Below are 72,089 nucleotides of genomic sequence, written 5' to 3' on the forward strand. Positions count from 1 at the left end.
TTCAGGACACTGCTGCCATTCTCACTGGAGCTCAGCAGTGAATGAGTGCGGCAGAAACTATGCGTGGCACTTGTGGGGTGGGGGTCAACAGCACAGCCAGACCCATATGCTCTGAAAATAATTCACAATGCTATAGTTTTGATGGCTTCCTCTTGAAGTCAGGGAAGTGTTGCAAAGTAGGAAAAGTTACACAGCTGCACACATGCTATCCCAGGAGCTCTTCAAATTTACCTTGCCACAGGCTGAGCTGATGAGCTTATAAAATTAAGGGTTAGTTTGACTGCACCTTTGAAGAAAAGTACTTTAGATGTTGGTGTAGAACAGTTGTTGGTTCACCTCCAGTGAAGCTTAAGACAAAATCAATTCTGAAAAAGGCCAAGAAGGTCTACAGAGCTCATAGGGAATTATTTCTGAAGACCAGTGGCAGGTTTGCTGTGATGGAGAGATCACCAGCTCAGACTGTACAGCTGCAATTCAGCAGAAGCAGACCTGCCTGTTACCCTGAGAGGGGAGTGAGATAACTCATCCTGTGCAGGGATGGGTTATGGATAGTTATCACAAACTCAGACAGCCTAGTCAGCACAACTGTCTCCATACCTTCCCACCACTGGAGAATTTTGATGAGGATGATATGGCTCAGAGGAACATAGCATAAACTGGAGTTGCCCAGGGGTTTGTAGGACTTCATAAACCACCATCAATCCATCCTTAGCAGAAGATTACAGGAAAAAAATAAATTAAAAAGTCAGCAACTGTGATTATGTGTTGAGATCAGGAAGCTGACTTGGCTGACACCACTTAATTTTCAACTCAGGCAGTTTCCTGGGCCAGCTGGAGAGCAGGACAAGGCTGGAATGCATGCCCAGGGTGGGAGGAAGTGTAGTGCTTATATTGCCTTGAACTCTTGTGAAACTGCAGCCTAAGATCCAGGGCAAGTACAGTAAGTCTTTCTCTGGCACACTTCTTCCCATCTTTGGCTAATCACTAATGCAGGAACTCTCTGAAGCAAAGGTTGGATTTAAACTGTCATTGTTAATTGCCACTAATGAGCCCATCCTCTGTGCATTTGATTAATGTCTCTGTGAGCCTGTTTATACGTCTGACATCCTCAAGATTCTGTGGCATTCGTTTCTCCAGCCTAGGTGTCCTTTAAAAGAAGTACTTGGCTTTGAATATGAGAAAAACATGCAGATCTCTGTTCCTCTGTCCAGTCATTTGAGGCAAGAACAACTGAACCCTAGATCTGGTCACTGAACACTTCTGAAAACAAAAGGGAAAAAAAATAAAGAAGAAAATATTTGGAATGGAAACCGGAGATTTCTTATGGAAACTTTGACTTTTATCCTCAGCTTATTAATTTCTTTGTTTATTTAAATTAATCAGTTTTTCTTTCCTCTGATTCACAAGAGCAATAATCACCAATGAATGGGAAGAAAATTTTTTTCAGAGTTCATCTCAGTGTTGGAAGAAGTTAGAATATTATGTGGCTGTCATCCCATTCTTAATTTCTCAAACAGAAGACACACAGCTTGTGCCGCTCTGCTTTCCTTTTGGCAGCTGAGGGAAATGATTACATCTTTGCATGCCTCAAATATATGTCCTGACCCCATATTTAATAAGCCTCCTCTCTTGCAACCACAAAGAATACATAATAGGGTGTTGTTTTGGTTTTTTATTTCTTCACAGAATAGAGAACCATATAATCAAATGTGCTGTTCCAGGAGTCATGTATGTCAAAGATCTCCCCCTACCCACATGTATGATATGGCTAGGGAGGAAAGAGGTAATTCTTCAAGAAATGATGACACTGAATGCTCTTTGGTGGAAAATCTGGATTGTTGCTGTATTCGCTGCAGAGATCTTACAAATAGGAAATCCAGGTTCTTTCTAAAGCCAACGGGGAGCATAGCCTTGGTCTTTTCTGTGTCTGTGAAATATAAACATTTTCAGAGCTCTGTGCTTGAATTTTATAATCTCCCTTACTCAGTTGCAGTTGCTGTGAAAACAAGGATAAGCTTTGCATTACTAACTAATGTGTTTTTTTCCAAATTGAAACAAAACTGTTTCTTTTGGCATGTTGTCACTTTAGATAATCTTAAGTGAGGGAAAATCCTGAAAGTAGGCTTACTGCTTTAATAGATCTGGTTTTGATTTAGGTTTGAGGCTCTCATCTCTCTCTGCTGGCTCTTCAACGAGCTTTTTACTCTGTTCCAAATCAAAGCTCCTCTGGACAGCTCTTTGTGTTGTCTACTGTAAGATAAGATGGTTTTCACTGTTACAAACAGTAAAGCTGTCACACTGCAGTGAGGACTTGGAATTTCATTGTCATAGCTAGAAGACCTCAATTAGTTTATGCTCTGCCTGTGAAATTTTGGATTCAGTTAGGTTAATACAAGAATAGACATGTACTGCAGGCTTGATTATGGTATCAGAAATGCAACGGTGAATAACAAATGCCATTTAATTGCCTCCACCAGTGCAAAGAGCCACAGAAGGCTAAGTATATTTCTAAAAATAAATACATTGAATTCACACTTGGATGGTTAAAATTAAATATCCAAGGCTGTGTAGAAGTTCCTAAATAAAAGGCTGCAGTTCTTTAAGCCGACAAACTGCTACAACTTCCACCAAAGTAAAAAAAAGTGTTCTGGAAGTTCAGACTGATTTTGGGGTCTTTTTCCTCCTTTGTCTCTTGAGCACATTTTAATTGATACAGAGTTTCATCCCATTTTCTTGATCCTGCTTGGGTGTCTTTCTTGCTCAGGTTGCTCCTCCAGCTCTCTCCTTCCATTGACCTAACTCGAGATCAAAAAATATCTGGAAAGGAGAAAGATTTCTGTGGCTAAGAAACTGAACAATTCCTAAGTAGCCATGAAGATTTTGTGGTGAAAAAAAGGAAAACAATGTCAACTGCCACTTTAAGTTCAACACCAATTAAAATGAATGGGAGATAGGAAGATGCTGTTTTCCAAACATGTCTTTGTGACTCTACAGCCTGTGACCCTTGGCCACTGTAATGAGACTCAGGTCAGGTCTGTAATGCAAAATTTTGCTGGAACAGCTATGCTGATGAGGAGAGTGGTAAAGTGTGAGTGACAGAACTGTGCTGCTGAAATCGCCTGTGTAAGCACAGTCATATTGGCAAAACCATGCTTTTGCTGATGCTTCCTTTTGTGCTGAGGAGTGTGGAGATGAGAGAGGCAAGGAGAGAGGTAGTATAGCATTAAATGATTCTAGGCCAAGCACAGGACTTTTTTTCTACCAAATGCATTCCTATGAGGAAGGTTTTGCTGTTAAGATGTATACAGTATTAGAGCTAGATTATGTCACTCTGGCACTTCAAATCATAGAATCATAGAATCATAGTCATGGAATCATAGAATAATAGAACCATGGAATGGCTCAGGCTGGAAGGAACCTTAAAGATCACCTGCTCCAACATCCCTGCCATGGGCAGGGACACCTTTCAGCTATGCATGGATGCTCAAGGCCTCATCCAACCTGACCTTCAACACCCCCAGGGAGGAGGCAGCCACAGCCTCCCCGGGCAGCCTATGCCAGAGTCTCACCCCCCTCACCCTGAAGAACTTCTTCCTCAGCTCCAGTCTCACCCTGCTCTCTCTCAGCGTCAAACCATTCCACCTTGTTCTGTCTCTAGACAGCCTGATGAAAAGTCCTTCTGCAGCCTTCCTGTACGATCCCTTTAAGTACTGGAAGGCAGCTCTAAGGTCTCCCCAGAGTCTCTTCTCCAGGTAGAATACCCCCAGCTCCCTCAGCCTATCCTCACAGCAGAGCAATACATACATACATATATACATATACATATATATATGTATATATATGTCAGGATCAGGTAAGTAGGTACCATCCAGAGACCCTACATATCCAAAAGGGATCTCTGACTTTTCATTTTTAAATGACAGTGTAGGAAGAGAAAAATGAGAAGCCACACTGTCACTGAAGAGGCCTCCCATATTTTCACATGGAACTGAATCCACCTCTCTTTTGACACCCAGATATTACAGAAGTCTGGAATGTTTTCCATGGAGTTGCAGCTTAAAAAGATGCAAAGTAATGGAAGTGAGAGAAGACCCTAGTATGTTGATTGATATATCAGGATACCTCTTTAAAGAAATAATGCAATTAGGTTGCTTTAATCTGGGCACCAACTACCCAAAGAAAAGAAGTGACTCATTTAGAACCATCAGCTTTATTGGGTAATTACTTTAATTAGGTAGTTTTTGCAAACTGCACATTACCTACATGGCAGATCAGAATTGGTTTGGTCTATTGAGTAATTACTTAATTAGGCTACATTTTAAAAACTGTTTATCTCCCATATAATGGTCGGAATCAGCTCCTTCTGGTTTATTTTGTAATTATTTAATGAGGCCAAAAGTATCCATTGAAAAAAAACCCAAAACAACAAACCCAAGACCAACAAAAAACCACAACCCAACAAAAAAAATCTTTTCAAGCATACTCTGTACTGAAAGAGAAAATAAAAAGTGGGGAGAAAAAAAAAAGGTAAAGTATTTTAATAAGAATTTACTATATGCAAGCAGCAAATGGCTTCATTGGTAATGTTATAAGAGTTGAAGCAAGGAGGACAGAAAGGTTACAGCCTTTGCAATGAAGTGCCAAAAAGCAAAAAAAAAAAAAAAAAAAAAGAAGACTAAAAATGAATAAAAAGGGAAATGTTAGTCACTTTTGCTAGACCATCTGTGCAAAGGTAAGAATAAAAGCAGCTGAAAGTCACCTTTTTCTCATCTGACCAAGGGAAAATGGATCAGGGATACCAGATAGTCTGACAAGGTAAAGATGATTCAGAGTTCTTAATTAAAGAGGGAGATAATAGATCAGAGCAAAAGCATGATCGAAGGAAACTTAGTTTATTTGTGATAAATCAGCCCGGAATGTTCTTGTGAGACCCGACCTGGAGCACTGTGTACGGTCTCAGAGCCCCCAGCACAAGAAGGACCTGGACTGTTGGAGTGAGTCCAGAGGAGGCCACAAAGATGCTCAGAGGGCTGCAGCAGCTCTGCTGTGAGGACAGGCTGAGAGAGTTGGGGCTCTGTAGCCTGGAGAAGAGAAGGCTTCCAGGAGACCTTCCAGTATCTGAAGGGCGCTACAGGAGGGCTGGGGAGGGACTATTTAGAAGGTCTTGTAATGACAGGATGACGAGGAATGGGTTTAAACTGGCAGAGAGGAGATTTGAACTGGATGTTAGGAAGAAGTCCTTTAGAGTGAGGGTGGAGAGACACTGGCACAGGTTGCCCAGGGAGGTTGTGGAGCACAGAATCACAGAATGTGATCCTTGATGTGATCCTTGATCACATTCTGTGATTCTGTGCTCCACAACCTCCTTGGGGGTGTTCAAGGCCAGGTTGGATGAGGCCTTGAGCAGCCTGTTCTAGTGGGAGGTGTCCCTGCCTATGGCGGGGGGTTGGAACTGGAGGATCTTTGAGGTCCCTTCCAGTCTAAACCCTTCTGTGGTTCTATGATTCAACACCAAGCTGGAGAAATCTGCAGCCCAGGTGTGATCCTGTCAGCACTTGGTCAGCGTTGCAGCTGCCGCTCGTTTGGAAGGCAGAACCCCCGGGTGCGTGGCATTTCAAAGGCCCCCAGGCACCAGAGGCCTTGTGGCAACTCCTGATCTCAAGTGGGCTTAAAATAGCCGCTTTGGAACTTTGTTTTGGGGGTAACTGCATAGATGAGTGTGCATCTCTGCTGAGATCGTTCAGGGTAATGAGCTTAAAACGGCGTTAGAAAAGCATGGGAAAGTGCTGCCAGGACTCCTCCCGAAGCTTCGCACACGCAACAGGCCTGCGAGAGGCTCTTGCCAGCCAGTCCCAGGTATGTGGTCAGGTTTGTGAGGGCTCTGTTTCATGGGAGGGAATCACAGAATCATAGAATGGTGAAGTTGGAAGGGACCTCAAAGATCATCCAGTTCCAACCCCCCACCATAGGCTAGACCCCCCCACTAGAGCAGGTCCCTCAAGGCCTCATCCGGCCTGGCCTTGAGCACCTCATGATGATGTTTTAGAAAAGTGAAGAACTGAAGGCATATAGAAAGAGAAGCACAGAATACATGTTGTGTTCAGTTCTGGGCCTCCCAGTTTAAAAGGGACGTTGAGATGCTTGAGCATGTCCAGAGAAGGGCGACGAGGCTGGGGAGAGGCCTTGAGCACAGCCCTACGAGGAGAGGCTGAGGGAGCTGGGATTGGTTAGCCTGGAGAAGAGGAGGCTCAGGGGTGACCTTATTGCTGTCTACAACTACCTGAAGGGTGGTTGTGGCCAGGAGGAGGTTGCTCTCTTCTCTCAGGTGGCCAGCACCAGAATGAGAGGACACAGCCTCAGGCTGCGCCAGGGGAGATTTAGGCTGGAGGTGAGGAGAAAGTTCTTCCCTGAGAGAGTCATTGGGCACTGGAATGGGCTGCCCGGGGAGGTGGTGGAGTCGCCGTCCCTGGAGCTGTTCAAGGCAGGATTGGACGTGGTGCTTGGTGCCATGGTCTGGCCTTGAGCTCTGTGGTAAAGGGTTGGACTTGATGATCTGTGAGGTCTCTTCCAACCCTGATGATACTGTGATACTGTGATACATCTGGCTGGGAGAAGCCTTCAAGCTCATCCAGCCCAACCTGTGACCCAGCACTAAACCATGTCCATGAGCGCCAGGCCCACAGGCTGCTTGGATGCTACCAGGCCTGGTGACTCCAGCGTAGCCCTGGGCAGACCACTCCAATGTTTGAGAACCTTTTCACTGAAGAAATAGTCCCTAATATTGACCCTAACCCCTCCCTATTGCAGCTTGGAACCATTTCCTCTGCTCCTGTTGCTTGCCGCCAAAGGAACAGAGGCTGCCTCCTCCTCCTCACTCTGACCTCCCTTCAGGCAGCTGTGGAAAGCCATAAAGTGTTCCCTCAGCCTCTTCTTCTGTGCACATGGGAGGACTACAAAACATCAGCAGCATCCACACACTACATCCTATTGTGAAGAATTATATTCCAAAGTCATAGCTTAATTTTCTGCCAGGGATAGGGAGAAGGGAGAAAAAGTGTAGGTAAAACTGTTTCAAAGTAAAAGGAATGGAATGACAATAGTGGTAGTGTTGCTGTAGCTGTCATATCTAACCTTGTCTTACTGAAATAGCAACAGAATTTCAGATAAAAAGATGAGACTCATTTCTGTAGCTGTAATATATGAACCCTTTGCCCTGAATCCAGCCAGAATTACAGCAATTTAACAAATTACTACCCATCAGGGGAACTGCAGGACTGTCTGCGTGTGTACTGTGAGCCTCTGTCTGGCAGGGGGTTTGAATCTGTTCAACCCAGATCTATTTTATGGCATATTATCTCCAAAGCAGGAAAAGCTTGTGAACATTCATAGTGGTTCATGCTAACAGCAGTCGAACCACCCTAATGCTGCCATGGGTCTGAGCCAGTAGGCTCCTTATATACTTGGGAGAATCTACTGAACTACTGAAGATGGGTGAGTCACAGAGCTCAGGGGGCAAAGGCTTTTACATCAACAAGGTATCATGAGCTTGTCACATCTGAACTCCCAGAAACCACTTCTTGTCACCTAGTTGGTCATGATTGGGACCAATGGGTCTTTTTGTGTCTTTATCCTACATAATGAGTGAGCTCAAAGACGAAGAAGAGGGGAGGGGAAAGCAGGAGGAAATAACAAAAGTCTCATGATGCCCAAACTGCTCCTAAATTGGATTTGTGTGGACTCTGAGTCACTCATTAATTCTTCTCTCCACTCTACTCCTCAGCTCAGTGGTTACCTAAAAAAATCCAGCTTAACAGCTTTAAAAGCTCCCTAGGCCTCAGCTCCTTAAAGGGTAATATTTCTATAGAGAAGTAAAAAAATTGCCTTTCTTGGCTTCATCTCAGGAGGTCCTTCTTTCCTTCAAATGTTCTTTCTATTATATTCTCTGATTCCATGCAGATGATTGTTTCTTGCCAGAATCCCCTCTGGGCTTTGGTGGAAAAAACCCTTTATACAACTTTTACCCTGACTACATTTTTCCCTCTTTTCATCTCTGGGTGTTGGGGAAGTTTTCCCTTTCCTAGGAAAAAAATCTGTATAAGAGTCCAGGAGCAGGAAAGCTCAAGGAGTTTCACTGTTTCCTTCACATCATTCTTTGTGTCAATGTGGAAAGAGGGCAAAGCAAGAATGGAAGGAGGGAAAAGGGCTGGATATTGGACCTTTAAGTTGAGTATTTGAAGTTATTTGGCCCTTAAAATCTCAAGAATCCTTGGATTATTCTTTCCTACAGCTCTGTACCTCTTTACAGGTCCTCAATTAATTCTTCTCTTGATGCATGCCTCATAGTAGGACCTAAAGCATACTTTAGTAGTGATGTTTTGAGTTGGCTTAACTGAGTGATAATATGGGGGACTCTAGAAAGGCACAACGTCTTTGCACAGAATCTGTGTTGTGTGTCCTCCTAGGCTTTCATTGCTCAAAGAAACCAGACACTTAATGTTCTCATTTTCTGAACTCAATGGCTCAATACTGAAAGGAAGGGACAAAAGAAAAATCAGCCTAGCTAGGATCTTGTTAGTCAATGTGAGACAGATCAAACTCAGAGCTCATCTTTTGGCTGCTTCTTATTCCTTGTCTCTCTGGCAGAGGAAAATGCCCAGGGCTGGTGGTGTTCTGCCTGCTTCAGAGAACTAAAGCAAGGAATGACCAGGAAGAAGTTCAAATGTGGTTTCTCCGTCATCTGGAATAAGAGATGACTTGTAAATGATTTTTTTTTGGCCACATGTTAGCTATTTTTAACATCTCTAATAGAAGACATTAGTATGAAGTCTATGGTATTCATCCCACTTTAGAATTACACGAGTGTGAAAAATCTATGTGGAAATATTATCTTGATTCTTTTTATACATGCAAATATTTCAGATTCCCTCTGTTTATTTGTATGCAAAATTTGGGAAGGGAGACAAAATGCTTTTGGGTGATTCGTATGCCAGTCCCTCATATGCCAAGCTTAGAGTTTTGATGCCAAGTATATTTTTACAAGTCAGTAAACCTTTGGTAAATATTATTTGGGTTAGTAATGTAAGCTGAACTGTAGAACCAAAAATGTTCTGCAAGGAGTTCTCAGTTGTGGCAAAACATAATAATATGCATGGAAATGCTTCTGGATTTAAGGAGACCCTGTCACATTCTGGCAAAAATTGCCTAAATTATGCTTCAGGAAACCTTCAGAAGTTCCTGTTTAGTCCTCTAAACTTTCTTTCCAGCATGGCTGATTGCCAGGATATTTGTGAATGGATTAAACTTTATTGCCTCTTTATACTCGACTGATTTACGTAGAGGCATTTGTGTAACGCTGAGCGAACCTTTAAAAGGTTTAGGGGTTTGGTTTATTGTAGGGAAAAATCCCATGGTTTCGATCTGGCTCTTGGTTTGGTTTTCCTGAAAACAGGCTTTCTCATCATCTTTTCCCCAGCATTTCCTATTAATAAACCTGGCTAGACCAACAAGCTTGTGAGCAGGCAAAATTTACAGGGGTTTCTCAGAAGTGCTGTGCTTGTCATTCTGGAATAGTGGAATTTCCTTAGCTCGTAAAAAGGAAAATTTCAGGCAGTGACAGCTTGTTTCAATGTGTTTGTAATGCTGGTTTTCTCTCTCAGGGGTTCAGTGGAGTCTTTTTTAATGCTGGAGAAGCAAAAAGGAAAATGTCAGTTGATGAAAGTGGCTCTCTCTCTGGTCTCTGTATTGACCAATGTTGTTGTCAAGGAGGTACTGAGCACTGGGAATGACAAACACCATTTTCTTTTGTGCTGGAAGGTTGAGCAACAGACAAGGATTGAGGAAGCCTGTGGTGGGCACTGACACAGCACAGGTGAAGGGCCACCTGACGGGACACTCTGTGAGATGGTGGCTACCCACAGAGTTCAACCAGGGTCTGAAGAAGCTCCCTGGGGCAGCAGTCAGAGTCTATCTCAGCCTCAGCCAGCAGCAGGAGAGTCTAAGCATGGGGTATCTCCCTGGGGACCAGCTAGGATATCTGCCCAGAACAGGGCTATGGCTCATGTTCTATACTGCTGACACTTGAGGGGCTGACAGTGTCCTGTCCCAGAATGAAGGAGACCCTGAGGGGCTGGGCAAGGCTGGGCAGACCCATCAGTGCTTCCAACCCTGACAGCTGTCTGCTAGAGGGAAACCTTGGTACCAGCACTTGCAAAGCTGAGACCTATGACCGAGTGCAATGTAAGAGATGTGCAGCTCCACTGAGACCTGCAGAACGAATTCCCTCAAAAGCAGGCAGAAGCAGCACTGCTCCAATCTTGCAGGTCAGTTCCTGCATGTTGCAGAAGTGGTTGTTCCTTGACTGAACTCAGTTCCACCGAGATGACACAGTGGCACTGGCCTGTGGCAGAGCTTAGCTGGAGGTAGATGTTTCCTTCTGCCTAAGGGGCTAAGGTGACAAGGCAGGAGCTGGATGCAAGCAGAAGCCTCTGGGAACATTGTAGGCTGAACAGTAAGGTGTTTTTGGAGTGTTAGTGTCTGCTGGCTTTAGCAACCACTTGCTGCGTGCATTTTCTGGATCACTTTCTTGGACCTCACTGCCTACATTTCATCCAACTCCCATTTCAGGCACAAAGTAGACACTCTGGATTTCATCTTGCACTCCTCTCTCCATAACTGAACTCAAAATGCACCGAAACCAAACCAAAACAGGTAGTGGCAATGACCCAAACCTACCAAGCTGCTGGGCAAATGGTGCCTAATCTGGCTTTTGGGCTCTTTAACAGTTTTGAGAACTAACTTTTGCTTTGTGCTTTCTTAATTGTTGTCATTCAGCTAAAAGTGATGAAGAGGGTGATGACTGAAAGAACCACCCCCAACTCTGGTCTCTGTAATGCCATGAAGTTATTATTTTGGGGCTCCAATGGCTCTGATTGACTGGGGAAAATGTTCTCCTTCCTCCTGCCATTGTGTCTTGCATGGTTTAGAAAGCTTCTTCCAAATAGCACTTAAAATATATATATATATTTTTAAGAGGAAATTGAAGACAGTATAAAATCTTTGAAATGTTTTCCTAAAGTAGTTATGTATAGATATGTGACTCTGTGATTCACTGCTACTACCTGTCAATCAACTCACCTCCTCTGTCTGATAATCAGGCAGAGATCTGTAGTCACTGAATTTCAAGATGTTTTGTGCATTACTTGAGCCATTTTTGTGACTGTTATTTTCTTCTTCCATTCCAACTTATTTTTTTCTTTTTTCCTTTTTTTTTTTTTTTTTTTTTTAACACAGGCATGAAGAGCTGTGAAGGTCTCAAAGAGGTTGCTTGGCTGAAGTCAATCAGTTCCCTAGGAAGAAGAAATGGAGGACATTTGGCATAGATCAATGCCAGCTTTGACACGGTGAAGTCAAAACAGCCATGACAATTGTACCAAGAAATGGATCAGCTTTCCAGTCTCTTCATGCCCACTTATTTGGTGAGTTTTTCAGCATGGCTGAGTTATTCTGCATGTCTTTATGTGTAGTTTAAAGTCTTTTTGATTGCCATTAAAGACCATGATGTATTTAAAGATAGTATTATGAACATATCCTGATTTATTTTTAATATGAGCCTATAGAATACAACCTGCCCCCCCTTTTTTGGCTTTCATTCTCTGACTTACACACGAAATTAATTTTTTATTCACTAAATAATATAAATATTTATTTACTTTAGTTTCTTTTCATTTTACTACCTGTTGTCTCTCTTTACTCTTGAGTTCCACGATGCAGTTGGTTTCCCTAGAAGGGTACAGCCTTCTGTCAGACTTTGACTTCACCTACCTTCAACAGGAGGTTTCCATTCACTATTTACAGAGTTTAATAACTATGGGGTAAATCGTACCTCCTGCTGAGATGCTTTCTGGCTGCTTCCGAGGCGTTGTGACTAATGGGGCTGGAGTGTGCTGCTTGTCTGTATAACAGCAGTTTGAAGGGACATCAAGAGTTCTGCAATGTGAGCAGGGATAGACTTTGAATCAAAAAAGGCAGGATCTTTCAGCATGGTTTCCCTAAATGTTCAGTGTTTATCTCTTTTCACCTAGTTCCATTTTCTTGTTAAATGCCCAGATATTAGTCAGGATGAGAAAGAGCATAGACTCTGCTAGGAAACTCTGCAGCAGACAAGGATCTTCCAGCTTATGAAGGGTGCTTGAAAGCTCTAATTCTACTTTGTATTTTCTATGCTTATGGTCTAAAATATAGATCATAAGGATACTGATGCCTTAGTGTTTTGATGTTATTCTATTCAAATTTACAAACAACAGTAGAATATAATATAACTAATACCATAATAATATATTAGACATTATATAAAATGGTAATAACTAGTAATAATAAGATCCTTCTCCTTACTGACTTAAATTTGTACATTTCCATTAAATGGAGCAGTTTCATTGAGAGCAGTGGAGATGGATTCTTAATGCAAATTTTTATTAGTGGTTTTGTAAATCAAATGTGGATTTCAGTTCAATGAAAATTATGCAGGAGTAAGAAACACTTAGTATCCTGTGGTAAATCAATTTATTAAAGTACAAATTCCATACTCTTCAGTAGTGTACATGGTGTCAACCTTCAGAGTGTTTGTGCAGCCACCTTAGAGAGCAAAAACTGCAGCTCTCCTCCTCCTGGGGCAGTGTCATTGGTATGCTGTGGCTGACAGCTAAGCTGCAGATCATGCTCTGGGCAATCTCACTAAACACCTCAAGCATCTACACTTTTCATTAATGGATTTAAAACAAACTGCAAGTGCTGTTGACAAAGCTTATTGCAAATATGTTACAGAGATGAGAGCAGGTGCTAGCACTGCTGGAAGTGGGGCAAAGCATCAGATCTGTCTAAAATATTACCTGCTTCTGCTACTGCTCTGTTCAAACACTTCACAGTTTTTCATATTATTTACCTTCACAAAACTCAGTAGTGGCAGCTGAGCCTTTACCTCTGATAAAGAAGGAAGTTATAAATGAACACCTTGATAAAACCATGGAGGAAGTATAGAGTATTGAAATGCTGATCTAGTTCCCTGTTCATTAGACTTTCCTTCCTCACTGAATCACAGAATCACAGAATGTTAGGGGTTGGAAGGGACCTCTGGAGATCAAGTCCAATTCCCTTGCCAAAGCAGGCTCACCTAGGTCAGGTCACACAGGAACACATCCAGGTGGGTTTGGAAAGTCACCAGAAAAAGGGACTCCACAACTCCTGTAGGCAGCCTGCTCTAGTGCTCAGTCACTTGAGGTGGAACCTCTTGTATTCTAGCTTGTACCCATTGTTCCTTGTCCTGTCTCTAAGTACCACCAAAAAGCTCCTGGCTTCTTCATCCTGACACCCACCACTCTGGTATTTATAGACATTGATCAGATCCCTGCTCAGCCTTCTCTTCTCCAGACTAAACAGCCCCAGGGCTCTCAGTCTTTTTTCATAGCAGAGATGTTCAAGTCCTGCAATCATCCTCATAGCTTTCTGTTGGACTCTCTCCAGCAGATTCCTGTCTATCTTGAATTGGGAAGCCCCAAACTGGACACAGTATTCCAGGTATGATTTCAGCAGGGCAAGGGGACCTGTAATAAATAACCTTTTATTTTCATGGATGAAAACAAATAACTTATTTACTGTGTAATATGCTGTAGAACAGAAATTCTAATGCTTTTACATGGCCAATGATAGAAAATATGTCTGATAAATTGCTTAGTGCAAAGTGCAACATCACAGGAATCACAGCAAGAGCTTTCTTGGAAATGCATATGAGCTCTATAAAAATTGAAATTATTTTCCTGCAAATAATTCACAGTGGTATTGTCCATAAATGGGCTGAGATAGAGTAGCAAACCACTACAAGCCAGAAGATTTGAAATGAGAATAGGCATGGAAAACCTTTACTGCTGATTCACAGATCATCCTATCGCAGAAGTCAGCCAAAGATGACTTCAGGTCTTGTGTGTGAAGAACTAAAAGATGTGAACTGGAAGGCAGAAGACATTTAGTAATTTACAATTTGTTATTGCATATTGGAGCAACTGTGAGGTAGCAAGATTAAGATTAGCCACTTCTCAGATAACATCCTATCAAGCATCTTTACTGGAGTTGCACATCTTAATGTTTATATCAGAATTCGGAGAGCTATCAAGATGACTTGTTCCACAAAATGTGTTCTTCCCTATATTTAGGGTGATTCAGAAATATAGAAGGGTGGGGGACTCTGGCTATAGATTTGCCACAAGGCATAGAATCCTAGAATGGCTTAGTTTGGAAGAGACCTCGGAGATCATCTATTCCAACCTCCCAGCCATGGGCAGGGACACCTCTCAACTAGACTTGGCTGCACAAGGCCTCATCCAACCCAGCCTTCAACACCTCCAGGGAGGAGGCAGCCACAGCCACCCTGGGCATCCTAGTGAAAAATTAGTGAGATGGTCTGGCTGGAAGTGGAATAGTTTTCTGTAATGCTATGTCAGAAGAATCTCATGCCATCTTGTTGAACAAAACACTTTACGTTGCTTTGGAAAGCCAGGCGATTTTCAGTAGATCCAGCCATCTGATTTTTCTCTACTTGCCATCAATGGTCCTGTTTATCACACCCTGGAGTGACATACAGTTCATCATAAGTGCACTTTATTTCTACATCCAGGGTTTGTTAGGGTTGAGCCTTGCTGGAGGGTACACTAGATGGCATTCTTGATAACTAAGCTTTTCTGTATACACTTGCTGATGCTCTAATCTGGTGTAGGGATTCTTGGAATGATTTCAGCAAGTGTTCTAAATTCCCCATCTGTGGCAGTTGCTAAAATGCTACACATATAGTTCTGGCTGTGCATCACTTTGCTGGATGCAGGCGAGTGGATGACTGGTGTTAAGGTTTGACAGCTCATTAACTAGTCATCACAGAATTTCTAGGTTACCTGTTTGGAGATAATAACCTTTAGTGTATATCTGTACTGATTTCAAAGGGAGTAGGCTTCTTTATGCCATCTTTGCATCTGGCCCACTGTACTTTAAACTGCACCCCTTGGAAGCTGGCCTGTGAAGAAGCCTAGGGCAGACAATTATGATGACCCCTCATTCATCCACTTTCCCCTTGCAATATTTGGCACCACTGGGCTGCATTCAGTGTTAAATGGGAAAAAAAAAAAAAAAAAAGCTTGGAGCAAAGCCATCTCTGTTTACTTCTGAAACTGTGAAGCAGTTGTTGAGGATGTGCAAAACCAAAAGCTGAAAGGGTCATAGAATAGAATCATAGAATCAACCAGGTTGGAAGAAATCTCCAAGATCATCCAGTCCAATTTATCACCCAGCCCTGTCCAATCAACTAGACTATGGCACTAACTGCCTCATCCAGTCTATTTTTTAACACCTCCAGAGATGGTGATTCCACCACCTCCCTGGGCAGCCCATTCCAATGCTAATCTCTCTCTCTGTGGGAAGAACTTTCTCCTAACATGCAGCCTATACCTCCCCCGGCACAACTTGAGACTGTGTCCCCTTGCTCTGTTGCTGGTTGCCTGGGAGAAAAGACCAACCCCCACTTGGCTACAGCCTCCCTTTAGGTAGTTGTAGACAGTAATGAGATCACCCCTCTGAACTTCCTCTTCTCCGGGCTAAACATCCCCAGCTCCCTTAGCCTTTCCTCATCTCTTCTGTGCCATATCACAAAATCATCATAGAGTTTTAGGTCAGAAGGGAGCTCAGAGCTCATCTACTCCAACCTCCCTGCCATGAACAGGATCACCTTTCAACTAGACTCAGCTGCTCAAGGCAACATTCAACCTGGTCTTGAAACACTCCCAAGGGAGGAGGCAGCCACAGCCTCCCAGGGCAGCCTATTCCACAGTCTCATCACCCTTGTACTGAAGAACATCCTAAGATATAAATGAGCACAATCAGTATCTGGAGTTCCTGAAGGAGAAATATCTATTGTATTTACATTTTTTTTTTGGCAATCTAAGAAATTTCAGACATAAGATTTGTTGTAAATAAATATTTATGAATTAGATATAATATTTCTATCTGACACATATGTAGCTGTGGGAGGATTTTGAGCTGCACTAATGTAAAAGAATGAAGTGTGATCAAAATGTCTGTGATGGTTTGATTTGAAACATCTAAGGAGGAAGTAATCTGTCAGTTGAGAATTATTACTCGCTAGAGGGATATTTATCAATCATTCTAACTGGAAAAAAAATAATCAAAGAGCAGACTCAACCTAAATATTCATCATTACTGTAGCTTTTGAGGTTTCAGATATGATTTCCTGGTCAGTGACTGACTTTTTGAATAAACTGCTACAAGGCACAAGTGAAAGATAGGCTGCTGATGAAAGAAGCTTCTGTGTCTGTTCTGTATAGCCATCAGACTATGATCATCAAGCATGAGCTGACGTTTTGAATCGCTGAGCTGAAAGAGATCTTAAAACTTCATCTAGTGTATCCACATGCCCTAAGACAGGATGTAGTGTTTTTAATCTAAGTCAAATAACTTCTCTGACTGTCATTTTGTGGTCACTGTTGGCACAGGATTTTGAACATATGTTAAAACTAACTGAATAAACAATCCAATCCAGCCAGGTCTGTAAATATTAAACGTGTTTAACTTAAGCATTCAGCTGAGAAAAATGGAATGCAGAAGGTAACCATATTTGTTTTTTCATTAAAGGAGTTGTTCTATATGCTACAAAACTCTTTTGTTGCTAATATACTGTATGTAATGCTTGAAATTTATGTCCCTTCTAAACTTACCAAGTGTATTATTTGGCTGTTCCTGTTATTAATTCTCCTCTTGCACCTATTTGAAACCAGGATGCAAGTGGAGTCAGTCACATTGCCGCTTGTAACAAGTTCAGCCAAGCAGTGTGGAAAGCACTGAAAATTAGTCACTGACAAATAATGTCACCAGGAGTTTTGTGTAACTGTGTCATCCTTTGTCTATTGCTACATAGGGCTGAACATTTCGTGTGTCTCATTTTGCTGCTGGATTTTAGACTTCAGAGTAAACTGAAGGGAAAAAAGAAGCCGTAAAACTTAGAGAAAGCAGCCCAAATTCTTTTAGTGTCATCTCACACCGGGCGATCTGTTTCACCGGAAAATGGTTTATCCAGCAAACTTAGCTGGTCTTGAAACACATACAAAAATGCTCTGACACGTTCCAGTGTACTCAGCATTTGAAGTGACTCATCAAATGACATGTTGCAGCCAAAGGTTGGCTGTCAGTTGTTCATAATATGCCTGTGGGCACCGTGTCTGTGTGCAGCGCTCAGCACAGCTCTGTTCCACTCTTAAGTGGTAGTTCCCAACCTAAAAAGACTGGCTGTTGTTTTAAGCTTTTCACTATGTTTATTGTGTTCTACATGCCTAAGTATGTGGTCAGCCCTTTCGTGTGTGACACTGCTTCTCTTTCTTTGTTGGAAAAATCCCATTCCAACACCAACCCTCAGAACAAGCACATGAACTGTTGCAGCACACTTGTGCATACAAATTCCCATGAGTCAGCCCCTAACCTATGTGCTAAGTAAGCAAAAATTTGCTTATGTATTCATAACAACAGATAAATAGGACCAATTTTAAGGACCATCAAAAAGAATTGACTAGTTTTGTGTCAAATAAGCAAGTATTTTGTTTTGGCCTTATCAACTTATTCCAGTTCTGGTGTCACCATCTGTTGGAGTGAGTCCAGGAGTGCCACAAAGATGATCAAAGAAGCACCTCTGCTGTGAGGACAGAGAGCTGGGGTTGTTCACAGAGAGCAAATCTCTGAAAGCTTGTGTTCAGCCTGAAGTAGGTACCAGACACAGCCACTTCCGACCACATAGTATGTGGCATCTGGATAGGGTACAACTTAAGTTTGAAGCCCTCTTCAGCTCTCAGTATTCTTTCCATTCTTTCTTGCTTATCCTCAGGCAAATGCAATAATCACAGAACTCCAGGTAACAAAGGCAGCTGGGGCAGAAAAGATGAATTCCACGTGCTTGCTGAAGCTTGCTTTGTCACTTTGCAGAAAGGAATGCAGGATTCAGGGAATTCTGACCAGAAAACACAGTTGAGGTAGCCACTTGCTCAGTAGCCAAGTTACAAAGGATGTGTCATTCTCAGCTCTGACCACTGACCTAAAAAAGAAAGACAACCCTTTGGCAGAGAAAGGACTTAACTTCTGTATCCCACTTCCTGGGAAAGCCAATACATTTTAAATAAATGGTTAGTTTCAGTGTGACCTTCTCCAAGAATCCAGTAGCTGTGAAAGCACTTAGTGCTTTCCAGGAGTCTGATCTGGTCTATGCATGCAAGCTTTACCCTGGCAAAGCTTACCATGTTGGGAAAACCCTGGGGGAACTGAAGTGAAAGAATTTGTGTTTGACATCTAGCCTGGTCTTCCGTGTTAGCTTCACAAGAACTGTGTTCAACCATACCAAAACATAAGCACTTATGCAACTGTGCATTTAAGCTCTTTGGGAAGTCACAGAAGTCAACAGCTGTGAAGACTGGGTGCTTTTGATGCTCTTGTGGCACCTCAATGGGGGCTTTGGGGAACACCCTTTTGGATGCAGGACTAAACATCACTCTTCTCACAGATAGGTGTCTGAATCTTGTTTGTTTGTTTGCTTGTTTGTTTTGCTTTGTTTTGTAGGGTTTTTTTTTGAGGGGGGGCTTTGGATTCAATCTTAAACCCCAGGTCAGATAACAGCTTGCCTCTGAGCAATATTTGTGTGATCTTGTACTCAGTGAGGTGAGCCTAAGTATGAAATTAGCCCTTTAGTCACCTGTCAGTTGCCTGAACAGCTGGCTAGCTCTCAGCATGCCAGCTTTGCAGCTGTCTAACCAGGAGAACAATTATTTGCAAAGAAAGTTTTTTGGTCTTCTGAATATGTATAGTGCATAAGTAAAAGAGGTGTTCAATGCAAGCTGTCTATCAACAGAACAATGTAATGAGGGGCAGAATGTAAAGCAAGATACTCTGAGTCCTATTTCCAAATGCAGGTAAAATATTTTCCTTATTGAATACCTAATGCTATTGTTTCAGAGCAGGCCAGAATTCCTTCTTGCAGTAACACAGGGCACAAAGATTTGCTTAGCTTACAGAGTACTGCAGAATTCAACAACAAACTCACAAGGTTTGTTGAGGTTCATGTGATGAAGTAGGCAAAGTATCTCTCTCTCTCTCTCTTTTTTACTGCAGAGATTATGTTTTCATGGCACTACTATTATCTTATATGCTCATCTCTGAAGAGCTTACTTTCTTCAAAAGCAGGAAATTATCCTGATAACAAAGAGTACATTTATGCAAATAGCACCTACAAAACCACTTCCTTCAAAGAAATGACATAAATTACAGAGCAGAAGCTATTTAGGTATCTTAGGAACTGGTAAAGAATTAGGCACAATAATGCAATTGTTTTTATCAGCTATTTTCTATGAATTCAAGAAGTTTCATGTTTGTCCCCTAAAGGAAACTACCTCCTTGTGGCTGGAGAGCACAGTGAGGAACCAAGTCACTAGAAGGTATTTCTTAATATTGCTACCAAAGCTCAAATGTGGAACCTGCCTTTATCAGTATTGGGATAACTAGCTGGCCAGAGAAAAGCAGAGTCACAACAATTAGAAAGATGGAAGGGATTTAAAATGCTCATGCAGTCCAACCCCTCTGCCAGAGCAGGATCGCCCAGGGCAGGTCACACAGGAACACATCCAAGTGGGTTTGGAATGTCTCCAGAGAAGACTCGACAACCTCTCTGCACAGCCCATTCCAGTGTTTTGTCACTCTCACAGTGAAAAAGTTTTCCCTTATGTTCACATGGAACTTTCCATGCTCCAGCTTGCACCCATTGGCCCTCACTTGTCCAGGCAAAATATCAATATTCTCATGTGATTCAGAGAATATGAATCTTTAGAGATAGAGAGACCTGACAGGACAAAAAGTGTGAGACAGTTAGGTGCGCGTCTTTGCATATCAATATATTAATCTAGGAGCTTTGGTTTTGCAGATACATCAGTTTTCAGTCTTTATGAAAACATCAGAGGAGACAGTGCTCAGTCTGGAGAAAAGAGTCTTCTATCCCACCTGAAACCTGTCTAGGGAGACCAGAAGCAGTGTGTACATCCAAAATGTCTTTAGGAAATGTCTTTAGGAAATGGAAATACCTAGCAGAAGTTCAGCCTTACTTTTCCTGATAAAATTAAGATCCAATATTGTCAGTTTTGCTTAGGGCACAGATTTTCTTCCAGTCCTTAATGTAAGCTTCCAACACATTGTGGGTAATGCAGTGTAGCCACGCTGAAATCCAACAGTGTATTCCAGCAAGCACAACAGCTAAGCATAGACAAAGTAGGACAAACCGTTAACAACTCCCTGCAGGTGTTCCTACTTTGCTACATACAATAACTTACAGATACTTTCTGAGGCATCTCCGAAAGAGGTGGTTTCATTTCCCAAACACTTTGCTTTATGTGCAGTGTTACCTGTTATGTTTGCGATTCAAACAAGGAAATGGACAACATCATTGTGCTTATGAAACTCTGGCCATGTGTTTGGAGTTTTGCTTGGTTTGGTTTGAAATGTATTGTGCTTAACTCCATTTCTTGAGAATTTTAATTTGATTCACCAGTTTCTCACCCTTAAGGGCATTGCTTGTTTAATGAGAATATTCACTCAGGACACCAGAAGATATCTGACTTGTTAAAACTCTTAGATCCCCCACTGGAAGGCCCTTCCAATCTACTGTCTGGGGAATTTCTGAGCCAGATTGCAGCCACTTAATTTAATTGCTACTGATATATTTAGCCGTCATGAATTTCCTGAATCCCATTTTGAACCTAAATATATACATATATTTGAGAAGTCTGTAAGCTGCTTGTAGCAGTGAATTCAGATGACTATGCTTTGAGCTGATCTATGAGATCTCAGTACAGTTTAAAACTCTCAGTGTTTATTAGGTGTTTATTAAGTGAGATTTTACAAGACTGCATTGGAACCATGCCAGCATATGTGGTAGGACTGACAGTGGTTTAAGCATAGCAACCTACTAGAAAAATGAAAGAACAATGGTATGGCTCCTGCATCAAATGTGAGAGGTTATAAAGAAGTGATTTTGAGATTGAATGCAATTTCAGGGCCTTTAGTCTATTTGTAATCAGAATTTGTAACTCACATTTGACATTTTACCACCTGCACTACCTTGTGCAAAGGCAAACCCCCTATCATTTGGTACATTGCATTCTGTCATGTGAATTCCATTAAAAATATTCACTTTCAGAGCCTGCCAACTCTACAAGGATTACTTTACAAGTTCATTAGTAATAAAAAAATTGCTGAGCTCTTGAAGTCTTACCTAATCATTGGAAATAATTAATATTTCCAACTGTATTAATAGTAGTGTCTGTTTTAGAAAGGCAATTAATGACTTTCTGAGCTAATATTCTCAAAATTATCATTCACATGATCCCTTCCCTTTCTCTAGCTTTCAAAGTCTCATACAGCTTTTGCCAAGAAGTCTTAGGCACAAGTACATAGAACAGTTTCATCTTCCACCTGTGGTCCCCATAAGGTGGTAGCAATTGTGTGAAGCTGGAGAAGTAGAACAGAGTGTGCTTTTGATCTGATGACAGTGGTCTTTGAAAGCTGGATACATGTAGATTCTGCATTTACAAGCCTCAAAACAAACTACTGACTGCAAGATGAGTTTTAATAAATAATTATTTGATCTGTGTTCACCTTCAGCCATAAAAAAAAAAATAAAAAATTCTGTGTTCCTTCAATGAGAGCAAAGTGTTAAAACCACACTAATGTTCTTTAACAAAGGGTGTTTAAAGTGACACTTGCAGAGTGGCTATGTGGAGGTAATAATTCAGTTTTGAAAGCCACCATTCAAGACAGCCAAAGAGCCAATTTTTCATTAGTTTCAGACCTCCTGATGTGAACCAGACAACTTTCATTCTTTTAGCAATCCTAACTCCAAAGTTTTAAATAAGCAGGCTAGGAATTTTTAAATCACCCCTAATCAATTTCTTCCTCTGAAACTTTTAGCAAAAGTCATATATTGTGAGAAAGGTTCCAGAGTAGATATAGGCTCAGCATTAATATTACAGGATCATTTGATTTCCCTTATTTCCTTAGGGTTACTTCCCATAAAATCATATCCCAGTCAGAGATGGACAGTCCAGGCAAAAACCATTTAACAAAAGGTAGCCCTGAAGGAACAGAACCATTCTGAGATAATGGTGTTAAACTAAATACTCTGACCAGTGCCTGCAGCTGACTGCCTTAATAAGAATTTTTTTAAGGAAACATTAGAAACTTTAATTTCTATTTGTCAAGAGTGGCTGTGGCCAGTTCTGTGAACCTAAATAAATCATCTTTAGTTCTTTTATTATGTGACAATAACATATTACTCTTGTTAATTAAAAAAATAGAGAAAGTCAGATGGGGGGTGGAATAAGAAGCCTTGCAGTATTTGTTAATCTCATTGATTAAGGTATAAATTCTAGGCTATAGTAAACAGGGCGCCCTGCACATCTATGTCAAGGGTTAGGGCTGGGTTGGATGCTACATGAAGGACAGATACTTCCCCAAAGAGGAAGAGAAAGAGAATAAAAGAGAGAGACTTAACAGATTGGAAAAGAAAACAAAATTAATATAATATGTAAGTGGCCTTTTTTTGGAGTGGTGCTGCACTCAGGCGTCATAAATTGTTTTCCAAAGACACTCAATGTGTCTATTCAGTCTTTTTCATCTTGCAAACCACTGATCAGAATTGCATAATGAATTAGAGCAAATCGAGTTCTTAATCTTCTTTAGAGCATCTCTGGACTGAAGATGTTCATTGGACTGTAAAGAGCAAATACTTCATGAAGAAAAAAAAACTGTTTGAGAGGGAATATAACATCATTTAAAAAATTTAAATGGGGACTGGTTATGAATGTAAGGATCTGTACAAATCTTCTACCCAAATCGCTGTCAGCAGATAGCAAGTCTGTTCTCATAGCCAGTCACTCCCTTTGTATTACAAAGAAAAATTTCAAGATGCTAATTTAAGCTCTTTGGTGAGAAAAAAAATCCATAGGTTAGAAATTCAAAAAGGCAAGTGGGCTGAATGACCTCCTTAATGCATTTATAAAACATTTACACGCACACTGCCCCAGATGATCAAAGTATGTGACTTTTCCCAAGGAGTTTAAGTGGAATCAATCAGGTAAAATTTGCCAAACAGGCAGAAGTGTAAGTGATTGGTCTTTTGTTAGTCAGTTTTAGCAGCTATTCCTTCTCCTGTCCATTAAAGTGCACTGGCTTTGAGTTTTACAGTCATTCTTTGTTCCTCTGCGGTTCTCAGTAGGTATAAATTAGCTTCTTCAGATTCAGCTATTTTAAAGGTTATAAAATATTAAAAGGTAATATAAGAAGATACATGGCAAACAGTGGTAAGAACTGAGTGGGGATGATTGAGCATTTTATTTTGCTCATTGTGCATTTGATTAGTCTATATTTTGATAGAACAATGGCATAATAGAAGAAAATAGGTCAAAATGAATAAGAACATTTTTTTTTCATGGACATAGAATCATAGACACATAGAATGGCTTAGATTGGGACCTTAGGGATCATCTACTCCAACCTCCCCACCACGAGCAGGGCCACCACCTCTCAACTAGACTCAAGCCCTTATCCAACTTAGTCTTCAACACCTCTAAGGGAGCAGGCAGCCACAAACTCCCCAGGCAGCCTATTCCAGAGTTTCACCACCCATCTACTGAAGAACCTCTTCCTAAGATCCAGTCCAAGCTTACTCTCCCTGAGATAGAAACCATTCGTTTCTGCAGTCCTAGATCAAAGTGCTAAGAGCACTCACACCACAGCTGTGAGTTTGCAAACTTTCTGCTTTCCCAGTAGCTGCAAAAGAAGCACATAAAAAAAAGTCAGATTACTGAGAGATCCAAATTTCTAATAAGGCTGTGAAGCAATTATAATTTGTGGCTCTTTCAAAAGATTGCAAGAGAAAAGAATTGATAGCAATATATGCTGAAAACTGAGACAGATAACAAGGTTGAAGGTGGCCTTATGGCTGCAGGGACTTTTGTGCGCCTTGGCCAAATGCTTGCAAGGTTATTGGTAGAAAGGAGAAAGCAGGGAGCTAATGTTCATCTTGTCTCTGCAGCTAATCTTTTTTCTTCTGCATTCTGAAAGGCGCCTCACAGGCAAAACATCACCTCTAACCTTGTTTTCTGTTCTGTGTATTTTATTAACCTTTCTTTTCTACGTCTACAGTTTTCACTCGAGTGCAGCCCCGATAGCAATCTAGGTTTGACTGATTACTATTTTTCACAATGAGTAAGGTGTTACCATGACATTATTTCAGCAAAAAGGCCATATTCAGTTGCCATGGCAATTAAACAGCAATAACTGTAGGCTTTACTTGTCTATCAGAATTGTCAATCCAGATCCCGCTTCCTAGTACCAAATTTGGCTTTTTTCTTCCTTATTTTTTTTTCCAGTCAGTATTGCTTCATTCAGGTAATGCAGCTGAGCTTGTTCTGAAGCAGGAAACAAGCAGCTGTGGACCCGCTGGTAGCTGGATAGGAGTCTAAGCATCCATAGCACAAATCAGTGCTGGGTAAGTGTCAGACTCGAGGGCCAAAATGAGTTAATCTCTGTCACAGATGAGATGAGAGATAAAAACGAGGGAAGCACTGTGTTGTGGTGACCTTTTGGAAGCGTGGACAGTATTTCCTGTCAGAATTCTACATCACCATCACTATCCTTGGCTTTCCAGTCTTTTGACACTTCTGGGACTGATGGAAGGCACAATCATTTATTTGAGGTATCTGTGAACAAAGGAAAAAGAAAGAGCCAGCCACACAGACGTCTGGCTTGTTTCTGTTTGAGACACACCACCTAAGAGGTCATGATTGTCACTGAAAAATGCAAGCCTTTGGGTTTCCTTGGGTTATGGATGTCATGGATTTGGAAGCACTCCCGAGTTCCTGTGTGGGATATGTAGTTTAGTAATCTCTGGATGGCACAGCAGCACACAGCACATCAAAATGCAGTTCTGCTTTCTGCTCTGTAGCTTCTATGCAAAGGAAATCATGTTCAGAGGCCAAATGGGAGCATACATCTTTGGAATACTTCAGAGCATGGTCCAGAAAAGAAGTCTAGACTCATCTTCAGAACAGCAGCACCAGGTGCTGCATTCTCAGCAGTCATTTCTCAGAGCTGTTGTCAAAATAAGTATGGTCAGTGCAAAGCTTTTATCTTTATGATTTTACTTTGTGGAACTGCAGATAGTTAAAGAAATGTTCCTCTGATCAGTGAAACATCTCTGGACAAGCAAAGCCAGCTCACTGAACTTGTTAAATGATCTGACAGATCGTGACTGTTTATGTTCCTGACAATAAACTGCTCCTTTATGCAGTACATTTGGTAAATAAGAACAGTCAGAACAGTCTTCCATGATGTAGACCTCATTTGTTTTGTTTTCGTTTCCTCTTAAGCATTGGCATCAAACTCCTAGAGAGTTTGATGAGAGGAATGTTACCAGAGAATACTCTGGTAACATACAATTCAGGAACTCTAGGGCTGAGACACATGTATTATTGTGTCAGCTGTTTTCATTCATGCCTGTAAAGACTAGAATGTTATTTGGATAACCACCTGTTTTGAAGGCTATTTGGGTAATCAGTTTGCCAGTTATAGGTAACTTCTCTCACAAATGATAATGTGTCTTTTCACTTTTCAATAACTGTTCTCTTACCAGTCTGTACCAGAACTGCTCACCTTCTAAATGAACAAGCTGGCATGAAAGTAATTCATTTGGCATTTGGTTACTGAGGGGAGAGAAAGCTGGAACACAAAGCTGGAAGACAAAAGTGAATTTCCCAAAACTGAGACACAAGCAAATGGAAACTTTTCTTCTAACAGTATTGAATTGCATTAGTCATTTCCTGGTCTAGATCACCAAAGTTTTCCATTTCTATATCCCTTTTCTGGGGGTAGCTCCTTACAGGGTACTACAGTCTTTCAATACAGACTTGTTCTCTTGCCTCCAAATTCTGGTGACAGGTTCTCATCTGTGTTGAAGGAAAATAAGAAATAGTCCCAAAGAGTTTCTTCTGTCTACTGGGCATTACTTCTATCCTTGAGTACACTTTACTTGGAAGCTTTTATTTTTTCCCTTCTCTGTCTCTCTATCAATGCCCATTTTATTTTCTTATTTTGTATTTTCACTATCCTCATCTCCTTCTAACAGTACAGCACTTGATTAATTCACCTCTGTTGCTGCATTTTTTTTTCAATCCTGGACCTGACATAAGTCTGACCAGCCATCAATATCCACTCATTGCCCCTACAATTTACTGCTTCATTGCTTTACACCTCGTGCTTTTCAAGACAGACTATCTGCAAGCTTCTGGTGTTTGAATAGAACATAGCACCATAGCACTGATGTTTGTTGATCTTTGAGTGTTGCTGTGATAATAATCAGAAAAATCATGGGCTACTAAGCAACTTGCCTTAGACTGCAGGAAAAGAGAAGTGAACACTGCCTCCATTGATAAAAACAATGAACATCCTAAAAGGCAGGTCACCAGCAGTGCTTGTCCCAGAAGACCAGAAAACAGAGAGAGAAAGAGTTTCTTCCTGAATTTCAATGAGCCTTCACCACGGCCAGAGATTCACAGGAAAGATATACTAACAAAAGAGATTGTACTTAATAACAGACAAGTTGTAACAGTGTCAGACATCCAATAGCAGAGCATGTCACAGCTGCTCACTTCACCACCTAAACAAAACCAAGCTCCTCAGCCTCTTGGCTTGTAGAAGGAAGGTGCCTCAAGACAGTCTTTGTAAGGCTGCCTTTCCTTGGCCACTGAAAGACACAGTCACACTACCCACAGAAAAGAGTTGCAGTATCAGAAGACATCCAAATTTTTAGTCTGAGCTAACATAATTCCTTTGTTTTAACAATCCCTTACAAGCACAAAGTCAGGAATTTTTGTAGTGATCTCTTTTACTCGAAAGTCATCAAGCTAAACCATGCCTTTTTGGAAAGGAATTCTGTCTTGTCCAACTCCAGCTAAGTTATCTTCAACAGCATAAGCAGAGAAAAAACCCTTTCAGTCGATGGAGACAACATTGGTACAAAAGTGTTCATTTAGAAAATCCTTTCCTGATGTTGTTTGAAGTGAGAAAAAAAATCCATATATTCTTCTACAAGCATCAGATTATTGCATCAATACTTTTTAATTTCCTGACAGCTTCTCTTTCATAAAAGATTTTGACTTCTAGCTCAAAACATTGTTGCCATAATGAAAAGCTGAAGGTAGCATTGTGGAAGAGGTTGGAATGCCTGTAGGTATAATTTCACATTGTGTGCTGGGTTGCAATGGCGACTTTGCTTGAGAGTGTATTTTCAGTCAGTATTTGTTACAATTCCATAAAATTAATCCAAATCAATATGTTCACATAAATTTTGCTAGCCTATCAATTCCTGAACTGATGGGAATTTATTGTATTTTGCGCATACTTGGCCAGCCTCTAAATTTCTCTAGTCTAGAAACACAGTGGGGATGGAAGAAGCAAAATCTTCAGCTGTCTTTGTTAAAGCCAAGCTTTGTTAAAGCTCTTGGTTTTCTGGTCATCAACAATTGTACAAGAAAATAATTGTAATAGTGTCTTCTCAGAAAAGGTTTTCAATGCAGTATTGTAGAATAAAGATCACTTTTCCCCCTCCCTTAGAGTAAGAACTCAAGAGCTAGTAGAAGGACCATATGGCTTAGAAGTTCTTATTTGTTTAGTTAGCTGATACCACAGACAGGAAACCAACGTATAGGAATTTCACAATCACATTTCCATCTGTTTCATGTGGGTGATGCCATCAAAGAAGCTGACAAGGCTCAGCAATCCTCCAACATATGTCAGCTTTTGCTAATTTTTCAGGTCTGAAGTCCATTCTTTCACCTGTCTCGAGCAGCAGCAGGAGCCAAAATTGGATATGATCTGTGTGGCAAGCCTGTGGCTAGCCGACGTGGTTAGCTGTGAACTGTGATATTTCTGGGTTAGCTCTGTTTGATGGGATGTGCCATCTTTTGTCATAGAAGTTTTGGTGTAATTAGTACCAGCTGAAGTAAATTTCAGCATACAAAGATCAAACCCAAGGTTTTTATAGAATACGTTGGCAGGCTGAAAATCTGCTCATCAGGTGCGGTGTCTACTTACATCTCCTGGTTACTGGGGAGCATAAAGAGGCTCTTCTGAAAGCAGACATTAAATCTCACAGCCCTTGTGTGCTTTGTAGCCGTTCCCACTCTCCACGTCTGGAGGGTGTAAAAGAAAGCTGTTAGTTGGATTTGTGCATCATTCAAAAGGAGAGATCAACTGTGAGGTTTAGAAATATTATTAGTGTCACTTACATGTCATGGAGAATCTTGTCACTATGCTAGTTTTCATGATTTCCTCTCAAGTAAAGCAAGTTCAAGCTGCTCATTCTAATTACTGTTCTCAAAATACCAGAGAAATGGTCAATTACAAATTCAGCCTCCAACAAGGAATCTAATCAAGAGAAGAGAATTTTCATTCTTTAGTATAAATAATCAGATGAATTTTGCAATTTGCATTCAGCCACTTGTGCTTTCACTTGCAGGTCTTAATTAGGATCACTGCTGCATCTTGTAGACAGCTAGACTATTAGTATTGTTGGTAGCTTGCCACCATGTTTGGCAGCCCAACAGAATTGCAAAGAATCAAAAATAAGCCTATTAAAAAAGTCAGGAAAGCCAAAAGCCTTTCTGAAAGCTTTAATCTAGGTTTCCATATGCTGTACCTTTGCTGAGGGTGAGAATTAATTCTCAACCCACTGGTCTCTTTCCATCTATCAGAGCATTTCCTCTGAATACCATTCCAGAAGAAATGTTGTTGGTTTACTGTCAGCCTGGAAGTTGATTATCATTTTCAGATTTTACTGCCTTTCATATGAGCACTCTTGAGAAGGTTGCTTAGGACTAAAAAATACTTTTCTTGCCTGTAATTACATTTGAATAGAACAATGGATGTACATCTTTAAGACAAAACAGAATGCACCCTCATGTTTTTGTTACACTTTATGCCACCTTCCTTCATGAGGTTAGTTTTATTGGCAAATTTGGAGTCCACTAACTCTGAGGAACAGATCATTAAAATCAGACAGACTATAGACCATGATAAAGAAAAGCCAGGAGAAAGACAATGGCAGTTCTATTTTTGCCTCGACTGGGAGTCTTTTTTTAGACCATAGGTTTTTCCATTCCCTTTCTTCCCCTTTGCTGTGTCCATTGAATGTGTAATTCACACTCAATGCTTTGCTCATTCTATGAGTTTGTCTAATACATAAGGTAACAGGCTGTCAGTTTTTCTTGGAAGCTAAACAGAATATCAATAAAAGCAACAAAAGAATGATAATTATAACCTTAGAGAAAACAATTAGCTCCTTGTTAAGCTGATCTACAAAAGATATAAATTACTGATTAATATGTAAGCTTCATTCTGGAATACCAGAGAGTAAATATCCAGGGAACCACACAGTTATAGAGGGAACAAAGCAATCAGTCTTATGTTTGTTTGCTAAGAAAGAGCATCTGGCTCTTCTCATCCACAACACCTGCATCCTAACAGTGTTTCCCTTCCTTATGTGACTTTCAGGTAGAAGAGTATTATGAGGTAATCTAAAGAAATAAGAAAGCAATATCTTCTGAAGTTATTTGCATAACTATTTCTTTAGAAATTTCAGGAGTGGGAAGGAGGCACCTAAATAAATCTAACAGGTTGAAGAATCTCCTATGTATCAGCCCAGCATGTAACAGCACTAGGAGCTCCAAAGAGAACCTCTCTTGTTCGAAGTCAAATCTCTTCTTTAATCTCTGTCACAGATGAAATCTAGAGGACAATGCAGACAATATAGTACTTAACAGATATGTTTTTTTCCCTTTTGGATGGTGCTGTCCTTATTTTATCTTAAGAGGGATCTTCTCAGAAAGATGAAATGTGCAGTGATTTCATTCCCAGAAGCAGATGAACTTTTCCTTGTTCAAGTGATTCGATGCAGTACATTACGAACACAGCAAAATTCACAGCACTGAGAAATATATCCAATTTATTTTCAAATGCTTTCACAATTCCTTGTTTGCTGCCAGTATTTGTAGTCACTCTGTATTGGTTTATGTTCCTTCTCATCTTTCCACTTGTCTAACCCTAGCCATAACCCTATCCCTATCTCAAACCTGAACACTAAACCAAAACTTGAACCTGAACCTAAATACTAATGCCCTATTCCTAACCCTAAACCTAACCCTGATTCTAACACCTGACTCTAGCTCTTGTGTTTTGTTCTGTGTCACTCACTGTAAGAAAGACATAGAGGTGCTGCAGCATGTCCAGAAAAGGGCAATGAGACTTGTGAATGGTCTAGAGCACAAGTTCTATGAGGAGTGGCTACGGGAGCTGGGATTGTTCAGACTGGAGAATAGAAGGCTGAGGGGAGACCTCATTGCTCTCCACAGCTCCCTGAAAGGTGGTTGGAGTGAGGAAGGGGCAGCCTCTTCTCCTTAGTGGCAAGCAACAGGACCAGAGAAATGGTTTCAAGCTGTGCCAGGGATGGTTTAGGCTGGATATTAGGAAGTATTTCTCCACTGAAAGGGTTCTCAAATATTAGAATGGTCTGCCTAGGGTAGTGCTGGAGTCACCATCCCTGGGGGTGTTCAATCACTGTGTGGAGCTGGTGCTTAGGAACATGGTTTAATGTTGACCCTTCAGTGCTGGGTCAAAGATTGAACTGGATGATTTTGCAGGTCTCTTCCAACCAGATACGTTCTGGGATTCTGTATATTCCAACAGAAGCCCATCTTGGTGACCCACAGTTATTTTTGGATTTGCTTTGAAGATGAGGATGATGTCTTAATACATACATTTATCACTGCTGGAAATTTTATCTATTTCTGATAGAATTACTTTTTCGAGGTTAATCTGACTTATCATCCTTTCCAGTATTTCTGGTATGAAAATGAGTAACACAGAAATTCTTGCTACTTTAATGCTTTTGTGCATATATAATAAGCATTTTCCTAATGCCTGCTACAGACACGGGGAGAAAATGGAAAACTCAAGATACTAAAATTAAATGAAGCTCAAAGGAACAAACGGAAGAAACAGGGAAAGTTGCACCTTAGTGACTTTTCAGCCTGAAACCATCATATGGCAATTGCTGTTAGAAGAAGTACAGGTGGTCATTTAAAAGTCAAAAGACAGAATACAAAACATAATCCGATTACTTTCAATGCCACTATCATAAGGTCAGTGTCAGATTCTTTTGCTGCTTGACTGATGATTTTTGGTTTGTAGATCTGGCAGCACTCCAGGTGGTGTCTGTGCTGCCACGAGCCCACCCGTGGATCTTTCATTAAAGTACCAGGATATTAATAGTGTCCCAGTAATACCACATCAAGTTCTCTGAACTGGCTCCCTTACAAGAGAAACAGACCTCATCCCTTGCACACCAACTGGCTGTGGTCCTTGTAGTCTCTACCCATCTGCTTTTTCCATGTGCTGACCACCATGACTATTTTTCATTTCTAGGCCAGGGTGGCCTGTATGTGCAAGTCTACTGCTGCTACACACTAAGTAGTACTCTAAACTTTACACATACAAATACAATTCAGTATGTTACAAGTAGAAATAGAGATTAATATCATCCTGGTGAAAACAACTAGGGTCTGTTATACAACCAAAACACCATTTTAAGATCTTCCTGCTGTGAGATAGGACCACAAGAGTAAACATTAATCCTAGAAAATTTGGACTCTGCGGGTCCCAGAATTATGAAATTAGTGCAATTATATCCCAAATATACTTAGAGTAAATCTCCCCAACCATGCAATTAGAACTTGAACTGATCCAATTATGTCATGTAATGGTGTAGAGTAATTATGCATAATGACACAATTATAATTTGTGATTATATCGTAAAAAAGACTTCTGAAAGTTTCAGAATGAATATTGGGCACAAACTGTCACTCTTCTTTTTAAAACTGAGAAAAAAAACCCCTCATCTATTTCAGACATCCATTCTAAAATATTTATGCCATGTTGCAAGAAAATGATACATTAACTTAAAACAAAATTTTAAAGGATGACTCAGAAATGTGGTTGCTTAAAAATGATTTCTAAGGAAAGAATCACAGAGCCACAGAATCACAGGATCTTAGAGGTTGGAAGGGACTCCTAGAGATCATCCAGTTCAATCCACTGCCAGAGCAGCATCTCTTAGGGCAGGTCACAAAAGAATGCATCCAGGTGGGCTTTGAATGTCTCCAGAGAAGGAGATTCACTCTGTGGACAGCCAGGAGAAGGTAAATGAAGCATTCACTGCATCAATGTCAGAAGCTCTTTGAAATGTACTTATTTAAAAGATGTGAAAGGAAATTTTTGTCATGTCTCTTAGAATTTCTGCCTAGTAGTCTGTCCTGACACTTTTCATCACAGTACCTCAGCACTCTTCCTAGTAGTTATTGAGAGCATCTCTACGAAGCAATGCTCTCTCTATACATATAAAAAGATAGCAAGGAAAGGTTAAAAATTTATATACACATGTTTTTATAACAAGAGATTATAGGTTAGGGCTAGTAGTGATTTTATTACTGTTTTTCAAAGCAGCTTCTCTTTAGCTGAGAGAAAACAATACACATCTATTACAGAGATGTTGAAGGTGGAATATCTCTCAGGAGACACCTGCCAGCTCTTGTATTTCTCACTGAGACTGAAGTCACAGTTACTCACTGAAAAGATGTTCTGTCTTCCTTGCCTGAACAATGGCAGTGAATCCAAGTGGCTGATAACAGCATCATGCTGTTAATCATGGGCAGGCCTGGAAAATGCTGTGGATAAGTCCAGATATTCTTGTTCTAATACTGAAAGAAGTAACAGGTAATTTCAGGTTATCTTTGTAGACATCCCTATAGCTTACTTCTGCATTATTATAAGAGTGAAGACAATGACCACCACCTTTCCTGTGAATGAACTCCACATCTCTTATCCCTTATTATTTGCATGAAATGGATTATGATACCAAACAAGCATAAATTTATACCTTTTCTTTTCTCATACAGCTTAGCTGTTCAAAATGCTTCTCCAAAACCCCTTCTGAATTATCATTCAGCATGGCATTTACAAACAGTAAGAAATTTTGATTCTAAAGATACTTCTAACATGACATTTGTCACTTGGGATGGGATTAATCTGACTAAATTGTGGACATCTGCTTTGAGTTAATTGTATAGGCATCCCACTGTTATTATGGTGGATTAGTGAATATAGTAAATTCTTCTCTCACTGAAGAAGATTTTTGAAGGAACTGGCATGAATCAGCCTGGAAATGTCTGTTCTCAATTTATAGAGAACAAATAATGTCACTATATCCAAGGAGAATAGGATCTTTCCTTTTGGACAGCAGTAATAACAAAACTATCGGTAAATTAATTTTTTACCTTGTATTTATCACTGGAAAAGGTGCTTTGCAGGTGTATCAGCTGTTGAAGCTCTAGGTAGAATTATTCATGGCCAACAAATTTCTGTTTCAGTCTGAATTTTCTCAACTTTGGTGTTATGGAAGACTTTCTTATTTTATAAGATGGTTGAAGATACAGACATTTCACACACATTTGTATCTGGGCTGTTCTGAGCACTACTTTGTTCTATCTAAGTTGCTTTCTTAGTCCAATAGCACCAGCATACAGGGTTTTGAAAGGAGAGAGAGTGTCCTTTCTTATGCCAAACGATGAAGGCAGGAAAAAGAAAGCTTTGAGAGTTGCAGATTCACAAAAAAAGACTCTGAGCAGCAAAGCTTACCCGAATTAAAAAAAAAAAACAAAACCAAACATTTTTCTTTTAAAGAAGTTTTTATTTTTCCTGGTCTTGTTTTTTCCTAGGTTTACTTTGATACAGGCTATATTTTTATTTTTAACCTTTTAGTTAATAGAGATTATCTGAAAATTCAAGAATGAAAGTCACATCCCCAGGTAAATATATTCACCTGAGGTGCAGGAAGTTTCCACTTGCATTCGTGTTTGGTCATGCTGCCTCTTTCCAGGACAAGTAACAAAGATATTCTACACAATTCTGGATTTGAGGTAAATGCTAAATTTTATCTTGAACCAGAGAGATCTTGTGGACAACATCTGTGAGAAAAATTTGGGGGTTGGCGATTTAAAAAAACCCTCAAACCGATAAAAATAAAATGTCTTAGATTTCCAAGCCAGATTTTCTTTCTGCCAAGAGAGAGTGAAGAAATAAATTAATACAAAGGTAAGATTTGTTCACTATGACAAGAGAAAGGATAAGGAGTAGGACGGACAATGAAGAGAACCCTGTCTGAGGTCTTCCAGTGGGGACAGGTGGAAGGACATCCACATCAAAGTAGTTAATAGAAGGGAACAAAGGAAGGCGTCCCAGTAGGGCTTGTGGACATGAATACCTATTGCTCAGGCAGTAGTTACTCACAGATCCTGGCACAGTCTCCTAGACAGTAACTATGGAAGCAATAACTCAGCATGAAAACACAGCAAAGAAGACTGAACTTGGAGAGCAATGATTCTGATGATGAACAGAACAACAATAACCTGAGTACTGTCTGGTCTTGAAACGAGATATTTCAGCTCTTGTATGTAACTTCATTGGAACAATATGTGCTAAATGGCATTGCCTTCTCTGGCTGTTTCTTAATGAATGCATCTGACAAATTAGTGCACATTTGGTGTGTATAGAGAGTGCACCAGCACTGACAGCTTTAATTAAATAATCAGTTGTTATGTGTGATGTAGCTACTTAAGATTATTACCGAGAAGGCTTTCTTCACTGTCTGCAGCTTTGGTACCTAGATAAAGGGTAGTCACATCCTACTGGACAGCTTCCAAAGAAATGGTAAGAATTTAGCAAGTATTAAGTACTGAATCCAAAGCAAATATTTAGTAAGCTGCCCTTTTTAATCTTTCATATTGCTAGTGCTAATAAAAGCCAAGCAAGAGGATTTGAATTTAGATATTCTGGGGAAATGTGCCAAGCTCTGCAGCTCAACTGCTCTGAGTTCTCATCCGATTCTTTTACAATAGAGTGTGGCGGGTTGGAAAAGTCACTCCCTATCTTCTTAACATCCATTTGGCACCAAACCATTTGTTTTTCAGGGAGTTATACTCTGAACAAAAACTAGGAGATGGTCACAGAAATATTCTCTGGTAGATGCTTGGAAGAACAATTGCAGAGGTTGAAGAGTTCACATTCATTGGACTGTCCTTGGACCAACTGTCCAAGTTTATGCTGAAATTTTGTTTGAGGCATTTCCATCAGTAAAGATCATAAACACTCACAAACACATTCCCATAGCTACTTAGAGGCATTAAAACATTCAAGTCAATGTTATTACTGTAAAGCCAAGAATAAATTTTCAGCCTAGATCAAAAAGCCTATTGCTCTACAAATAGGTTAGTGGTACTTAAGGGCAAATGGTCTCACAAAAGCATATGCAGCTCTGGGTACGGACCCAAATGGTCAATGCTAATGAAAAAATAAAGGAGAGTATTTGGTGACCTTTGCCGGTTGTGTATGTAGATAGGTAGAAATCTCTGGCCTGAAGCCTTAGAAGTCTTGGCACTCTTTGTTGCTGATCCTTCTATATGGTCAGGAGTGACAATAGCCCTCCAAGAAACTAATCTGAGACAAAGCCTCTTTCACATTAAGTTTCTGCTGACTTTTTCTGGACTAATAACTGTGTATAAGAGAGTGTCTGTGTGGTTATTACATGATTTCTTGAGGTGCAGAGGTAGGCAAAGACACTGAAATAGGAACATATTCATAGAATCAGAGAATGGTTTAGTTTGGAAGGGACCTTAGGGATCTTCTACTCCAAACTCTCTGCCATGGGCAGGGATACCTCTTGACTAGACTCAGCTCCTCTACCTCATCGAACCTGACCTTCAACAGACAGGAGGCAGCCACAACCTATGGGAAACCTATTCCAGAGCCTCACCAGTCTTGTACTGAAGAACTTCTTCCTCAGCTCCAGTCTAACCCTGCTCTGCCTCGGCTTCAAACCATTCTCCCATGTCCTGTCTCAGACACCCTCATGAAAAGTCCCTCTGCAGCCTTCCTGTAGGATCCCTTCAGGTATTGGAAGGCAGCTCTGAGGTCCCCCCAGAGTCTTCTCCAGGCTGAACGCTCTCAGCTCCCTCAGCCTATCCTCATGGCAAAGGTGCTCCAGCCCTTGCATATTACTCTTTTCTCATTTTTCAAAGCATTTTCATATATTGCTTCCTGTAATGAATTTTCCTATTGTCTTCCACAGCATCCAGGTGGTTTTTTTTAATGGTTATGTAGGGTTTTTTTCAGATGTAAATTATTTCTCACAATGAACTCTCTAGCAAATTATGCTAATGTTCATAAATATTCTCCATGATTAATTTAAACGATCAGATCAGTTCTTAGAAAAGAGCTAGTTATGGAAAACAAAACAGAGTTATTTTACTAATTCAACCACTAACTGCTGTGAGCAATTTGTGACTGCATGCTTTCAGGAGAGAACTACATTGTGTCACTGAGAGAAATTATGCTTTGGCATGAATGAAATGGCAACTATTATCATACTGATAGCATCTCTATTTCTAATTAGGCTCTAATTATCCTTAAAGCATTTGACTTTTCTTAGTAATTTCTAAGATTTTCTTTTTATTGGTAATATTCTTTTGTCTTATGATAAAAATCTCTGTCATTTATCACACAGGGCTGTCTACATTTAAGCAAAATTTAATTTTCTATGGATATCTTTATTCTTGAAGTACTGATAGTACATAAGTGTGAAACAATGTAAAATTAAGGGCTGCTCTAATTCATACTATAAAGAAGAGCCTATGATCCTTCTTGGTTTATGTGAGGCAAAAAAATAATAAAAATACCCCATAATTACATTCCTTGTAACAATTTCACTCATTGAAAAACAAGGAGCAACACTACATTTTAGTTACAGAATCATAGAATGGCTCAGGTTGGAAGGGACCTCAGAGATCATCTACTCCAACCTCCCCACCGTGGACAGGGACACCTCTCAAGTAGACTGTTGTAATGAGTTTGGTCCACTGCAAGAGACAAATGTACACATTTAAATATTCGTTATTTTTCTGTAGCCTCTTGACTTTTGGAATGGAAGTTTTGTATTTCCTTCACCCTAGAGAAAATCAAAAGAGTAGCCATTAGCTGCACAACAGTCTTGTGGCAATTAGAGAAAGGCATTTTCAAATCATCCATTAGTTCTTTTGTGTTACCTAATGTGACAGGGTTTACAGATTACTGCTCAGAAGAAAATATCCATCTAGGCCAGATCCTCTGAACAAGACCTCGTGTCAGCAGAGGAGAAACAACCTTTAACAGCACAGTTTTGAATTCTTTGTTACATATTGACTCAAAGGTTTTTAAAATGTCTTTGCCCTGCATTCAGTATCATGAACACACAGGTGAAAGATCTTATCATTCCCTGAAAGCAGTTTCTATTCTCATTAAAATGAATGACAAAATGTCCAATTAATTTAGCAGTCACAGACATAACTCTGGAATTTACCCAGTGCTAGTGGGTGGTGTGGCAGGGTTGTGAAAGTGTTTTTCTTCTGCTTCTCTTACTGGAGAACTAATCCATCATATCAAGGTGACGGCATGAGAGTGTTTGCCTTATGCACAGACAAGCTTTTAGATTTTTGTAATGTTAAATTGAAAGGTATATTTAGGGCTGATGTTTCCTCTAACTTAGTCTGGTTCAGCTGACCATTTTGGCAGGTGCATGGCTTTGAGGCTGTGAACATTGCTGTTTAAAGTCAAATGCAGCTCACGTGCTTTAAAAGCTATGGGGCGGTCTGAGATCGTTACATGATCCAACACGTAGAAAGAAGGATAGGCTTCAAGACTGCACAAGCCATAAGGACTTTTCTAATAAGCAAAATGAAAACAAGATAGAAAAGAGTAATATTTTATAAACCAGAATGTAAACCCCATGTTATCTGAGTGATGCCAATCTTGCTTCAATTTCTACTTTTGCTGCCATAATCTGCTTCGTGTGGGTGCATACAGGGAGCAAAGCCCCACACCTGTGCATTGGGAAGGCCACCCTCTTCAGGAAAACAGGTGGATATTTTATTTATCACTTCCCCAGGAAGAACACATTTACTACAAAGTCTTGCTTTGCTTCTCTGAGAGAGGGTGCTTAAGAGCTTGCAAATGTACAGTGGAATCTGTTCAAGATCGAAACAGGCAAGTGAGATAAAACAAAGAATATAAATCCTCCGAAGAAAAGCCATGATCCAGTTAAGGTAAAAGAGAAAGCAGTTAACTGCTTGCTAACGATACAGTCACCATTTGCCTAGGATAGAGGTTTCAGTCTGCTCAGTCTTGAGCATTCACATGAACTAAAGCTGCTCATCGCCACAGAGAAGCCCTTAGGCCATTGCAGAACACATTTGCCAAACAGACATTATCTCAGCCTTTGCTAACCTAATTAAAGACATTCTGTCACATAAAACAATGTGAAACTGGAAAAACCTGAAACACTGAACCCTGTTTTGAAAGACTTGCACTCTTTATGTTGTTTGCTTAGCACACCTTACATGCTTTATTCAAAGCTTTCCCATTTGCAGCATTTTAGTGTGTCTGCTTCAGCTCACTTTCCTGTGGAAGCAGCATGTGAAGAAGCAGCCTAAGTTCTGAGAACTAAGGTGGGCAATACCATTGCAGCCAACTAATGAAACAGATGAGGATATTAGGAGGTGGATATTTGATTAGAAAAACATCAAAACTTCCTCTGTATGTTCTATCTGCTCTGAATACTAGGTAGAAATGTCTGCTCTTTCTCTGTTTTCACAGTTAGCCCTGCAGATTACACTTTGGACTGACTTCAGTGGAATTCCACTGTCTACTTTCTGTGTGAAAAACAGGGGGCTAGAATACTCCTCCATCCATTGGAATGGGCTGCCCAGGGAGGTGGTGGAGGCACCGTCCCTGGGGGTCTTCAAGAAAAGACTGGATGAGGCACTTAGTGCCATGGTCTAGTTGACTGGATAGGGCTGGGTGATAGGTTGGACTGGATGATCTTGGAGGTCTCTTCCAACCTGGTTGATTCTATGATTCTATGATTCTATGATTTGTAAGGGGAATGGCAGTGTTCTTGTTATTCTGAACAAGTCTAAATACACATCACAGGCATATGTCCTCATTAAAATGCAAGTAAGATTGGAGAAAGGAAGAAGAAAAAGGAGGGATAACTTCATAAAGCTAGGAAGGAAATAATTTCATCAGTCTGAAGCATAGCAGAGGATAGTATTGTGGGCATAAGGGTGATCTCAGAGTTGCTCTGCACTAGAGAGCCATGTGCTTTTGCACTCAGAACAAATTAGATATCACACAAACTCTTTCATTCTTGTATTGCTGCATACTTTGAAGTCCTTCCTGTGCCACAAAGTGCTCTACTGAAAATGGAACTGCAGATTCCAGCTCAGACTTCTGATTGCCAAGTTAATACTCAAGGTATATTTAGTCTCAACTTGAATCAGGTGCCCAGTCTAGAAGTGCAATCTCCTTTTATTTGTTCCATGGCCAGTGGTGATAAATATGCACCTTTCCACACAGTGGTGACAAAGAATCTGCCACAGCAATGCTGGCTTTATATGTCAAGCTTGTGGGATGGTGGGATTCATCTCACTCAGGTTAGGACACCTAGCTGTAGATAAGCTACCTTCAGATTCCAAAAAGCAAATGTATGGGCATTTGCCCCAGTTAGATGCTTATCTTAAAATGGATTGCAGTATGGAAACATCTGATTTATCCTTTGAATCTTGATGGTGTCTCCAGTAATTTCTTTCAATTCAAATGTTTAAGTTGTGAATGCCCAAGGCTGGGCAGATGACTCACTCCTTGTGTTGAAAAGCCTCCTTTAACAGTTAGTCATATTCTGAATCCAATGAATGACTATTCCACTTTAAGTCATGCATATGCAGTCTACTATGTGATTTTTCTCAGAATAGGAGCTCTTTTTCAACAGGTGTTCTCTGACTCCATCAGTTTTTCTATTTCCCTTGTAATGTCCATGGTTAAGCAGCTCCTTTCAATAACTCCCGCTAAAGGATGTTTTGCTGCTTTTCTTTGGGTTTTCTCCAGTCAATGTTACAGTCTATGTAGGCTTCCATGGCTACCTTTGATGTCTACACAGAGAAAGAGAGAGACTGGGCAACAGAAATAATCTGTTCTCCCTGCATGGTGTAAGCACACCTGTGGCCCATGAGTGGGTATCTGGAATATTTTGGATGCACTGAAGTAGTTTTATAGTGCTGGAGGCAGGGAGTATGGGAATTAAGTTGTGGAGTCTAGACCATATAGGTTTAAAGGCTCAGTAGTATTCATGAACAGCATCACTGCAGGACAAGACCTGATGATTTATTGGCCCTTCCTTCTCTTTCCACTAGAATCTGTTCCATTGTGAGAGAATTTCTGTTCCTGCTTACCTGCAAAGATAGCAGGACCTAATTGTCAGAAATCTTGTATTTCGTATAGCCTTTGTATTATTTCCATTTGATCCTCTCTCCAGTACTTTCAGGAGACATGTCTTTAAGTCCAAGCTAAATGAATGTATTGTTCAACTGGTTCTTCCCAGCTGATAGCCTAGATAGAAAGGTAAGGAGTAATTCTATCCATTTGAAAAATGCTATTCTGTCTTTACTGGAAGAAGAAAGGGAAAGGAAAAGCAAGGCAAGAAAAAAGAAATGCAAGGAAAAGGCAAGGCAGAGGAAAAGAAAGATTCTACAATGTGTTTAGATCCTCATGCACTCAAAACCATGAATGAATAAGAAGAGCAGAGGAGACAAAGAGGACAGATGGCAGCACTTTTTTTTTTCCCTCTACTCTTCTTTTCAACACCTAATTGACTTACTGTGGAACTTGCTAAATGATTCTTAAAACTCTCTGTCAGGGACAGTGTGGATCAGTGAGATGGATGCATGGGTAAGAGCAAGGAATGGTTTGGAAAATCATAAAACTTGGCTAATTTATTGCATGAATTACAAGATTGAAGAAATACAAGAAGAGCAGCAAAACATATATTTCAACTACACAACTGAAATGAATGTCCTTAGGAAGTGGAAGATTACACTTCTATTTCTTTTCTTTTTATTTATTTTAAGACACCACTTTTCTTCCTGAGTGATACATTTCTGATGGGTGGGAGTTTAGAGTGAAGATACTGTTTGTTATGTCATATTTTATATATATATATATATATACCAATGAAGCTAATGCTGAAACTTGCATGACTAGCAATAGACATGAATATGATACAAGAGGAAGAGTAGATGAGTTTGCCAAACTGAGATGAGGAAGAGACTTGAGAAGATACTCTGACTGTGTTCATACTGGAAGATGTTACAGCAGGGGACAACCAGAATGAATAAAGTGGAAGAATTATTTCACAAAGGGAAATTAGAAAAGGATGCTTTTTCTAGTTTATGAATAATGAGGGTTAAACCAGCTTGATCTTCATAGGTTCCCTAAAGTTACAAACACCAAGTTGAAAAGATCTTTCCCAAGGCAGGAAGAAACCAGTTTCATCTGACCCTGGCACAGAAACAAAAGGCTTCTCATTTTCTGAATCGTAAGGCCTGGCTTAGTTATCCTGTAACAAGAAACTCAGCTGGATTCAACATCTTAGGAAATCTTAGCATCCTAGAACATTAGTGGTTGGAAGAGACCTCCAGAGATCATCCAGTCCAACCCCACTGCCAGAGCAGGGCAGGTCACACAGGAAGGCATCCAGGTGGGTTTTGAACATCTCCAGAAAAGGAGACCCCACAACCTCTCTGGGCAGCTTGTTCCAGTGCTCCATCACCCTCACCATAAAGAAGCTTCTTGTGTCCACATGGAACTTTCTGTGTTCCAGCTTATACCTTCTGGTTCTTGTCCCATTACTGAGCACTACTGAAAGGAGACTGGCACCTTCATCTTGTCAATTAGCTCGCTGGTGGTCCAAAAAGCAGAAGACAGTACTTTAGGTAAAATAATAAAGGCAGAAATTTCTCCCTTTATTGATTTCATTTGAGCAGATTTTCACTCTGCTAAGATGCTAATGATAGTGTCTGAGCAGCTGCAGATTACCTGAAAACATGCTCCACCAGCAAAGACCCAAACAGCTGGGAAAAAATGGCCTATGTGAAGCAATTTCCTGACACAGCAGTATCTGGGTACAGACCTAACATCACTGACATCTTTTTTCTGTCTCTTTTAATCCTGTTTTAATTCAGGGATAAGGGATATGGATTTTCTATTTTAATACACTTGGTGACTGTAAAGCTACTGTGCAAACAGATGCAATATAAAGAATTGGAGTATGGATTAATGTTACAAGGCAGGTGATGTGATTAATGATCCACTTTGCCATTTATCATTGACATCACCTATGCTTAGATTCAGAGAGATGCCACAGAGACATACAGAACACCTGCATATGTGGAGCATGCACAATATTGCCAGATATTGTTTCAATAAATTTGATTGCCTTACCCATTACTGCTTATATTTGGAGAGAAGGTGATAGGGGAATAAGTAAAGTTAAAAAACCAAAGATGTTGATTAAAAAAACTGCAATGGCAAGACAGATAATTTGGGAAAAGAATACCTTTTTTTTTTTTCCTGATGTGCAGAACAGGCACATTTTTATAAGTAATTTGGAAGATTTCAGATGGAAGATTTAGGAATCTAAATATATCCTTCAAATGCTAAATCATATCATTGACATTTCATTTTATCTTCCACTTTCCACTTCCTTTTTACACAATATACCCACATATTTAAGTAATATTATACACAATACATTTTTCCTTCCATTTTTTGTCTGTAAACAGAAGGGTTGATTCATTTTTATGACTTCTTATTTTACTGAGAAGGAATTGGCTTAAAATTATATCACTCTTCTCTCACAAAAATATCTTCACACAGCTTTTAGTGTATGTGGAGTTAAAGCTTCATGTTACTGGAAGAAAGAGATCAGAGTCACAGAATCACAGAATGTTAGAAGTTGGGAAAGACCTCCAGAAGTCAGAGTCAAATCCCCCTGCCAGGGTAGTCCACACAGGAATGCATCCAGATAGGTTTTAAAAGTCTCCAGAGGACAGTCCATAACCTCTCTGGGCAGCTTGCTCCAAGGCTTTGTCACCCTCACCATACAGAAGTGTCTCCTCATGTTGAGATGAACATTTTTGTGTTCAAGTTTGTCTGTTGTTCCTTGTCTTATTACTGCACAGTACCAAAAATAGCTTGCCCCCCTCCACTTGACACCCACCCCTCAGATATTGATAGACGTTGATCAGATCCCCTATCAGCCTTCTCTTCTCCAGACTTAGCCCCAGGGCTCTCAGACTCCATAGGGGAGATGCTCAAGTCCCTTAATCTTGCCTCTCCTTTGGACTCTCTCTGGCAGATCCCAGCAAATCTTTGGAAGACTCCTTACTTTTTATCTCTATTTCCATATCAATAATCTGGTCCTATTGCTACCAAAGTGAATGTGAGGTTTGTGATTTTTCTCAAAGGCAGTAGAATCTGTTTTCTGAGGTGACACTTCCTTAAGAATTAATTCCCTGCTAGTTTTTCCTCAGCTGCATTATTTTTATGAGAAGACAGCAACATTTGAATAACCACCTAATATCTCAGTAATTCATAGAATCATAGAATCATAGAACCAACCAGCTTGGAAGAGACCTCAAGATCATCCAGTCCAACCTAGCACCCAGCCCTGTCCATTCAACTAGACCATGGCACTAAGTGCCTCAGCCAGGCTTTTTTTGAACACTTCCAGGGACGGTGCCTCCACCACCTCCCTGGGCAGCCCATTCCAATGCCAATCTCTTTGTGAAGAGGCTCCTCCTAACATCCAGCCTGTATCTCCCCCAGCACAACTTGAGACTGTGTCTCCTTGTTCTGTTGCTGGTTGCCTGGGAGAAAAGACCAACCCCCACTTGGCTACAGCCTCCCTTCAAGTAGCTGTAGCTGTGATCAAATTTGAAACTATTTATAAACTGCAATTTACAGCTGTGTATTTGTTTTGTACTTTTTCAACTAGAACTTTTATTATTGCTTTCAATTTCACTTTTTAATATTTCTTTAGCTTTACAGTTTGCAGGGCAATGATGCCAATAGCATCTTTTCATAAAGAAGTCTGTGTTGAAAAGATATATTGTCAGAAATGCACAGAAATGTATCTACATGGTGTCAGAAATAACCCCTTTACATATGGCCTATTGTTATGGGAGACAATATTTATGTTAGCCTGCAATTCTTTTCCAGTTATTATGTGAAATACTGCATTTGAAAATGGCTGCTGCTCTATCTCATGCAAATTTTAGCTTGTGCAGTTCTTCTTCATTATTATTTTAGTGCTCATCAATATTTCATGGCAAAAAAAATTAAAAATAAAAAAGTGTTTGCATTGGCTGATGAGGGTGGATGCCATCCCCTCCTCTACATAACAATTGGCATTTATAAGTTGTCCATTATTAATAATTTCTTGGGTTAGGTTTTACATCTATTACTAAGAACTACTTAACAGCTGATGGGCACTTTAAGTCTACCTGCATGATCAAAATTATACAGCAAATTGCTACTTCGTGCTTGCAAGCTCAGTGCTGATAAGGGAGGGACTTTTTAGGATATCAGGGAGTGACAGGACTAGGGGGAATGGAGCAAAGCTGCAGATGGGTGGGTTCAGACTGGACGTGAGGAGGAAGTTGTTCAGCATGAGAGTGGTGAGAGCCTGGAATGGGTTGCCCAGGAAGGCAGTTGAAGCCCCATCCCTGGAGGTGTTTAAGGCTATGAGCAATCTTATCTAGGGTAGGATGTCCCTGCCTATGTCAGGGGACTGGAACTAGATGATCCTTGTGGTCCTTTCCAACCCTGACTGATTCTATGATTCAGGTTTCTTGTACATACCTGTTCTACTATCCAAATGTTTGCTTTAATTTTCCTTAAAGGAACAGAATTCAGATGCAAAGGCATTTTGTATTTGTTTCCTTTAGTACATTACTGAGCTGAAACTGTGAGATATTGTAATTAATTAAAAAAATATAATTTGAAGAGCTTATAACACCATCATAACAAGATTAAGTAAAATAAATCAAAGCCAATTTGTGCTTGGTGGTTTGGGGAATAACATTTCTGTCAAGTTGTTGTACAGTAATCATTAAAACATGGGAATAATCCACCTCCTAATTAAACAACAATAAACAATTGTCAATGGCACATAATTGTTAAAAGTCAACAAAGGAAGCATTAGTGTAAACAAAGATTAGACATAGTTCTTGAAAATCAGAATGGGAATATTATTTAGTGCCTGCCAGAGCAGACTAGGCACAATAAATATTTGCAATGCTGGAGTCACAAATACTTCTATCGGCATCATTTAGATAGTTGAGGAGCTGAGTGGTTTGGTGATAGCACAAGGAATGCATTTTATCTTCTGCCTTACCCTTGGGAACGGTTTTTACTCTCCATTGCATGTTTGCATTTTTTTCAAGACTCCTAGTCTAGGATCAGGCATATTTTCAAAATACTTTTTGGGTCAAATGGTTCAATTATACCTATTTCAGAAGCCACACACTGGTGAGATTAATTCAGTGGGCCTTGAATTGCTGTTCAGTTCCCAGCTAAGCTGAGCTAGAAGCTCATCTACGTGTGATAAGACATACATTCCTCCACAGAAACACATCTCCACACAGATATAAATATGTGTATGCTAGGTACTTAAGAGTAGATCTGCAGGGGTGCCCAGGTGCCTGACATGTACACCTTTAGTAATTAAGAATTTGCAAAGTCTTGTTTCAATGCAATTTAGGCATAGCTCAAATTCCACAGATGCCTGACAAATTGTCAGAGGGTAGGGAATGAGATTTCAGAACTCCTGGGAACTCTGCTGTGATTTCTTGTGCTTGTTGCCTTATTTTGTGAGTTTATTGATCTAGTGGAGGATGTCCCTGATGACTGCAGGGGAGTTGGACCTTTGCAGGTCTCTTCCAACCCAAACCAATCTACGGTTATGCAATTCTATGCCTTAAAAAGCAGTTCTATGGTTTTGAAATTTTTTGCTGGTGGTGCACATTCATTTACATGGTGTCCTGCAGACTTCTGGACTGTGAGAAAGAGGGAACAATAGTTAGCAAAAAACCTCAGACTAAAAGCAGAGCCTGGAAACATACACCAGGTGTAAATTCAATAGTATCCTACATGATCTTTAATGCCTTATCCAGGCACAACAGGTGACTTTTATTATTGTTGTAACTCTACTGACTTAGCAGCATTTGCTACTAGTGAGTCTGACTGGGCAGCTATTTTCTTCAAACAACACCTGTGGGGAGAAATCAAGCAAAGACTGGGATCAGGTTCTCAGTGCATACAGACACACTGCAGCTGCCTTCAGCTAATGTTCTAGGCAGTAATATTTATAAAGACATACATTAAAGTACCCAAGAAATAAAAGAGCAACAAAAAATCAGAAAAAACATGCAGTTGGGGATGCTGTAATGACTTCTGGTTTATGAATGAGTCATGGATTTTCTTTGGCTCTTTCGTTATGGAAGTGTCATTCATATTCTTCCAGGTTTACCCAGAAGCTAAATGCAGTCATTTACATCACAGTAGTTCACAACCTGTCCAAAGGAGAAGTGATGTAGTATTATGTTATTGGCAGCTTTTTCCCTTCTTTTTACAGTATCTTCATTATTAAAGCTCTGTGTGTTTTTGTTAAGCACAGCAATACTTTCAAAGAAACCATTTGGGACTCCATAACAATATCATTACTATGTCAGCTGAGGTCAGCTAATCCTGTCTATGAGCATCACATATATCATATGTATCGCGCTGAACAAATCCAAGAGGGAGCATAAACTCATTTATGTTCATTTTCCATATGTTAGCTGCTATTGCTGCTTTCAAAATCAGTTTCCAAGTTTATTTTCTTCAGGGGGCACTTATGAAGTGATAGAGGTATATGAAGGTACTTGATCAAGAAAGATCTATAGGGAAACCAAAATTATGGCATTAATGAAACAGTAGTTCCAATAGTGACATTCCCATTAAAGAAATGGAATTGTATTTTAAACAGAGAAGCTTGAGTAGCCACCAATTTGAAAGCTGCCATCTGGATAGACTGTTGATATGTATTAGAATAAAATTAGAGAACATTGATGACCTATTTGCAAGCACAGATTTCTAAACTGCTGCAGAGAAATTGTGTTTTCAGCAGTGAAAGGAGCTCTTGGTCAAAGAGTCAAAGGATGGAATTTACATGTTTGCTGATGTGGGTACTCTTCTTGCCTCAGACAAAAGAATACAGTTTGCATACTGCATAATCCTTGATTTATACTGTCTTGACTAGGATCTCCTTTGAGCAATGCCTTTACACTTGAGCTCAGTGGAACTGTTTTAAAGTAGTTATTTAGTATGGACATGTGTGGCAGAATCTGTCCCAATGTCATGTCCAATTCCTGTGCTTTCCCTTAAAAAAAAATAAAAGAGAAAAGAAAATTGTTGCTTCTCCCCTTCACACATGATATCTTGGAGCTCTTCCAGGGATAGTTATGTGTCCCATTAGACACTTGGTGAATCTTTTTCTTTTAATTAAAGAATATAAAGATTTTTATCTTTTTTTAACTTAGTCATTTAATGTTTTAATTAAGGAGATGTGATCCTGTTATTCAGAGATTAATTCAAGTGTATCATTGAAAGGGCAGCAGATGTGATAATATGCAACGAGGTTAGGGGCTTCATGGATATAATTCCCTGGCATAATGATTAGCACAATCCACTAATGAATTTGTCTCAGTAATTTTTAGGAAGGTAAAATTTTAGGGGTGGTTATTTTTCTTTTTCTTTCCAGTGAACAGGAGATTTTCTCAAAAGTGAATGGGGCTGTCCTGGAGAAAGCCACTGACAAATCCCTCACTGAGCCCTAGAGGAGAAGAGTCCCTGATCTAATTATTCCTCTTTTGAGAGGAAGGATTGGATAAGGTGACACACAAGGAGCTTTTCTCATCTGAATTGTTCTATGTTTCTCCTTTTTTGTGTAGGCAGAAAACATCATTTTCTAAAGAAAAAAAAGTTCATGAAATTCACTGCCCATTGACAGTGGGGCAGAAATACCTTGGAATTTCACAGAGCTTCACAGAACTTTAGGGGTTGGAAGGGACCTTCAGAGATTGAGTCCAACCCCCCTTACCAGAGCAGGATCATCCAGGGCAGATGACACAGGAGCACATCCAGGTGGTTTAGGAAAGTCTCCAGAGAAGGAGATTCCACAACTGCCCTGGGCAGCCTGCTGCAGGGCTCTGTCACCCTCACCACACAAAAGTGTTTCCTCACGTTGATGTGGAACCTCCTGTATTCCAGCTTGTGCCTTTGCTTCTTGCCCTATCACTGGGTATTACCACAAAACTCCTGGCACCTTCATCTTGACACCCACCCCTCAGATATTGATAGACATTGATCAGATCCCCTCTCAGCCTTCTCTTTTCCAGACTAAACAGAGATGTTTAAGTCCTGCAGTCATCCTCACAGCTCTCTGTTGGACTCTCTCCAGCAGGTCCCTGTCGATCTTGAATTGGGGAGCCCCAAGCTGAACATGATGTTGCAGGTGTGGTCAGCAGGGCAGAGGATAGGGGGAGAAGAGGGGTTTTTTTGTGTTCCATTTTGTTGCCACCTTCCCCTTTTTTACCAACTTTTAAAAGGAATAAGATTTAGAGAATTTTTTGGGTCACCCTACAGGACTTGACCTGGCAGAGCTTACGTTCACCTTGTAGTCAGGGAATGTTTGGGATCACTGTGCAAGCATTTGGAACCATCATGGTGTCAGTTTTATCCTCATCCAGAACTCTAATGTTCTCTGCACTAGAGAATGTGGACTCACCAAGGTAGTGGTTTTGAGCCTAGGCTTTCCTGCACTGACTCATTTTGATAAAGCTGTCTGCTTTATTTTTATATATATTCATGTTTATTAATTTTACTTTATTTTTTAATGTTACCTTTATTAGTTATTTTAATTTGGTTTTGTATACTTTTACTGTGTTATTTTAATTATTTTATTTTTCTTTCATTTTGAGGATTTATAATTTTGTTTATTTGAATTTATTATTATTGGGCTGCTATTATGATTCATGCAAATTAATTATATTTTTTAAAAAAAAACTTAATTTTTCAGTTTTCTACATTTAGTATTTTATTTTAAATTATTTTACTATTTAATTTGAATTTTATATTATTTATTTCATTTGAAACAATTGCTTATTAATCTTATTTTATATCTTATTTTGTTTTATCCTATTTTTTAACCTTCATATTTCTTGTCCACTATTTCTTACACCTCCCTCTTCTCACATTGCATTTTTATGAAAAAGATCATTCAAGTCTATTTTTATGGGTAAAAGTGCCATTTTTCTGAGTTGGTTTTGTTTGGTTTTGTTTTAAACCCTTTCCTCATCTCAGGCTCTGAAATCAATAGGATCATTCCAATTGATTGGCTACTGCAGGCATTATTGTAATTGACAACATAGTTACCTTTCTTGACATTCTGGTAAAGATATTAGTGCTGTATAACATTAATACTAAAGGGATTAAAAATCAGCTGTACAAGTTGAAAAAGTCAGCCATCCATATGGATTCATACTCGGGTGGGAGCCTACTAGTGTGCATACCCATAATAGTCACGTTCTGTGGCACTCAATATTTCCATCGATGCCCTGGAAATAAACAGAAAATTACCAATGGCAAAATATGTCAACCACATAAAGGGCAGCCATGGTGAGGACAAAGCAGTTATCATATGGAACCCAAATTGCTTGTTAGCTTAAGTCTTTAGAAGGAAATGTGATTTAATGCTTAATTACTCAGCCAGGGACAGGCTGTTGGGTCCAACAGGCGAGAGAACTTGGGAATCGTGGCAGCTCATGACAAGGAGCGAGTCAGTCTGCCTGGCTGAATTCTACAGCTGCAAGACAGCATCTTGTTAAAGGTTCATATCACCTCTCTGCAGGTCCCTTCCAAGCTCTAACGTTCTGTGGTTTTGCTGAAGAGATTGACACACACACACAAGACAGTATTTAGAGGGTAAATTGAAAAGTATAGCTCTCTTATAAGAATTACAGAACAATTGAAGATGCTACAGTGAATTATCTGAGCTACAATTTAGCATGCATAGTAAAGTTAGTATTTTCACAAAGATTTTATCACAGAATGTTAGAGGTTGGAAGGGACCTCAAAAGATCATCCAGTCCAACTCCCCTGCCAGAGCAGGATCACCCAGGGCAGGTCACACAGCAACACATCCAGGTGGGTTTGGAAAGTCTCCAGAGAAGGAAACTCCAAAACCTCTCTGGGCAGCCTGCTCCAGGGCTCTGGCAACCTCATAGTGAAAGAGTTTCCCCTTCTATTCCTGTGGCACCTTCTCTACTCCAGCTTGCCTCCAGTGCCCCTTGTCCTGTCCTTGGCCATCCCTGAGCAACGCCTGGCTGCGTCCTCCCCACGCTGCCCTGCACATCTTTATCAGCAGCAATGAGGGCAGCCCTCAGACTCCTCTGCTCCAAGCTGAAGAGCCCCCACTCCCTCAGCCTGTCCTCACAAGATATTCCACTGCCTGCAGCAGTTTTGTGAAATGTTAGGTGATAGTATATAACCAGGATCTTTATCTTATAAGAAAGCACATTGCACTATAAAAACATGACATCGACTCTCTGTCTATTAGAAGTCAACCTGCTAATTCATAAGTATTTCTCCCTATAACAATTGATTCTTTTCTTGGAGATCTTCAATCAAAATACTGAGCTGAGCTGAACCCAATTAACCTGTAAAATCAAACAGAATAAAAGCACAAAGTAGAAAAGCTGCAAAGAGTGTTAGTAAAATGGGTTAGATGTATTTAGGAACACAGGCATCAACTGTAACAGGTAGGAGAAACTACATTGTCAGCTGCTTCCAAATGTTCTGGAAAGATCACAGAGATCAGGTTGCAGAGATAAGTTGTGTTGCACAAAAAATATAAATATATAAATAATTTGCATACAGTGAGAGTACCAATTTGCAAATGAAGCTTTCATGGCAGGCAAGAAGTTTATGGAAATGAGAAGAATGCAGATCAGGCAATATTATACTAACTGCAAACCTGTTCATTAAGTTCCTCTCCATGTCGTACTAAAACTCAGGTGCCCACAACTAACAGGAGATCTCCACTGACTTCCTCTGTAATATGTTTCTGAACTCCATAGGCAATTTTTCTCTGCACTTGAGAAGCAGAGCTTCACTTATGTGTTTATATTTCACTGACTAAACAACTCAGGCACCTCCTTTCTTTCTTTTTTTTCTTTGCTTATTTTTTTTATCCAGCTAAAATTTAAAACACATTGATCCTGGAATCCTAGAGAGGGAAATTTATCCATTTCTTGATAGTTAACCAAATCATGTTACATTACTTCATGGAATCTTAGAACGGCTCAGGTTGGAAGGGACCTTAGAAAACATCTCCTCCAACCTCCCTGCCATGGGCAGGGACACCTCTCAACTAGATTCAACCACTCAAAACCTCATCCAACCTGGCCTTCAACACCCCCAGGCAGGAGGTAGCCACAGCCTCCCTGGGCAGCCTATGCCAGAGTCTCATCATCCTCCTACTGAAGAACTTCTTCCTCAGCTCCAGTCTAATCCTGCTGTCCTTCAGCTTCAAACCATTCTCCCTTGTCCTGTCTCTAGACGCTCTCAGGAAGAGTCCCTCTGCAGTCTTCCAGTAGGATCCTACAGGTATTGGAATGCATCTCTAAGTCCCCGCTGCAGCCTTCTCTTCTCTGAACACTCCCAGTTCCCTCAACCTCATAGTCAAGGTGTTCCAGCCCTTGACTCACCTCTAAGGCCCTCCTCTGAGCTCACTGCAACATCTCTGTGTTCTTCTTATGCTGACAACAGCAGAACTGGATGCAGTTTGCGAGGTTTGGTCTCACAAGAGCAGAGGGAAGGGGTAGAATCTCCTCTCTTGATGTACTGGGGGAAGAGCCACATCCCCATATGTTTCCATGTTGCATTTATGAGTGCATGTTAGAAGACTGCGTAAGACAGACAGGGCTCTGGATTGCCATAAGAAGGGTGTGTAAGGGGCTGGCAAACCACAGAAAGTGGGACACAAAACAAACACATCGATTTACCTGTAATGCTCCTTTAAACCTGGCATGTAGAAAAAGTAAAAGTGTCACCTAAAAAGAGATCCATCTGCCCTGGTTTAGGAATCTAGCATGGTAGCTGAGCTACAGAGTGAGACAGTTACTGCACTCTCTTTTAATAGTCGGCGGAGAGAAATACCATCTCCAGACAGCAATTCATCTCTTTCTGAGATAGATGTCAAGGACAGATCAGATAAACTGTCCTCTAGGGATGCCTCTGTCTCTTTACTGACTGTTAGGGGAATAAGAACAGCTTGGACTGGGATATCCAACCTCTAGACTTCTGAAACGTGATGAATTTAATTCTGATATGGCTACAGAAGTGACATGAAATCATTTGCCTTATGAAAAAAAAAAGAAATCCATTCCAGTTATATACCACGAAATTTATACCTGAGAGTACAAATGAATACAAATTCAAGAATACAGAAATTATTTTTAACTATTATCTGAATTAAATTTGCTTGATGATACCATCAGCTTTTGTCATGCTAATTTGTAACACGCCTTTCATAGGAAAACAAAAAATTACAGTATAGGGGAGGTTTCCACATTGGACTAGAAGAGTCTGGGAAAGAAATGTTGCAGCAGCCTCTAATATTTGAAATAACTGTTATTAGCTATAATTATGATATCTAATTAAAGGGTGATATACTTTGTTGTTGTTGCTGTTGTTGTTGATGTTGTTATTGATGCTGATGTTGACATTGTTGCCATTGCTAAAGTTGTAGTTATTATTGATATTGTTGTTCTTATTGCTATTCTTATTAATATTATTATTATTATTATTTTAAATGCACCTGAGATATGTAGGAACCAAGTAATGAATTTTGAGTGGTTTAGGTGCATAAATGCTTCAGGCTTTCTTGAAAATCCTGCTTTAATAGTGCACATAATCATATGATCATACATTTTCAAATCTATCTCATTCAAAGCTAGTCCTGTTGTGTCTAAATGTTGACTTTGAGGCTGCCATTCACATGAGAACTTATCACAGGATCAAGACTAAAGGATGCTGCTTTCAGGAATTGTCCTCTTCTGAGATCATGTTTTCATAGAATCATAGAATCACTAAGGCTGGAAACGACCTTTAAGATCATTGAGTCCAGCTGTAACTCAACTACCGTGACCGCTAAACTGTACCCTGAGGCAGCACATCTGCATGCTTCTTGAACACCTCTGGCGACTCTACCACCTCCTGTTCCAACCCCTCACCACTCTCTCAGTAAAGAAGTTTTTCCTAATGTCCAATCTAAACCTCCCCTGTCTCAATTTCAATCTGTTTCCTCTCACCCTATGGCTACTTGCCTGGGAGGAGAGACCAGTACCTGGTCTCACTCTAGCCTCCTTTCAGGTAGCTGTAGAGAGCAGTAAGTTCCCCCTTCTGCCTTCTCTTCTTGAAACTAAACAATTCCACCTCCCTAAGCTGCTACTTGTATGTCTTGCTCTCCAAACCCCTCACCAGCCTTGTTGCTCTTCTCCAGACACACTTCAGGACCTCTATGCCTTTTCTCTCCTGTGGTGCCCAGAACTGAGCCCTGTACTCGGGCTGTGGCCTCACCAGGGGTATAATCATTTCCAGAAATCTGTAAAATTGTCTTTTCTTGTAAGGTGTAAACAAGAGAGGATGTTGACAAAGGTATTTTTATCATTTTTGAAACCACAAAGAGCCCAAACCACACAATGGTAAAAATCAATGTGTTGAAGAAGAGCTAGAGAAGCAGGGCTGCCCTGTACTCCTGAGACAGAGGACCACAGTGGCAACTTGCCAGCAACTTTGGGTAAATGCATAGTGGTTTTACAGTACTTTTAGAAAGCAGCTTCTAGGCTTAGGTGGCGAAACCAGAAGATATGCTTCCAGAACTGTGAAGGAAAGGTCATCAGTGAGAGGAAAATATCACAACAGCTTTAAGCAGCTGTTTCTTTTTGCATGTTTTTACTTTCAAGTGAGCAAGGCATATTGTAGGGCTCAGCTCTGGACCTGGAAAATGACTGCTGTGTTCTGAATCAGAAGGAAAAGAAGCATGCTGCTACTCTTCGGTGGCACAAGTGGCAATACTGGGCAAAAATATTCACAAATCAATTTCAATTTTCAGTCTCTCCACTACCTTGCCAGGGAGAGCTTTCTTAGCAGCTGCAATCTGTATCTACCACAGAGGATCCAAGCATCTCAGCAGCCGGTTTGTGAGGTGATATTTCTCAGTCAGACTTCTTTTGGCAACTGTACTTGTTTACCGCCTGGATTAGCACTTTTCAGTTATCTCCTTCATGTTCACCATTTCCAATTAGTTCAGCCGTTCTCCTAGAGATTCATCAAACAAATTTGCTGCAGAGTAGCAAATACTGGCCTTCTAGAACAGCATTTTCTTCTCTGGGTTAAATTTGGGTCCTCTAACACTGTGATAAGCCTATTAACTTTAGTGGAAAGTCTCATCAAAATTTTAAGGTTATAGAAAATTAGGCATTTATATGGAGTTCAGACCAGTGCAGACAGTGTGTGGGTTATTTTGGCAACAGAATAAGACGAGAGGATGTTATCTCAAATAGGAAGTCCATTGCAACTAAATCATAAAGCTTGTCTGCTAATTAAATAAAGCCTGATTTGGAGGCCATTTGTTAGAGACCATGAACCTTACTGAGTTTCTCTTAATGATTAATGAGGTAAATGAATGAGAATTTTAAGTGATGAGGAAAGGTAAGATTAGTAGTTTTAGCTGTAGGACTGTGTTAAGCCAGAAAGCACTAACTATTGTTTTTTCATTTTTCATTTCCCCTTCCTTGAAGGGATGTGTTTGTCACTATTGATCTTTATTTCTGCCTTTTCATGACTGTTTCTTATGTTTTCAGTTCTGAAAAGGCATTTTTGCCTCTCTCTCCTTAGCTAAAAGTAAAGAGCCTTCCAGTTGATAAAATGTTGGTTTTCTGCAGGAATTTTCTTAGCTGCTTGCCCCCCTTTTTTTTTTTTTCCCCTGTAGGATGATCATACTGATAAGGATCAGAGGGGAAAGATTTTGGTAACAAACACAGAAGAGTGCAAATGTTAGCTTTTCCAGCAGCTTAAGCACTGCTAAGCAAAGCTTCCCATTCTCGTATTCATTGTACACAAGTAATACCTCCATGGCATTTATGTTGCATTTTTAGAGCAGCCAAGCTTCAATAATTTAAGAGAGGTATCCTCCTGTCAAAGCTGGAGGTTCAGGAGAACATGCAGCTTTCCATAGGGTCTCCATGTGGAGACTGCACAGTACAATGTCTTTGAATATAGACTGATGCATGCAGATGGATGGGAGAAAGAGTCCTGGAGCATATCTGAGAGGAAAGGCTTTCTTTAGAAGAAAACACCACCAAAGTACCAGGGAAAGGTTAAAGAGAGACAGACCCTCATATACTGCTCATGAGAAAGTCTCCAAGGAGACCTTATTGTGGCCTTGTAGTATCTGAAGGGGGCCTACAAGAAAGCTGGTGAGGGACTTTTTAGGGTGTTGGGTAGTGATAGCACCAGGGGGAATGGATCTAAGATGGAGGAAGGGAAATTTAGATTAGATGTTAGGAAAAAGTTCTTCAGTGTGAGGGTGGTGAGACACTGGAACAAGTTGCCCAGGAAGGTGGTGGAAGCCAGGCTGGATGAGGCTTTAGACAGCCTGATCTAGTGTGAGGTGTCACTGCCCGTGACAGTGGGGGTGGAACTGGATGACCCCCCAGGTCCCCTCCAACCCTGCCAATTGTGTGAATCTGTGAGAAGTGACTGGCCATGTAAGGGACTGTAAACTCCCATCATTTATTTAAGGCACAAATGAGTTCTTGCAGTTCCTCTTACATAGGGGTATTGCTACACAGCTAAAGTAATTGGGTAAGCTGATCTATGAGGCTTGCAGCCAGGTATCTGTTTTTCATAGTTTGGCTTGCCTCTTGTGCACTGATAGTCATTTGATGTATTTACTCAGTTGTAGCTCGGTAATGGACAATTCCCATAATCAGTTGTCATGTTTTTCCTATGGGGCATGGAAGAATTCTCTCTCATTTGTAGTATTATATATAGCTGAAAAGAGTTCTGTGTATATGGAGAGAAGGTTATTCACAAGTTTGATCATGAGTTGTTCTTTTGGCTCTGCTTAAGGAATGTATTCATACTAAATCAGATTTCTTGAGCAGAATAAATTCACAAGCATTTGCCTTTTCTGCTTTGCAATAGGACTAAGTTCAGGTAGGTGTCTCTTAGACTAAAAGGCGTTAGAAACGGATCAGATCTTTATGTCCTGTTTGAGCATGGAAGCAGTGTGCAGAAATCTTCCTTCAAAATTATTCAACCAATTGCAGATGCAACCAAGAAAAGTTAACAAATGATGTTAGACTGATAGTGATGACCAACCTTTCCCTTCCTAAGCACAGCTTCTATACAAAATGGGATGGGAAATCCAACAGAATATTATACATGATATCAAATTACATGTCATGGCTGTGAACTCCTTCCAGAGTCCTTCCATATGTCTGTCTGTGTTTTTTCAGAAACTAGAGGGCCAGTGTGCAGGTAGAAGCTCAGCTGGGTGTTGAGAAGCCTTTTCTCAAGGAGCTCTATTTTACCTCTCTGATGTTTGTCTTCCAGCTGTGTGGTCTGCTAGCTGGAAGGCTCAGAGGCACAGGGAGGCGCTGGTTCCCCCAGCTGCATCCTTGGCATGCTGCAGCTCCAGGTCCTGGTTTTGTTGGGTGCTAGAGAGAGAGATCAGTAACCCCAAGAGGGCTGCTGCACAGCTCTCACTCTTCCTTCTCACCAGTCTTCATGACAACAGTCTGGGGACAGAGAAAATCCAGGAACGAGATCCCTTTATTTCTTTTCCCTGTTTTACATTTTCCACCTTTCTGACTCCTTTGTCGCATTCTCATCTCTGTGCAACACCACCTCCACTTCAGCTGTTTTGGGAGCAACGTGAGCCTACATACATTTAGCTAATACTTTGGGGTTTTGTGGAAGAGAAACAAGAAAGAGGAAGTGCTGCTTCGTAAGAGTTTATTCTCAGTAAAACCTGAGTACAGTTTCACATTTATTGTTTTCAGAAGGACTTTGATATTTGGAGCAGGGAACTCCCTCAGGCAAGATATTTGTTTAACGGCTTTTTATTCAGGCTGTGAAACTCTGCTCAGCATTCAGTGGTAACCAAAACTTTAAAAAGGTGTCATGGTTTTCCATTAGACTGCTTACTGATGGGACTTTCTGCTACTGTGGATTTTCTTAAGTTACAAACAGCCTTATAGTTTTGCTGCCAAGATATCATTTCAGAGACAGCAAGAGAGGTTTCCCAATATATTAAAATACACCTTAGCTGAGGGTGGGGTTTAACTGTTTTGGCACAAGGTTGACACTTCGATCCTTGACTTACTCCTTGCATCTGGGGTGCATTCAGATAGGTTTACCATATATCATCCAAACAGATTATTTCCCCTCCTGTTCTAGCTACTCTGCTTGGTGTTGGAGGATAGCACTGGGAAGCAACAGCTCTGCCTTTACCTCAGCTCTGTCTCACCTGTGAGTTGAGGGACTGGGTTCATGGAGAGTGCTCTGCTCCCACATGTGGTGAGGTGAGCAGCTCCTGGATATTTTGGAGATTATTTTGACTTCAGTGAATGATATTCTTATATTTCAAAAGACATAAACTCCCTTAGACTCTGTTAGGCTATTTTAAACATATCTGGTTTCTACAATGATTATCTTCTGATTTCCAGAACATTTGGTTTATTCTGTTGGGTTTTATAGAAATAAAACCTCAACCACTTTTGCTCTGAGGTCTGACAGCTGGTGCCACACTAGAGTACTGGGAGAAAAAAAAATCACTGCAGATAGATACTTTCCTCTTGGTAACTAATCCACTGCAAAATTGTCTCTCTGATCAACTCCTTTTAAAGAACACGTGAGGGAATTAAATGGGAGGAAAATGTGGCTGAATATGGACATAGCTGATCAAGGGGCAAAGTGAAAGCATGTAAACTGCAGTGCTGAAGGGATAAATTATGTGACCTGACAGTCTCAGTATTATGTGAGTAGCTGCCATGAAGTCTTTTACCTCATGATGACTGCTTGACCTGCAAATGAAGATGCAGCTTTGAAAAGCTGAGATTTCTATTTCCCTCCTTGGTGGGGTCCCACTTTCGGTACTCTATCATCTTTTCAGTTACCTTTTGAGCAACCCCTGTTGTTTGTAGACAAAGAGTACAGCAATGTCACTGTCTTCCCTGTGAGTTTCTTAGAACATCAGCATTGATTATATCAGAATTCAGCTTCGTATTTTGAAGAATACCAAAGTAAATTTTTCACTTGTCACAAGAACTCTGAATTTCATTTGTATTCTGAAGGTCTTTGGCGCTATCCCACCTAGCAGGCCTATTTGAAGCAACAAAGCTTCAGTTTTTCAGTAAAGAAGAGCTTAGGTTGTCCTTTTTATCACCTGATAAATACTAGATGAGTTTCAGTGCAGTAACAAACCATAAAAATAATAATAATAATAAAACAGAACAGAATAAAGTTTTATTGGCTTAATGATAAACCTGTTCCTCTTTACCTTTCCAATGACATACACAAGCCTGCCTTTTGTCTCAGCACTGGGAAGCTTCTAACTTTATTTGTAAACACTAGCAATTCGTTTTTCACTCGATGTTTCTCTGAATAAGAACATAAACATTATTAACATTGAACAAGGGAACAAAAGTTTTTATACAGCTAACTAAATATTGTATGTGAATAAAGCTCCTGATTTTCAGGGAGGGGACTGTTATTTTTGTTGTTGTCTTCATATCATGATCAGAAATAGCATAGGTGAGAAAGGGAAGTGGTAGTGTAGCATTTATGCTAGTTTAACACTTTGTTTAAATGGCTTCTTGTAAGGCAAAGATAACTAAAGAACGCATTAGTGCTTGTTCCACAGTTGCTAAATAGTTGTTGGTTACACATCCCCAGATGGGGAAACCAAATTTGAGCCCTGTTCTCTAGTTTCTTGACTGTGAAAAAGAGGTGGGCACCATGTGACTCTGAAAAGCAACCATCAGTGTCATGAACGAAGTCAGTGAGTGAGTGACAAAACTCTCAGCTCAATTCAAAACTTTTCACTTCCAGATAGATGTCAATTTTCTTTCCACTAAACCATTTTTAAAAGCCACATATTTGCACCCAGATGGTCCAGATCTCTTCTTTTCCTGCCATCTTGCTTTCTTTGCAGTTACTGTTGAGTCTGTATTCCCAAGATAAATGACTGCACATTATTGAGCTTACTTCTTTGCTATAAAAATGTATTCTAAACAAACGTGGACTGGGGGAGGATTCATACAAGTTTTCAGTGTGGGAAGGAAATGGTGTTTAAAATTGCTTGATGTTGTGTGGAGGTACCTGTAGACAATGTGACAGGGAATGGCACTATGAAGTTTAATTGTCATAACTTTGAAAGGACCATTACACAAGGGTAGGCTATTCTGGTTCCAAACAAGAAGCTGTTAAACCCTAGCTGCCCTAATACAAAATCCCCTTTTCTTTTCTTTTCTTTTTTTTTTTTTTTTTTTGGTTAAGCTTCTTTTGTCTTAGCTTTTCTTTTTGTCTTTCACCAACTTTTCTGTCCTCTTAGAAGTGCAGGCTCATAAGATATGGGAACAAATCACAGCATCACAGAATGTTAGGTATTGGAAGGGATCTCTAGAGATCATTAAGTCCAATGCCCCTGCCAAAGCAGCATCACTGAAGACATGTTCCACAGGAATGTATCCAGATAGATTTTGAATGTCTCAAGAGAAGATGACTCCACAAACATGCCACCATCCTGTCCTCAAGGCCTCATCCAACCTGGCTCTCAACACCCCCAGGCAGAAGGCAGCCACAGCCTCATTGGGCAACCTAATCCAGAGTCTCACCATCCTCCTGTTGAAGAACTTCTTCCTCAGATCAAGTCAAAACCTACTCTCTCATCTTCAAACCATTCCTCCTTGTCCTCTCTCTAGATACCTTCATGATAAGTCCCTCTGCAGCCTTCCTGTAGGATCATCCTTGAATGGAGGTGGGAGTGAGGTCAAGTCAATTGCTCCTCCCGACAAGTGATAGGATAAGAGGAAACAGTCTCAAGCTGTGCCAGGGGAGGTTTAAGTTGGACATAAGGAACAATTTCTCCCCGCTTTGAGTGGGACAGCTTTAAGGTCTCCTTTCTCTATCCTGAACAACCCTAGCTCACTTAGCCTGTCCTCATAGCTGAGAAGTATTTAGTTACTAATAGAGGTGTATTTAGTTACTTTCCATATCCAGTAGCTCACAGCTTCTAGAACATACTGTAATTGCAGAAAGGAAAACACATGGGCTATTTTGGTTCAGGATGCCTGGATTAAATAACTATCATCTGATTCAAGAACAAGGGCTGCTTAGAACTGTGAAAGAATGTTTGTTGTTGTTTTAGGACATGTGCTTTGCAGGCATCAGATGATAAGATGCTGATACGGAAAAAGTTTCTCTTTCAGACATCCCTGAATCAGCTCTTCTGATCTTGTTTGGGCATACTGTAGGAAAAGGACTTATCAGGCAAGTTGTAATATGTTCATCCTGTTTTACCTCATGGTTTCAGTCATTCTGGTGACTACTTATGCTCCTGCAGTCTTGGGAGGAGGATTTTTAACTGTTTTATTGCACAAAGTTTATTTATAGAGCTCCATTTGTGTAAACAGATTCTAGAACTAGTATAGATAAAAAAAAAGAAAATAAAAGAAAGTTATCAAGAGTTGTATTTCCTTCAACTATTGCTCATTTATCATTGGGATACCTAGAAAGACTTTTTTTCTGAAGAACAGCTCTTTAAGCTACTTGAGTGGAAAGTGCCTAGTTTTGCTTCATCGTTTTGCATAAAGGAGGAGGATTGATTTACAGAAGTGAATTGCACAAAGTCAAACGGGACCTAGATAAGCTGAGATATGAACTAGGTCCAAGGAGCTTAGGGGAAAATATTACTGGAAATAATTACTTCCTTTTTCTTAGATATGTTCCAGGCAGAGAAGATGATAAAGAGGGAACTATGGGAATGGGATGTAAAATTTCCATTCTTTAAGTGAGGTTTTCAATGCTCAGACATAGCTAAATTTAACTTACAGTAAGCCACAGTACTATTAAAGTATTTGTTAAACATATGTTTGCGCACCCAAAGATGCAGCCACTCTAGCCTTTGGAATAGGATTCTTATGTACTTGGGTAGATTTGTAGCAATGGTAGTTACAGTCTAAGCTCTAACACTGGAAATGTTTAAAAGGTTTTCCTTTACTATGAAAGGAAAAACAAAATAAATCCAGGACAACATTCTCTGTTACCATGGAAACTGCAACAGCCACTGAGAGCTATGCTGAGAGCTATTTACTATCCCAGTTTGGACAATTGTTCTAAAAGATCATGTTATTTTCAGAGAGAGGCAGCACTCCTGCTGTTCTGAAGTTTAGTACTTTGTGAAAGCAGACACATAAATATTGGCTGGACCATCAGCCAGAGACTTTCTAAATTGGAACTTTTTCACATTTTCTTCCTTTGAGTAATAGGAAATGACTAAACTCAGAGCACTGAAAATCCCCCTATTGCTGGAAACTCCTCTATTGTTTTAGGCTGGAGATTCATGAGGAAAACAAATTATGCAGAAGGGAAATCCACAGGATTGGATCTCTAAAAGGCTTCCCCTGCCTGTGCAGGGAAGCACAGGACCTCATATCAGAGTGATAAGATCTTTTCTAAACTTTGCAGCCTATTTTTCAGCCAAGGGCTATACCTACAGGTCATCCCTTTCCAAAATGGGTTTATTTCACAGTTGATGTTAGACCCTGGAGCCCTCAAACAGCCCCTGAGGTGTTAAGTGGTCTCTGTATACCAGTCTGATGGAACCTTTGCAGTATTCCTATTACATTTTTCAAGATCTCCCTCCCAGCCGCCCCCCACTGAAACTATGAGCAATCATCTTCAATGACTCCTCTAAAAAGAATGCACATTCTTTGTGGTTTCTGTAAAAACCCAGACGCTTGAAACCAGTGGAATAGTCACAGAAATAACACAGCAGCATCCTCAAGAACTACAGTCCTCGGGTGAGCCCTGGAGAAAGATGTTACACATAGTAGATGTTGCTCAGCTCAGCTTTGGATTGACACACACACACCTTTGAAGGGACAGCTCTGCAGAAGTGAATGCAGGAAACATCACGTCCCCTGAAATTCCCTGATAGCATAGAAGAAAAGCAGCATTCCTTCCCTTCCCAAGGTTTCTAACAGCTACACTGAGTATCAGGGTGGTGCTGAGGTCAGATGTAACTCCTTTATATGACTGATGAAGAGAAAGGGATAACATCTCTCAAATGCAAAGCTTGCAGTGTCTGTGAGTGGAGAGGGGATTCAAGAATCTTAATTCTTCTCTGCTAACCTCACCGTATGAGGCCCAGCAGCTGCACAAAGTTTAATGCAAAGTGTTTGATTATCTTTTAAGTTTAAAATTGATGTATTTTAAGTTTGATTTTGATCACAGGCTGACTTGATGTCAGGGGTTGGAAGGCAACTGAAGAGATGAATGAGCCCAACACCCCTGCCACAGCAGGACCATACAATCAAGCTCAGGTCACACAGGAACACATCCAGACAGGCCTAGAAGGTGTCCAAAGAAGGAAACAACTTCTCTGAGGAGCCTGTTACAGTGCTCTCTGACCTTACACTGAAGAAGTTCCCCTTGTGTTGAGGTGGAACCTCCTGTGCTGCAGCTTACTTCTGTTACTCTTTGTCCTATCCCAGGGAGCAAGTGAGCAGAACCTGTTCCCCCTCTCCTGACACCCAGCCCTCAGATATTTATAATTATTTATCAAATCCCTTCTCAGTATTCTCTTTTCCAGACTAAAAAAGTCCCAGGTCCGTCAGCCTAATCCCAAAATTCATAGTTTTGTGAATGTTACCGAAGACAGCAACTCATCTAGTGTCTGATTCAAATGCTCCCACCAATTGCACCTGACTAGGACAAAGGTTTACTGAAGTTTACAGAAATTACCTTCAAGCCTTTTAAATGCCAGCATACAAAAGGCAGAGGAATCATCAACACATCTTTTTGCCTTTTTATGGCAGCATTCATGTTTGATCTCATAGCTCACCGGACCGCCGGGATTCTGCCCAGGCAGTGCAGCACAGGTCTTTGCCGATACTGCAAACATTGCCATTGTTCCATCTAGAAACCTTTATTCACTAAATGATTTATAAGTACCACAGATTAAACAGGAAAAAAAGCAGCAACATTGACATAATGTTCATGTGATGTAAGGCAGAACATTAGATTTCCATGGAGCACTTCTATGTTTTCGTAGTAAACAGCTTTTGAGACTCAACAAATAGTGTCTTGGGTTGCCTCAGGGGTTCAACTCATCTGCACATGCTCTGACAATGTCAGATGTTTGTTGGGGCTTTTAAACATCACATGAACACACGTCAGAGCTGCCTGAAGGCTCTTAAGCAGTATGGGCTAAATGGAATTTTGCCACCTTGGCGATGAGGGGTTGGAGCTTTGCTTGGATTTTGTTAAGAAAGAGGAATCAGAAGCAAGAAGTGGCAGAGCTGGAACAGAGATTCGGATGCAAAATTGGTGTGGGAGGTGAGGACAGTGATAGGAAAGCCTGAAAAGTGTGGTCAGTTATTGGTGCTTCATCCTTCCTCGTGACCTATCAGAAACCTCCCTTCCTTCCTCTTACACTAATGGCAGGGAATGCCCTGGGTTTCCAATCCTCTGCTGCAGGCAATGGCACCAGCAGTGCCATGGCCTTTTTCCCTTTCCTTTGGCCCGCTCTTTCTCCAGACTGCTTCGTAACTTGTTGCCTCCAGCTTTTCTGTGACAGCTTTCACCTTCCTTTGTTACACACCTCACAGGGCCACAGATTCTGCCAGGCAGTACAGCTCAGGTCATGCTGAGCAGTACCATTGTTCTATCTAGAAAGCTTTCTACAGTAATGATTTCTAAGCATGGCACATTGGATAGGAGAAACAAGTGGCTTGCTTTCCACACACCTTGGTCTGGTTGTGATGGACTGTAAGAAATTGCATAGATGAGCACTAAAGAATGCAGGTCTTCTGCCTGTGTACCAAAACTGTGCCCACAGGGTGCTGCTAATGCTCCCTAGACAAACCACAGCTATTAGTTTCTAAAGAAACCAGCTCTACCCCACCTTTAGGGAATTTATGATCACAAAGATTTTTTTTCCCAAATTCTGAGCTTTAAATTGATTTTCCATGGCCTAACTTTGTCTCTTAAGAGCTGGATTTGCTCTTAGATGTGCTATGAGATATCTTTATGACTCATCACCCTGCCCTTGCAAGTCCTTGTCATCGCTGGCACGATGACAGAGACAAAACATGAATGTGTTGTACAGTTACATTGTTAGGACTGAAATGAACCCAGAAGAAGCTTTTAATCTTTAGGCCAGAGGCTGAACAGGTAGCATGATAAATTCATGAGCATCTGGACTGTGCAGTGACTTTCAGACTTGATGGCAACCTGAGGCTGCAGAGTGAATAACTGATGAAAAACCCCTCCAAACGTGTGTGTGTGGGGGAGAAGTGTGAAAGAAACCAGCTCCAGGCGCATATTTTAGACAGAAAAAGTGCCATCTGTTAGCAGTTCACATGAGAGCACTGTGGCAGATTATATATCTGACTCTCCACATGGAAATGTTGGTGGAAGTCAGGTGTAGCACCAGGGATCTCCAAACTGCTGAGAGATCACCTCCAGGTTGAGGTGGTGCCTCTCCACTGAGTGAAAGTAGAAGATATCCTATGTGGCTGCTGAAATCACAGACTCATTTGGTACCATTGAATGCCTGTAATTAATTCAACATGCCTAGTGCCTGGAATAGTGGCGTAGGCGTTCAGACAACATGTTCCCCTGAAAAAATACCCAGTGAGACACAGCCTGGCACAGCCCTGCTTCCCATGGCCTATCCTTAATGGCTCATGGACCTCCAAGAAGATGGGCCTCCTTGGCAATGCTGTGGCTCCAAGGGGGGCACAAATGAGTGTACCTGGACACCTAGAAAGTACCTGAGAGTTTGAGCTTGAATCCAGCCCAAGTTCAGGCTACTTCTCTATCCGATCGTGGCTGTGTGGCAATGTGGGACACTGAGGATGGTCCAGACAGACCTTGGTAGGAGCACATGACACATAAGGCTTCAAAGGTTATCTTGAACCTAGCCCTAAATGAGCCTAATGGAGGCAAATAGACACTTCAGGACTGCTGTGCACAGGCACCACAGAACTGCCCTGTGCACTTTCTTGGGATCAGAGAAGACCTAACCATGTCTGGGCATCACCTGCAAGCACAAACACAATCCCACAGCTGCTTGCTGAGGGAAGTGCAGGATTCGTTTACAGTCACTCCCTCATTCTCAGAGCTCTTGGTGCTGTGCTTAGGAAAACCAGGAAAGCTGTGGGCTACTGACCCATATCCTCACAAAGCCTTAAAACTAATCTTCCTCTCCTGCTCTTTTTCACCCTCAGTGATGACTGAAAATAAGAGAGAACAGTGATTAGATTATTTTACTAGTCTTTATCCTATTTATGAAATCATGACATTTCATCCCCCATTGAATTGCATAACTACACTACTGAGGAGTGTAATATCATCCATTCTGCCTTCCAAATGCTGAATAAAAGTCACGTTTATGACACATCTCAGAGGAAATGAGACAATGATATTTTTTTGTGCTCAGAAATGAGATGTGTTTTTATCTGGCCTTCCTTAATATTCATGCTAATTTGCAGTGCACAAATTTTACTCTTATCAGAGAAGCCTGCTCTTCAGGTGTAAATTTGATCTGCTGCCTGCTAACTCAGGATGTCATAAGCATTGCTTTTGGCTCACTTCCTTTTTTGGTTCTCTTGCATGCTACCTTGCAGTGCAAGACAATATAAGTACAAAGCTCTCCCTGATTTGTTTTTCTCCTCCCTTTTTTGTTTAGCTCAAGGATACATCAAGGTTTGATGTAGACAGATGACACGGGGTTATTACTCGGTTGTCTTCCATCACAGATGGATCTGAAAGTATTTTTTTTCTCCAAGTACTTCCAGCTTGCTTCTTTACATTATTCTACTGGACTTTTAATCACTTAAAATCTAATAAGAAAGTAGTTTTCATGTCTGAAACAGAGCATCTTGTAGTTCACACACACCCCCCATTATCATATTAAGCATCTTATAAACTATCTGAAGTTCTTTCCAGCTCAGTTTAGGGATTTGTCTATACATCAACTCATAAAAACCTCCCATCACATTCTTTTTCAGAAACCTACAAATCCTGTGAGCTTTCCTTTAACCACCAACAGCTAGATGAGGTATTTCCATCAGGATTATAGGGAGCTGTCTACATAAGAAGTTCAATATGTGCAAGCTTACCTGAAAAAGCAGGGTTATTTGTTGCTAATCACCTGGCCAGATAGTTGACTGTTGGATGGAGCTTCCTTCTTTGGAATAGAAACAGAAACTTTGATCTCCCTAGCTGATGCTTGGCTATGTTCCTCTGAAGGAGCTGTATCTAACAACCACATTAGCCACACAAGTGAAGTGAAATTCTCCTCTCCATTACTGTTTTTCTGGGTTACTGTTGTGTGTCTTTTTTTCTCCCTGGCTGCAGATTTCAGTAGGATCTCAGAAGATGGACCTTGCCTAAGCACATAAACACTGCACTAGCAAAAGAAATATTCCCCATAGTTGATGTTTTAGTAGTAGTAGTAACTACAATAGGGAGGGGAGAAAATCGAACAAGCATGTTGCAGAGCAGCGGACACATGCTGCGTTTAAGTACACTGATGACTGCTCCAGAGAATACCACAAACAAAGGGCTCTTTTTTTCATTGGTCCTATGTCCTAGCACTTGTCCGTTAGTCTAACTAAAGAATAGCAGACATAAAACTTAGAGATGTTTAGAAGATGCTTCTGGATGGAACTGCAGAAGTTTCTCACCTGCTGAAGAAATGATTGCAGTCAGTTATTGAATCTGCGATGCATGTGTGCTGTGTACCAGAGATGTGAGCAATATAAGATTCTTCTCCAGGCAGGAGCTCTTCTCTGGAGATCACCACCATTCCAAAGGAATAAAACCTGTAGAGCAGAAGGTTTTGGTAAAGTGTCTCTCTAGCACTCTCTCTTTAGTGTAATTTTTGGATTGCTGTGTTAGAAGAACAAGACTTGGACCTTGATTGTAAAAGAAAGCTGCTTACTAATTAGCTGTTCATAATTTAGGCTCTGAATAGCAGAGTTCATTTTGCTTTGCACAGTTAAATAAAATACCAATTTTCACCCTGGGAAGGCCATGGAAACAAGCAAAACCTGACTGTTTCAATTCTTCTGTGCTAATTTAACAGGCCCATGTTTAAACTCACATATATAAACTGATTTTTTTCACCTACCCAGACCATTAAGATTAGATTAGCAATTATCTGAAGTCCAGATGAGTAGGTAAATAAGATATTTTAGTCTATGTATATTCATAATGGAGTAAATGACAAGACTGAAAACAAGCATGGAATATGGATGTGATTGAAAATTTAAGTTCAATTATATGTAAGATAAACTCTTATATCTAAAATATAAGTTAAATTTTTATTAATAGAGTTACCCTTTCTGAATCTTAATTGTCATAATTAATAACTGTTCTCTTACCCAGACAGATTTGAGAACATATTCTACTTGAAATCCTTTCAACAGAGTCAGAGCAGTCAGGAGGACAGGAGGTTTCTTTGTTTAGATAGAACTAAATATTTTAGAACAAAAAAAGTGGCCATACACTGATCTAAGGATCACAAGCAAAGCTCTCTAAATTCCTTCTTAACCCTTTCCTATTGTTTCAATAGGATCGAAACTGGATGTTAGGAACAAATTCTGCACCTTGAGGGTGGTGGAACACTGCAATAAGTTGCCCAGGGAGCTAGCTGAAGCCTCATTCCTGGAGATATTCAAGGTCAGGCTGGACAAGGCTCTGAGCAACCTGATCTATTGGAGGATGTCCCTGCTGACTGCAGGAAGGTTGGACTAGACAATCCTTGGAGGCCCCCAAACCATGCTATGATTCTATGAGATAGTAGCTGACAAGAAGCAAACACTTGGTTGATGACAACATCCTGGTCTTTCGTTCTAATGGGGAGCTCCTTATGACAAGTCATACCCACTTGAGTCTTGCAGTGATGCTGGAATGAGTGCTGCATTACCACTGAGCCTGGTGTCTATTGTCAGCCTTTTGCCTCAGCATTTATTTTGCACTATTACTCAGGTACAATATGTTTCCAGTCAACAGGGGTGGGGAAAGACTTTTTTTTTAGGTCGTTGGCTTTTTGTAGTGGGAAAATTCACTACTGTAAGGCTTTGCCAGTAAATCAGGCCAACTGATATTGTAAAGCCAAATGCTTGGAAACATGGTCAGCTGATTAAGGCAATGGGCTGTGACTCAGAAGATCTGGATTCAATTCCTGGCACTTACTACATCACCTTGGGCAAATCACTGTACTGTTTTTATCCTTGCCATTTCAAATGTGAAAGAGGAATCTTAGCAAAATGTCTCTTACCCTCTCCCTCCCTCCCACAGCCATGGGCCACCAGTGCATCTTGCTATCTGTACAGCTGGGAGAATGGGGTCTTTGTTCAGCATGGAGCTCTCTGAAAGGAAATATAGATAGATAGATAGATAGAGAGAGAGAGAGATAGAGAGAGAGAGAGAGATAGAGAGATAGAGAGATGGATACATGTGAAATGTGGTTTGCTGCCTTGAAGGCATTCTGAGGTGTCCCTATAAACTGTAAATAAACAAATTCACAGGTTCGCAGATTGCATTGGGTTGGAAGGGACCTTCAAAGGTCATTGTGTCTAACTGCCCTGCAGTCAGCAGGGATACCTTCAACTTTATCAGGCTGCCCAGGGCCACGTTGAGTCTGATCTTGAATGTCTTTAGGGACAGGGCCTCAACCATACCCCTGGGCAATCTGTTCCAGTATTTTATCACTCTCATTATAAAGAACTTCCTCCTTCTATCCAACTTAAAGCTACTCTGCTCCAATTTAAAACCATTGTGCTTCTAAACACTCATTCTCCAGCCTTCTTGTAGGTCCTCATCAGATATTGAAATGTAGCCACATGTTAAGAAGGGCCCAAAGCTGTCCCCCAGAAGACCAACTATATCTCCTCTATTATTTCCATGGGTTCGTGTCTGGCACTGAAAGATGGGCATGTTGTTACTAGCGAGTAACAGAGCTGCTGCCAGCTGCTATGGCTGGCAAATATTACTGCTGCCAAAGCACCTGCAATGCCAACCTTCAGCAGGGTGCATAGAATCACCCACTCAGTGTGGCTCTCTGAGGATGCTCTGTTTTGAACTGGACTCCAGCACAGCATCTTTCCTGGGGTAGCTGTGCATGCCTCAGCAGCCATTTGTGGATATTCTCCTTTCCAAATTGTCAGCAGTGAGAAGTGAAAGAATCACTTCTCAACCTCTGATCTCCCAAGTATTCTTAATAGGCATGTATCCAGACATTTTCATTAATGTAAGTAGCAGCTAACTCAACTGGCTAATAAGTTGTCTCTGTTTTTCACTCATTTTCAATCAACATAACTAATCAGCATGCCAGAGGATGCAAAATAGTGTACAAGCCCTTGAGAGGAGAAGCATTTTTAATCATCGTGATTGTTCATCTGTTGATAAAAAAAAGTGTCTTAAAATTAATATAATGATAGCTGGTGATGCTGAATCTTTAATAGCATATGGAAAGCATATCCAATAGAGAGTGGAAAAGGGCATTGTAGGGTATGATCTAAATCACTGATGTGCTGCTTGGAAACTCGGAGGGACAGAGGCACAATGACGGACAGTTAAATATCCTATTTATTTAGAGAGGAGAGACAAAGAGGGGTCAAAATTCAAACTGTGTTGAAAATGTCTATGAATAGGTGACAGTAATAAAGAGGAATAACACAGCTAATAACGTTTGGCATCTGTACCCTTTTGAGTTTATCAAGCACTTTATAAATCTGAATGAATAAAGTCAAACCAGGTCATAATATGATTAATATTATGATTCACATTTTACATATGGAATAGCTGACACACAGGGAAATTAAAACCAGTATTACTAAAAGACACCTGCTTTAAAAAGCCATTCTGATGACTGTCCTTCACAGAGAAGTCAAGGTTCCCAGACCTCTGGAAAGAGAATTAATTTTAGAGGTCTTAACTCTCAACAAATAAAATTATCCATATGTATGCAGCAAGCCTTTGCAAAATTGGTCAAGGAAGCTATCAGGATTTCACCACATTAGGCTTCTTGGGCTCAATTTGTCTAAGTCGGTCACCAGGGACATCCTTCAGAGTTAAGGAATTTCCATTAATTACTGCTGATGGAGTCTAAGGTATGATTCATCTCATCTTAAAGTGGTTGTTTTAAACAGGCCAGATGAATTAAAACTTCTAAAATGTGTGATTCTCTGCATTAATAACAAAGACAACCTGGCAGGAGTAGGACAGCTGTAGATGCTGCACCTGTGGAGCTCTGAAAATTCTGAGTGTCCATGAGTTGCATTTATAACATTCAGGCTTAGATACAAAATTAGCAGCAGGCAAATCCTATGCACAAAGAGACCATTCTGTTTACTACAAATTATTCTGATAATAAATTCCTTATACCTATTAGCTTGTGTCTCGAGAAGCACACATGCTCCCGTGAAATATACCTATTCATTTACCACTCATGGCAGTCAATTACTGTTGGCAGCCACAAAACTATTCACCTGAGAAGCTGACCTGTAGTTTATTTGGTCACATTTCTATTTTAGCCAAAGAAAAGATGAGAGTATTGTGATCGTTGGCAGTGTTATTTTCTCATAAGCATTGAAAACTTTGCTGCATATACCAAGGCCACCTAGAAATTAATTTCACAACTCTGTTTCAGAAACCTCACTAATGCAGGTTATCTTTTTAATTGTGATGAATTATCCTGTCAGCTGAGATGAAAGGCATTAATAAAAATACAATTTTGGAAGTGCTCACAGAGAAGTTAATCTGTTGTTCCAAATCTTCTTTCTGCTGGAAATATTTACTCCTGGTACAGGGCTGAACTTCTTTTTATCTATCGTACTTAATGTGCATCCAGGACTCTTTGAAAACTTTACAGTCTCTAAATGCAGGTTGAAAAAAGCTCTTGGAAATCAGGATGAGAAGTGATTTTGTGTCTTAAACATCATACAACTAAAAAAAAAAAAAAATCATTGTCCAGCTTAGGATAGATTTAAAAAGAAGTTTTCAGATCAAATATTACAAAAGAACACACATTATATTTTATCATCTGGAAAGTCAGCAGCTCTAATAAGCAGCAATTAGTGCAGTGGCAAAAGCCAGATATGGATATGGGCATGCTTATGCATGTGTGTGTGTGTTGATAGCACAGAAAGTGCCTTGGGTGTTGACATATACACTGTGGTTGAGCAGCACAGAAACAGAGCAGACTGACACAGTCCAAGGCTGTTCCTTGTCCTCAGTATTGGCAAATATTTGTGTATGTTTGGTGGCCTGAGTGAGAAAATGACCTTGCCATGGTTCTTCTGCTAACACTTTGCTTTCCCTGACAATTGGAAACACAGCAAAAGTGGCAAAGGATAAAACAGGAAGGTATTACTTGTCCATGGGAAATCTGAAAGTGAGTTTAATGAAGGAATTAACACTTTATGAATGTGAGTTTAATAAGAGAAGAGCCAGATTAAGAGATTTGCAGTCCTCAGAGGAGTGAGTATGGTTCTAACAAAGTATTTTTCAGAGTG

At 40.4% G+C, this 72,089-nt stretch overlaps 1 long non-coding RNA gene across 1 annotated transcript; it reads left to right on the plus strand.

Annotated features, from left to right (window-relative positions):
* The first annotated feature begins 5,662 nt into the window (after window positions 1-5,662).
* Window positions 5,663-48,098, plus strand: LOC135185820 (uncharacterized). Its single transcript, XR_010306635.1, has 3 exons — window positions 5,663-5,856; window positions 11,290-11,474; window positions 47,969-48,098. It is a non-coding gene; the product is annotated as an uncharacterized LOC135185820 (long non-coding RNA).
* Window positions 48,099-72,089: the final 23,991 nt, after the last annotated feature.

The sequence above is a fragment of the Pogoniulus pusillus genome, chromosome 23, assembly GCF_015220805.1.
Source record: "Pogoniulus pusillus isolate bPogPus1 chromosome 23, bPogPus1.pri, whole genome shotgun sequence".
NCBI classification, from domain to species: Eukaryota; Metazoa; Chordata; class Aves; order Piciformes; family Lybiidae; genus Pogoniulus; species Pogoniulus pusillus.